We start from the raw sequence: 71,685 nt of genomic DNA on the forward strand, positions 1-71,685 counted from the left end.
TACCTACACCCCCGAAAAGAGAGTATAGAGGAGTTTTTCCACTTTAAGTGACAATCGAAACGGGATATATTTATTTAAAGATTCAGAGTCACCACTTGGGAGATTTATGGTGTCCCAAGTCACTGGTTTAATCCCGAATCGAGGAAAAGTTTAACTCTGTTTAACAGTCCGCGAACCAGAAATCTGGGTAAGAAATTCTGTTAACTCGGGAGAAGACGTTAGGCATTTTCGAGTTCCGTGATTCTAACACGGTCCCTCAACTGTTATAATCGGCTTAATTATCTAATTTTAAAACATCTTTGAAACATGAGTGTTTTTTTTCTAACTTTTGGAAAACCGCTTTTACTTATTTAAAGAATTAATTCAAGGTCATTTAAAACATATCGCAAGCCACACCACATGAAATGCACTTGTGGTTCACGACACGCTCTATTCAACCTTGTTGGAAATTAGAACTGGGTCACATGAAATGCACCCCCGGGTTTTAACATGTTTACTTCTACTATCATTATTAAAAATTATGGTAGGGTCACATGAAATGCACACCCGAGCCCTTTTATCTAATTTGACGTAGTTCAGTTGATGAATAGCAACCCAATTTCTATACTATGACAAAATCATGTTCAGCTATAACCAATTCAAGTAAACGCGAGAAGATAACCGAGCGATCAAATTCAAAACCACGGAGAACAATTACAGAATCAACGGGATCATATCACCAAACAAATAATTAATATTAAGCTTGCATAAAATGAATAGAGGATGAGAGAGTTGAACCTCAATAGAGCCGGACAATTAGTTGTTTCAATGTTTAACACTCGAAATGTGCCGAACCGCGGACGAAATCCAAATTAGCACCGGAGACTCAACCAAACACGGATTCAAACCCACACTTTAATCATTGTTTACGCTGACAAAGATTTGGTCCAGTAGCCCACGAGACCCTGTTTGATTTCTTCAATTCCATGAACCCCTTTATGACTTAATTAATAGATTAAAAAACACTCAGTTTTCTTTAGATAAAAAAACGGATTGTTTCCCATTCCAAGGTGTTAGAAGCTGCAAAACGTTTGCACCTGAAAGAACACGTTGTCTTTGATGGGTCTAGAAATGAATTCAAAATAACTCTATGTTGATAAACAAAGATGGAGATTTACAACATCACTCGTCAAAATCAAATAGAGCCACGATCGGCGGACTGAAATGCCAAAACTATGAGCTGGAACCTGGCTGGAAATTCAAAACAAACAGAATCTCAGACAACATATCAACGAACACCTCGACGGACCGGACACCGGCAAACTCGAGCGGAAGCACGACCCAAAGAAACAACAAACTACTGGCTGAAAACTGTCAGCTTACGTAGATCTCAGGGCTGTTTTGGATAGCAGAAAAATGGAGACGATGAGCTACGTTTCTGTTGTAACGTTGCTGCGCAGCTTTTTTGTGTGTGTGTATGGCTGTGTGCATTGTGGTGTATGTGTGTGTGTGAAGGTGAAGCTCTCCAGAAATGGCAGCCTCGTGGTGGATGACGGTCAGGCAGTGTTGTGAGCGTGCAGGTCGGCTGACTTCTAGGCGAGTGTAACAGTGGGGATCCGCTCAGGGGTGTTCAAGGTTAGAAGAGGAAGAAGCTATGGCTGAAGGAGTTGTCATTTGGGATGGAGTTGCAGCCGGCGGGTAAGGCTAGCGGTGTGAGAGGTTCGATGATGAGGGGTGTGGACGTCGGGTTGAAGACGATGGGCAAGGGGGTCTCTTTGTTGCGCAGGGGTCATCGGAGAAGATGACACGCAGGGGGGGTCTGTTTTTTGCGCAGCTCTTTTTGTGTATTTTTGTCCGTTCTTTTCGTTTTAGGCTTTTCTCTTTTTTATATTGTAGGTTTTTTGGTAGGGTTTTAGGTTAAGGTGTATGGGCTTAGAAATTATGGGCTTGGAAATTGTGGGCTAGGTCCAAAATTAGGCCTAAAAATAGGTTGCTCGAGCCCAAGTTCTATCTTTTCCCCGCGAATGAGATTAAAAATGTGATTTCAATTATTAGTTAGTCCTACTATAAAATAATTATTAAAATAAAACTAACCATTAAAATAAATCTATTTTTGGTATTTTCAAATATCATATTAAAATAAAAATACGATACTATTTTTGCATATTTTTAGGATTAAAAATGACTACAAAATATTAATGAACCTATTTTTGTAATTTTTGTTTTCTTGTAATAAAATAGAGTAAAAGAGTCAAAATTACTTTAAATGTCTATATTATGCCTAAATTAAACATTTTATGCTAATATATAAAAAATCTTGGGGAGGGTCAAAAATCACATGTCTACAGCTGCCCCTCTTTGACTGGAAACGCGCAGAGTTTTCAGACAAAGACTGACTAGACACGTATTTTGACCTGACCCTTATTTGGAGAAACTAAAACTAAGAGAGAGGGGAATGTGACCGAGCTCTGGTATCTGGGCTGCCTACATATCCTTGGCTATAAAGGAATCAGGCCACGTGTAGTTCAGGGATGAGTGAGATGACGGAGTATACCGAGGTGGAGATCCGGTCGAGGTGCCATTCCGCCGAGGTTCCGATCCTCGGTCCCTGTTATTACATCAAAATCAAAACATGAAAAAGACTAGCTAAGCCTATCAACTACGAGTTACAAGATTCCTATCTATAAGTCTTCTGAAGCTTGATCTTGAGTCTTGAATGGTTCTTCTTGCAGAATTTAGATTTGAACCTTGGCGCTTGTTAGCTGCAGGTGCTAGCTCATTCTTCTACATCTTTTGGGCCAGGACCGGCCATGTAGTTCTTGTGACTTCCACCACGTCTTAAGTAGTTTACATCTTTCATCAACTTCTGCATTTGGATTCACTTCTTGCCTTTCTCTTTTTTCTTTATTGTGACTAACTTTTGTTGATCACCTCGGACTGTTGACTCGCATTCTTGCCGCAAGATTCTTTGGTTGCTGATTTGAATTGCAATCTGAGATGCTTTTCCTTTTCTTCAGGTGGACGCCTGACTGTTGAACTCGAACCGTCTTCTCTTGTTACTTGACACTGTTTTCCTTTGCACCTTGAACCATTTTCCCTGAAACTTGAACTGTCTTCCTTTGAAACTGCTTTTCCTTGAAACTCGAGTTGTCTTCCTTCGACAATGTTTTCCCTAAAAACTTGAGTTGTTTCCCTTTGTTCTCCAGGTGGGCGCCTGATTATAACAAAATAGACAAAACAAAGAAATTTTCTGCCCTAGTTTGCACTAGGAAAATTTGTGGGTTGTTAGCAAAATTGTAAACCACTTGTACTATTGATGCAGTGATGAAATTAAACTAAAGAATAGACTAGGAAAACTATAAACTAAGCTTGACTAAAGTAAAAACTGACCCTATTCTCCAGGCGGGGCTCCTGACTGCTGACGTGAAATGTATTCCCTGCTCTTCAGGCGGACTCCTGACTGTTGACTTGAAATGTATTCCCTGCTCTCCAGGCGGGCTCCTGATTGCTGGACTTGAAATGTATTCCCTGCTCTCCAGGCGGGCTCCTGACTTCTAACTTGAAATGTATTCCCTGCTCTCCAGGCGGGCTCCTGACTTCAAGATAGACAAAACAAAGAATTTGAAAGCTAAAATTTAAATTGTACTCCCTTGTTCTCCAGGCGAACTCTTGACTGCTACGCTTGAAAGTATTCTCTGCTCTCCAGGCGGGATCCTGACTTCAACTTGAAATGTATTCTCTGCTCTCAAGGCGGGCTTCTGACTTCAACATAGACAAAACAAAGAGTTTGAAAGCTAAACTTAAATTGTACTCCCTTATTCTCCAGGCGGGCTCCTGACTGTTGCGCTTGAAAGTATTCCTTGCTCTCCAGGCTGGCCTGACTGCTGACTTGAAATGTATTCCCTGCTCTTCAGGCGGGCTCCTGGCTGCTGACTTGAAATGTATTCCCTGTTCTCCAAGCGGGCTCCTGACTACTAAACTTGAATGTATTCCTTGCTTTCCAGGCGGGCTCCTGACTGCTGACTTGAAATGTATTCCCTGCTCTCCAGGCGGGCTCCTAACTTCAAAATAGACAAAGCAACAAATTTGAAAACTAAAACTTGAATTGTACTCCCTTGTTCTCCAGGCGGGCTCCTGACTACTGCGCTTGAAAGTATTCCCTGCTCTCCAGGCGGGCTCCTAACTTCAACTTGAAATGTATTCCCTGCTCTCCAGGCGGGCTCCTGACTTTAAAAATAGACAAAACAAAGAATTTGAAAACTAAAACTTAAATTGTACTCCCTTGTTCTCCAGGGGGTCTCCTAACTGCTGAACTTGAATGTCTTCTCCCTGTTCTCCAAGCGGGTACCTAATTTCAACAAAATAGACAAAAACAAAAAAAAATCTGTCCCAGATTGGTAACTGGGCACATATGTGAGTGTTAAACTGAATCATATTACCAAATATTACTAAGAATTTGAAAGCTAGGTCCCATTATGCAGGGGGGTCCTGACAACTCTTAACTAAACGACAATTTTAAATCTAAGTTATATCTTCTACAGGTGTGACTTCTGCTAAATCTAGCTATCTAAGAGAATCTTTAAACTAATCCCCATTATCCAGGAGGGTCCTGAAAATCAAAGGTCAAATTTTATCTTAAGAGTGACAACTTTTATGGCTGAATTATACTACCCTACAGCAGAATTTACGCTAAATGTTGTTATCTAATCGAAATCTTAAAGTTGAGTCCCATTATTCAGGAGGGTCCTGAAAACTCTTAATTGATTCTTATCTCAAACATGCAAACTTCTAAACCAACTTATATTCCTTTGGGATACATTTATGCTAGATTATGTTATTTCTAAACTTTAAACTAGGTCCCATTTTCCAGGAGGGTCCTGAAAATCAAAAATCAAACCTGTTTGGTGACTGCCTTTCTCCACGGAGGGTTTCTCCGAAACAAACGAACTTTTCTGCCCCTGTTTCAATCAAAGAAAAATCGTGCTAGTTTAAAATATGGTGGTTGGTTTGTGGCCTTGACTTTGAGGTCGATTGCTCCTTCACTTCCTAGGATAACTGATTTCCCCTCGAGGACCTTGCTTGCTTATGGACTAACCACTTTCTCTATCATCCTTATCATAGAAAATACCCCTTCTCCGTTCAGACCCAATTCCCTCTATATTTTGCATTGCTCATGAACTGACATTTACCAACCTTTGTGTTTCACCAGAAATACCTTTGATTCGTTCACCTAACATCCTCCATCTTATTGCATTGTTCCTGAATTGATATGTACCAAACCTTTGTATTTCACATGAATCCCAAAGCACGTCAATTACCGTTCACTCAATGTGCATGTTGTTCTTTCCTGACTTAACCCACTGGCATTGGCCTTGAGGTCTATTGCTCCTTCACTTGCCACGACAACTTTGATTTCTGCTTGAAAGACCTCGTTTGTCACTCGTTAAACACTTTCTTTGTTGATCTCATCACAGAGAATACCTTTGACCCGTTCTCCCAACATCCTCTATCTGTTGTACTGTTCACAAGTTGAAATATACCAAACCTTTGTATTTCTCATGGACCCCAAAGCATGTTGATTGCTACCAACTCAATGCGCTTGTTGTTCTTTCCTAACTTATGCCACTTTGATGTGCTGGCCAGATCCCATTTTGTGCAATTGGAAAGCTGGCGGCAAATTTTGAAGTCATTTCTCACTTGTTCTGACCAAACCGACTCAGAAAGAGGAAGTAAAAAAGACAAAAGGAACAGAGTAAAGGACAAAGGAAAGAAATGATTCCTAACAAGAAAACTACAAAGTAGAAACCTATCACATGTGGATACCAACTCTAATGACCATGACATGCACCTGTGGCCTATTCTGTTGAGCAAGTCTGATGTTCAACTCATGTTACACCCCTAAACTGTGAAACTGGGCTTCAATGCTCCGATTATCCAATCTGATTCACAATCCTTATTCGACTTGTAGTGCCCGAAGGGTTTTCACCATCAAGCCTCTCTCATTTTGTTCTTTCTCTCAACTTACTGCCGCCTTACGGTGCCCGCGAGGGTTTTCACCAATAAGACTCTCTCATTTTTGTTATTTTTCTGCTTGGACCAGAGTGTTGCCCCTGATATGAATTACCTCTCCTTGCTTGACTTGGCATCTCTCGAAGACTGATCGGAAGGTCTTTCTTTGGACCGTAACGTGGGCTTTTGGATGGGGTTAGAAAGAAAGGGTATCAAAAGGCTCAAAACAACTCATCATGGGTTTAAAATTACAACTTTCGGAACCAGATTCCTTACAACAACCACAATTTCTGCCCTAGTTTCTTGCTTGGGGACTTTTGGATTTTTATTTTGATGAGACCGAACTATGAGGCTGCCTACGTATCCTTAAAAGAAATCAGGTCGAACGTAGTTCATGAATTGAATTACTTTGTTGTTGTGATTTTCTTTTTTCTCTTTCTTTTCTTTCTCTTTTTGCTTTCTTTTCTCTTTTTGTTGTTTTTTTTTTCTTCTCTTTTTTTCCTTTTCATTCTTTTCTTTCTCTTCTCTTTTTTTTCCTTTTTTCTCTTTTTTTCAATTTTCATTTTTCTTCTCTCCCTTTTCATTCTTTTCTTTTCTCCTTTTCCTTTACTTATCTTTCATGCTTGTGTTTCTGATCTTTGCTACTGATCCCGAAAGAGGGGTATGAAAGAAAATAAACAAGGCTCAAAGGGGTGACAAAGGATAAGGTGTTTAGATAGTAGAACAAAATGCCTTCGTCATTCCAATCTTCAAAACATGCCAAGTACAAACAACACAATTAAACAAACCGAGGAAAACATTCGTAACATCTTTTGATTACGCCAGACTTGATGACCATATCCACACATTCGCCTTCTACATCTGTTACATACAAAGCACCATTGGACAACACTTTCACTCTCACTACCACGAACGACCCCCTACAAATTTGGGGAAAACTTGTTGTAATCTTCACCCGATGCAACATGATGCATTTCAATAGTGTATTTTTATGTTCTATCTGCCCCAGTTTCACACAATTCGGGCTTGAAGTGATCTCAAAATGCCTTCACTTATTTCCCTCAAATGTCCCTACATTTTCAACATTGTTTCGTTGCTTCGTGACTAAATGGACTTTTAAAACCAGGCTGAGAATTACGCGTGTGTGTCATGTCACTAGAGTTAACAGGAAAAGAACTATGAAAAGGAAAGAGAACTAAACGAAAATGACTAGAAACTACAGAAAACAGAAAATTGCATTAGACAGATGGTGAAAGGGTTTGGACAACAAAACAGACAAACTAAGCTGGGGTTACAAACCTAGAACAAACCTAGAAACACTAAGTGAGATAATACGACTAAAGGAACTAGACAAAATAAAGGATAGAAGGATTTGAGTCACAAGACGATGTTCGGATTACAACCCTGCAATAACTCGGACAACAGAAATGATAACAAACTAAACCACCAAAAGCTCCTCTCCGGCTGACTAAGAACTGAAGCGTCTTTCCAATTACCAAACATGATATCTTAGTCACTGAATTCTGCATCAGCAATACTAGGACCTCCACAAGTTTCATCACATTATTCTTAAAAAATTGCTTTTGGGTTCCTTTTGCCGGCTCGTTCTTAAGATCAACCCCTGATAGCGCTGAAAACTTAGTAGCACGTGGACCTCCAAGGCTCCCAGAAGAATTATCACATTCCTTTTCATAATAAACTATACCCACCATATGCGTCTCATTATGCACAGGCGATGGACTTTGGCTAGTGTTTGCTGCATCTGGATTTTGTATGACAATGTCGCCTACATCAATAAGCTTCTGAATTGCTTTCTTCAAATTCCAACACTTCTCTATGTCATGCCCCAGGGCATCTGAGCAATATGCGCACCTTTGAGAAAAATCAAACTTCTTTGACAGAGGGTTTGGCATTTTTATATGAATTGGCTTCAACATGTCTAATTGCTTCAACTTTTGGAATAAACTGGCATATGATTCATTCTCCAATGGGGGTGAAAGCCTTTTCTTTTTTCAGCAACCTCTCATTCTTAAATGCTTGATTGGGCTGGAAACCTGATCCAGGGGGTTTTCGGTAGGCTCGTGGGGGCGGGTAAGACATTTAGAGAAGTGGTGTGGGCCATCGCGAGCCTTGTGGATGTGGAGCATATGGTTGTGCATTGTGGACAAGGTATTGGAAAAGTGATGTACGACTTTGGGAGTTCTATAGGGAGAAGTAGCATTGGGGAGGATTACAAGTATATCCAGTAGGTCGACATTGAGGCTGAAAGCGTTTAGCAAGAACGACCGTTGGATCCTGTTGTCGGCGGGGCTCACCAATATCTTTTCTATCAATGGGAGGACTATCCCGAGCAATTTGTTCGTTCCATCTGAGCCAGAAATCCCTAAAACTTTTCTTAGGTTTCTTTTCCATTTGAGATAGGGAGGAGCGGTCTGGGGTAACACATGATCTGTATTGAAAGTATCGAACAAAATCTTGAGCCATGTCACCCAATGTAGGCCACTTACCAACATCTTAACGATTAAGCCATTCCAATGCTGCCCCAGTCAGGCTCTTACTGAAATATGTCATCAACAGGTCATATTTCTCTCCAACGCTTCTCATTTCACCGCAATAGACCCTCAGGTGGGCTACTGGATCTCCACACCCATAATACAGGTTAAATTTTGGCACTTTGAACCCCGCGGGCAGGCAAACGTCAAGGGACACAGACAGTTATTTGTAAGTCATGCTACCTTGGTCTTCCCTTCCTTGTTTGTTTTTCAAGGATTGTTCTATGCCTTTCAGCCTCCTGGGTATCCCATCTCGCCCCTTTCTTCCTGTGAACTTTTCATTTTCAACATGAGGCTCATCCCGCGGGCCCTGCTTGTATGAGTTAGGAACCTTGTGGGCAACCTCTGAGGGGTAATATTGGGCATCGTGAGCTTTGAGTGGATATTCATTGTTGGGGATGGTGGATAAGATAGGAGGGCAATTTTTGGGAAAGGTAATTGTAAGATGAGTGACGGAGCTACTAGGGTGGTTGGGAAAGCCATGATAAGCGGGTGGATCTGGAGAGTATGGGGGATCATCTGGCACTGTGACCGATGTTTGGGTAAGGGTAGCATTTAGGAAGCTAGGTGGTGGCGGGGGTGGCACCTTCCCAGCCATCCAAGCCTGATACATGTCAGCCACGTGTTGTTTTAACATCTTTACCTCTTCAACCAACCCATTGTCCTGTTCAACCAACTACTTTCGAGCGCCGGTATCAACCAACTCAGTTTTGTTGTTGTCTGACATTGCCTCTAACTTTATGTTGTAGAGAAGAGTTACTACTTTGAGAACCACAAACCAACCACCTTTCTGCTATGAAGATATCAAAAGGAACAAAATGGGGTCATCCCGTTAGCGTTAGGGCATTAACAGCTAAAATATCGCATTGCGTGCAATGCACCTAGTCATAGTTATCAATTCTAGAATGACTTCGAGGGTCATAAGGTCACTTGGCATCATCCCAATTTGTCCATTTGAATCTTCTCTTTTCTTTTCTTTCCTCGCACTTCTTAGCTCACTCATTTTCCTTCATTTCTCTTTTTTTTCATCATCACTCTTTTCTTTCTCTTATATCTCACATCCCACAATTTCACCCTTTTTTTTTCCTTTTTTTCCTTTTTTTTCTTTCTTTTAACAGTAAAAAAATGATTCAATCGAACCATATATAGGTTGCCTACGTATCATGACCCCGCATGAATCAGATCTTTGCGTAGTTCTGGGAGATCAGGAATAAAAAAAACAATCTGACGTTCTCTGTTTCTACCTTAATGACTCTAATGAGAAAAGGGAAATAAAAGAAACAAATCTCTTTTTTTAAATTTTCTAAACTTAATGTTCTATAACCTATTGCAAACTCAAGCTTAACGAGCATATATTTTGCTTTTTTTTCTTTTCTTTGAAACAAACACTCCATGGGAAATTATTAAGGAAAACCCTAGAAGAGAAAACAAAAATATTTTTTGATTCTTTTTTTTAGGAAGAAGATCGAAAGAATAAACCACGGAAAAATATTTTGAATTTTTTATTTGATATCCTAACGCAAGATTTCGAAGCAAGCAATGAAGAAGATAAAACAGAATATTTTTGGATTTTAATTTTGATTGCCTAAAGGAAAAATTATAGTGATAAACAAAAGATAAAGTATGTTTTTTTCCTATGTACAATATCCTAAAGTTCTAATGAAGATAAAAAGAAATTTTTTTTCATCTTTCATTAATTCCTCGAAGAAACACCTCAAAAGAAAATCTTTTTGGATTTTGGAATTAACACCTTAAAGAAAGCTTTTAAAGAAGTACAAAAATAAAATTTTCTCTTTTTTGTTTTGAATTTTGGTCCTAATATACTAAAGGAAACATAAAAATAATTCATTTTAAGTCCTAGATATTAATTGCCTAAAGGAGAAACAACCTCAAATTTTTTCATTTCTAGAATTAGTATTCTAAAGAAAACTTATAACGGAAATATAAAAATGCAACATCTCTTTTTTGGATTTTTGAGTTACAGCACATTTTTTCAAATATAAAACAGAAAATAACAATAATAAAAAGGCTTGACATTACTGTACAAAAGTAGAAGTAAAAGACGACATAAAATAAGGAACAGGCTCAAAACATAAAAATAAAACAAATCTCCTTAAGCAACTCCTGAATGCGGTGGTCCTGGGGTATTTGTCGTTCTCAAACTCCGGTAAGTGGATCCACGCCTTTATGAGAAAACTTAAACCAACACTATGTGAGACCATAACATTCCCTACTAGACACATGCAAGACATGATTGAGGCTATTTTTGCAAAATGACTTATATGGCCAAAAGGTGGTTAGAAGTACAAAATTTGGCCAAGACCCCGCAAAGCCAAGAACCTAAGATTTACTAGGAAGACCGGACCCTATGTGGATTGCCTACGTATCCCGCCCCGAGAGGCAAGAATCAGGTTCGCGTAGTTCGGGCAGATTGGATACGGGCGAGAATAATAATAAAAAAAATAACTGACATATAGACAACACATCTTTTCTCTTTTTTTCTTCGAAAAATGATGAAACATATAAAATCTTTTTGGATTTTCTTTTTTCGATTTTATTGATTTTTTGAAAAATGATAAGAAGTGCAAAATCTTTTTGAAGTTTCCATGCTTTTTTCCCTTAATAAAATGTAACAAAAATATAATTGGGCCCTCCTCACTTCATCCTCACACTTCAGCCTCTCTTTTTCTCTTTTTTTTTTCTTTCTTCCTTTTTTATTTGCCCTCAACTATCATTGGTCCGCCAAATAACCCTTTTACCCTTGAAGGAATGCAATATGTAGCACACAAGATGCATCAGGATGGTCTTTTATTTTTGGGGTATACCTGTCCTAGACGGACCCAACCCCTGTGTTGAGTCCCCAAAGTCAAATGCACATGATGCAAACAAACGTGCCTACTAGGGATCCGGCATGAGGCTGAGTTATTCTAGGTTCAAAACCTAGGTTTATTATTCTAGACCTGGCTTACCCGAGCGGACAGCTCGAGCCGAGGGAGGGCCGCGTACCGGGAATATGGAAGCTTCGCCGGCTTTGCAACTTGTCTAAACCTCGTTCTAAATTTGAGATATGACTCTAACAGAAAAGAAGTCACACGAAGTGCACACTTCTTCATGATTTAGAAGACTCAGAGAGAAGAGGGATTTCGCAACAGTTTACATACAGTTCACGGAATATCAAAGCGGTAAAAGCAATCAATTAGCACATTAGGTCCAAATCATGTAACAAAATCAGATAATGGATAAAGCCAACTATAAAAATTATTCTAAGCTCGAATTCTTGAACCCTGAACCAGAGATTCTAGGTTCGATCCCCAGCAGAGTCATCAGAGCTGTCACACCTCCTTTTTCTACCTACACCCCCGAGAAGAGAGTATAGAGGAGTTTTTCCACTTTAAGTGACAATCGAAACGGGATTTATTATTTAAAGATTAAGGGTTGCCACTTGGGAGATTTATGGTGTCCCAAGTCACCGGTTTAATCCCGAATTGAGGAAAAGTTTGACTCTGTTTAACAGTCCGCGAACCAGAAATTCGGGTAAGGAATTTTGTTAACCCGGGAGAAGGTGTTAGGCATTCCCGAGTTCTGTGGTTCTAGCACGGTCGCTCAACTGTTATAATCGGCTTAATTATCTAATTTTAAAACATCTTTGAAACCTAAGTGTTTTTTTCTAACTTCTGAAAAACCGCTTTTACTTATTTAAATAATTAATTCAAGGTCATTTAAAACATATCACAAGCCACACCACATGAAATGCACTCGTGGTTCACGACACGCTCTATTTAACCTTGTTGGAAATTAGAACCGGGTCACATGAAATGCACCCCCGGGTTTTAACATGTTTACTTCTACTATCATTATTCAAAATTATGGTACGGTCACATGAAATGCACACCCGAGCCCTTTTATTTAATTTGACATAGTTCAGTTGATGAATAGCAACCCAATTTCTATACTGTGACAAAATCATGCTCAGCTATAACCAATTCAAGTAAACGCGAGCAGATAACCGAGCGATCAAATTCAAAACCACGGAGAACAGTTACAGAATCAACGGGATCATATCACCAAACAAATAATTAATATTAAGCTTGCATAAAACGAATAGAGGATGAGAGAGTTGAACCTCAATAGAGACGGACAATTGGTTGTTTCAATGTTTAACACTCGAAATGTGCCGAACCGCGGACGAAATCCGAATTAGCACCGGAGACTCAACCAAACACGGATTCAAACCCACACTTTAATCATTGTTTACGCTGACAAAGATTTGGTCCAGTAGCCCACGAGACCATGTTTGATTTCTTCAATTCCATGAAACCCCTTTATGACTTAATTAATAGATTAAAAAACACTCAGTTTTCTTTAGATAAAAAAACTGATTGTTTCCCATTCCAAGGTGTTAGAAGCTGCAAAACATTTGCACCTGAAAGAACACGTTGTCTTTGATGGGTCTGAAAATGAATTCAAAATAACTCTATGTTGATAAATAAAGATAGAGATTTACAACATCACTCATCAAACCAAATAGAGCCACGATCGGCGGACTGAAATGCCAAAACTATGAGCCGGAACCTCGCCGGAAATTCAAAACAAATGGAATCTCGGACAGCATATCAACGAACACCTGGACGGACCGGACACCAGCGACCTCAAGCGGAAGCACGACCCAAAGAAACAACAGACTACTGACTGAAAACTATCGGCTTACGTAGATCTGAGGGCTATTTTGGATGGCAGAAAAATGGAGACGATGAGCTACGTTTTTGTTGTAACGTTGTTGCGCAGCTTTTTTGTGTGTGTGTATGGTTTTGTGCGTCGTGGTGTATATGTGTGTATGAAGGTGAAGCTCGCCGGAAATGGCAGCCTCGTGGTGGACGACGGTTAGGCAGTGTTGTGAGCGTGCAGGTTGGCTGACTTCTGGGCGAGTGTAACAGTGGGGATCCGCTCAGGGGTGTTCAAGGTTAGAAGAGGAAGAAGCTATGGCTGAAGGAGTTGTCGTTTGGGATGGAGTTGCAGCCGGGGGGTAAGGCTAGCGGTGTGAGAGGTTCGACGATGAGGGGTGTGGACGTCGAGTTGAAGACGATAGGTAGGGGGGTCTCTTTGCTGCGCAGGGGTCGTCGGAGAAGATGACGAGCAGGGGGGCTCTGTTTTTGCGCAGCTCTTTTTGTGTATTTTTGTCCGTTCTTTTCATTTTAGGTTTTTCTCTTTTTTATATTGTACGTTTTTTGGTAGGGTTTTAGGTTTAGGGGTATGGGCCTAGGAATTATGGGCTTGAAAATTGTGTGCTAGGTCCAAAATTAGGCCTAAAAATAGGTTGCTCGAGCCCAAGTTCTATCCTTTCCCCGTGAACGAGATTAAAAATGTGATCTCAATTATTAATTAGTCCTACTATTCAAATAATTATTAAAATAAAACTAACCATTAAAACAAATCTATTTTTGGTATTTTCAAATATCATACTAAAATAAAAATACGATACTATTTTTGTATTTTTTTAGGATTAAAACTGACTACAAAACATTAATGAACCTATTTTTGTAATTTTGTTTTCTTATAATAAACTAGAGTAAAAGAGTCAAAATTACTTAAAATATATATATATTATGCCTAAATTAAATATTTTACGCTAATATATAAAAAATCTTGGGGAGGGTAAAAAATCACATGTCTACAGGAGTCAGCGTACCTACTAGTCCTTCTAACTTGAGATGTGATATTTAAGTCGATATTGATCCTTTTGTAGCCCATGCGAGGTAGTATCCGATTTTGAGGACTTAATATCTTCTCTTCTATTGAGGATCATGTTATACACATTCATCTGCTTCGCTGCTTTTACTTTTTATGCTTCATACCTATCTACTTTCATTGTACTGATTTATTGGACCACTGGTAAGTGTCGATGTCGACCACTCGTTACTACTTCTTCGAGGTTAGAGCTTGATACTTATTGGGTACGCGTTGATTTACGTACTCATACTACACTTCTGCATTAATTGTTCAAGTAGTGAGACAAGTACATTTGGAATGTCATCTTGGCGCATATGCGTAGATGCTGAGGAGACTTTGTGGTGAGCTATATTCCATGTTACAATCCGCAGTATACGGGGTCCTCGCCTTATTCATTTACTATATCCTGTCTATTTTATATTCCAGACAGATGTTGTATTAGTATGATACTTCCTAGTAGATGCTCACTTGTGACATTGGATTTTAGGGATTTAGATTCTATTCTTGGTTGTAATCTGTTATGATATCCTGGTTTATATTTTGACCACGTCCGAACATTTAAAAGTAAAAACATTAGTATTTTTCTGTGAAATCGAACAGTTTCAACTATTTATTTCATTATTTATTTTGAGGGGTATTTTAGATTATCTATTAGCATATTGATGTCATCGTTGGCTTGCCTTACGATAGCGTTGGACGTCATCACGGCCTATAGTGGATTTTGGGTTATGACATATTAGGCATCTAATATTTTCTTGACATCACATATACCTATGAACTTGCAAGACGAGAGAGTAATACTATAGAAAAGCCAAGAACAAGGATTTCCCGAATGATATGTAATACATATGTTGTGCCAAAATATGCAAGACCAACAATAAGGGCTTATACTGGAAATAGGTACGTCAATATCAAAGTAACACTAAGAACGGTTGGAAAATAGGAAAATAGCATCACCAATCCAATGAGATAATAAGGGTAACAACATCACGACATAAGATAATGGAAATATCAGCCCAGATCGGATATATTCTATAATTCTATAGCACATCCAAGAGAAGCAATGACTCTATAGTACTAAGGACAAAAACATCACCTCAGCTAAGCGGCACCTTCCTGAGGTGTTTCGGAAGGGCAACGTATGGCTAGGAAACTGATATCTGTGCGGCTACTATCCGCCAACTGGGGTCCCCTCCATATGTTAGATGAGACTATCAGTGCCTACAGAAAAAAAAATGTCAAAAAAAATTGAGAGAGCAGAAAAGAGAATGAGAATGAAAGAAAGCTTGATTGCATTAATGAAAGCTATTACAGAAAAGTAACGCGGTGTCGAGGGGGAGAGACACCAGTATAGAGAATTATTTGCTTACTTGAAAGTCTGATTACTTGATCCCCCTAATAATATTTAAAAATAAATAAATCAAAATTACAGGACATGACATAAATAAGCTAGAGAATCATAATGAAATACAGGAAGTAAAACTACTCTATATTTACAACAAAAAGGACTTAGATTCCTACAAGGTAAAAACAAGTCTGTTGGAAGCAACATTGTCTTTAGCATCAGGGTCTACGCGCGAGGCGCTGACCGCATGGCATGGGCCGATTGTGCTGACAATGGGTGCGCGCTGGGGCGCAGCCTACTGAGGGACGTTGTTGGCATCTGCCTGCAGCTGGGCGCTTGTGAGGGCTATTGGTGGATCGACATACGCACATGCACGTTTGTCATTTGGAGTGGCCAAGACCACGGTGTCATCCATGGTGCTAGGAGTTGGGAGGCTTGCCAGCATGCCATGGGGCATGTTCAAGGGGTTATGGGTAATGGCTGGAAAGCTTCCCCATGACATTCTCCCCCACTTGAGTTGGCGACGTTCTCGACATCTTACTTTCAAGATAATCATCAATCAGGCTCTTGTATGCTTTAAGGTTTGTTCCCATCTGCCAAGTATTCTCCTCTGTATCATAGCCATGTCATTTCACCAAGAACTCTTTGTAATCTTTTCTTGAAGAGTGAATCACTCGATTATCGAGAATAGCTTATGCACGCCTTCTTCCGGTTGAATTGGGGCCTCAAATATTGGGTATTGTGAATTGGCTCCGCGAAGGATCCTCCATGTCTTCCCGAAAATGTTTCAGAAGGCTGACATGGAAGACTGGATGAATCTTCCATCAGGCTGGGGTATCCACCGGTATGCAACTTTCCCAATGCGCTTCTCAATGGATAAGGGTCCAATGTATTTTTGCAATAGGTGAGGGTCATGGACCCCTACAAATAAGTATCACTTTGGAATTTTCACCATCACTTTGTCTTCCACTTGGTATTCAACAAAGCAACGATTTTGATCAGCATGCTTTTTCATCCACTTTTGGGCTTTCACAAGATAGCTCTACACTATCTCCAAATTTTACTGCCATTCTTTCGAGAAGCCAGCGGCTCGAGGAGATTTTGACATGTTGTGGGAATAGCAGTTGTTGTCTGATAACAATTTGAAAAGCAATTTTGTTTGTGCTAGAGCTTTTTTGTGAATTGAAACATAATTGAGCAGCATCCAGAAGCTTCACCCAATTCTTCTGCGATCCGGTAACAAAACAGGGAAAGTATTCCTCTAGCATATCATTGAACCGCTCCGTCCGGCCATCAGATTGCGGATGAAAACTTGAATTGTGGCTCAACTTGAACCCGAGGCACTTAAAGAGCTGAGTCCAAAAGTTGCTAGTGAAGCGAGAGTCTCAATCACTAATGATGTCTTTAGGCAGGCCTTGACAACATGAGAGAAGAAGAGTTGAGTTGTATCTTCTGCTGATATATATTTTGGGGTTGCTATAAATATAACGTATTTTCAAAACTGATCTACCACAAACAAGATAGTTGTAAGATCTCCGACCTTAGGTAATCCAGTGATGAAATCCAATGACATGCTTTCCCCAAGGTCTTTTTGGAACAGGCAATGGCTCTAAAAGCCCCGCTTGTGTCAAGCGGTCAGACTTGTCTTTCTAGTATACTGGGCAAGTCTTCACATACTGAGCAACATCATCTGCCAATTGAGGCCAATAATAAGCACGGCGCAACAATGTCATGGTGCGTTCTTCCCTTGGGTGGCCGGCCTACAAAGTATCATGGCACCATCAGAAGAGTCCTTTGGAGATCTCCTCCTTTAGAAACATAAAGTCGATTCTCTTTCACCTTCGAGATAATTATTAGTAAATTTAGACAATTGAAGAATTTTGAACAGTATAACATAAGTTTAAGAAAAATAAAAATACTCCAAGAGTAAGAAAATATATATCAATGTTATATTAAAAAAAATAGTATCAAAATATTAAGCCAATTAATAAGTTAATAAAAAGTCATATTACTAAATATATAGTACTAAGTACTTGATAATTAATAAAGAATAAATAATTTATTTGATTAATATATGATGTGTAATTTGTATAGATTTTATTATATTTTCGCACACTGCATTAAAAAATAAAATAACATTAATATTTATTTTTAAAAAATATATCAAATCATAATTTTATAAAATTAATATTCTATTAAATAATCTGCGCATCGCACGGTTTTCTAACACTACTTACGGAAAGGTCAATATACAAATTATAGTGTCACGTCACGAGTTTACTATCAGATTTTCTAAGCTCCCTTATTAACCACGCAAAGAAAAGCAGTTTAGATAAAAGAAAGCAGATAACAAAAAGAACAGCCCCCCCTGATATTTAGAGGAAAGAGTGTTGTACTCTTCATCAACCGGAGTCATAGAATTGTCCCAATTCTGGTAAAACCATTTTCTCCTATATCCCTCTCTTCTCTTTCTTCTTTCTTCTCACCCCCCGATCTATCAAGAAAACACCCTTCACACCTACTCTTTACCCAGTAACCCCAGATCTTCAATCCCACTGAAATTCTTGTTTCAATTTTCCCAGTTGAGCAGCAGCTTTTAGCTGAGATTGAGTATTTATTATGTGTATGTAGAACTTGTGTACATATGAAAGAGTGACGAGTTGGGTTTAGGAAATTTTTTTGATGGATACACAAAGCTGGAAAGATGTGTACAGGGGCATGTCATCCGATAACATCAAGGGGTTGGTTCTTGCTTTGTCATCAAGCGTATTCATTGGTGCTAGCTTCATTGTTAAGAAAAAGGGGTTAAAGAAAGCTGGTGCTTCTGGTGTCAGAGCTGGTACTAACATCATTTATACTCCCTTTTCAATTTTGAAATAGATATAGAAGATTCATATATAATTGATTTAGTTTGCGTGTACTTGTGAATTTCTTTGCTTTAGTGAATAATAGAGGACTGCTGCTAAAGCAACGATTATCTTTATTGGCAATATTCTTTTTTTAAACGGATGCATACATAAGTTTTACCTAAACAAATGCCACTGGTGGAGCTACATGCAATTAAAGGAATTGAATCCCCTTCTTCGAAAAGTTATACCGCATAAATTGAGTAAAAATAATTTTTTTATTCATATATAGAATTTTGAATTCACTTAACATAAAAGAAATATAGATTTAAATCCCAAATGTGCCATTTTTGAACCTTGTCACAACTCATGGCTCCACTGATGGATGGATAGATGATTTTTGAAGTGAACTATGTTATGGGGATCTTATCAGTTGAACTAAACTGGTGAAGTTCTGAATGTGACAGATGGTCTCATTTATAGTAACCGACTGAAAGTAGAAAGTGAGCCAAGGTTTTATCACAGTTTGGTTACTCCACTCTTAGACGTGATCAGCTTAGGGGCTAGATTGCATGTTACCAAGTACCTTGATGCAGTGTCTAAACTGAATGCTAATTACAATATAATACGTCCAAGGTCCTTTTGCATTGTGGCGTAGTAGTAGCAGTAGATGTTGTTGTATCAGAACAACTAGGAAGAGTTCTGAAAAAGGAATACAAAAAAGGTGCTACATAACCAAGTAAAAAAGTGAGAACTTGTGGTTTAGGATTTTGTAAGCTGGTATATTCAAATTTGTTTGAAGATCAGCTTTAAAGAATTCTTATGAGTTCTCATTAATGATAATTAACTTGAGGTGTTTGGTCTAGAGGTTTAGAGATGGAGCAAATGAACGATGATATTATTGAGCAATAATCTCCTACAAATACATGTATGTAACAAACTAGAGAGAATTTAGGACTAGACTAACATCGCATCTAATCATCTAGATAAGATTCGATAGGTTCAAAAGAATATAAATTCAAATCAAACTCTTCAACTAATGATAAGAATGAATTATATGATTCTAACTAATCGATCTTGCTAGTGCTTATCTTAATACACCCCCTCAAGTTAGGTGTGGTGCAGCGACACCTAACTTGTCTAAGCGGCGTAAGAAGGTTTGCTTGGGCAGCGGCATGGTGAGAATATCTGCAGCTTAGTCGACGAAGAGCAAGTGTTTCACGACAGTGTGATGTCAAGCCGAGTGGTTGTGAAACACATGCCCTATATCGACCAAGTTGCAGAGATTCCCACCAAGCTGCTACGGTGCTACCCAACCCGGTCTTCTTCTGGTGCTTAGATACATCAGGTATTACTGCACCACACATAACTTGAGGGGTGTATTAAGTTAAGCACTGGTAAGATCAGTTAGTTAGCCTTAGGTTATTCATTCTTATCCATAAATTATAGAGTTTTTTTATTTGTATTGGTTTGAATCTATCTAATCGTATGTAGAAGTTTCAATAATTAGATATGGATCTAGTCTAGTCCTAGATTCTTTCTAATTAGTTACACACACATGTATGTATAGGAGATTTTTTATCATTATTATTATCACTAGAGTTTGCTCCTCTTCTCAAGCTCTTTATGTTGTATCTAATCATCTAGATAGATTCAAAAGAATATAAATACAAATCAAACTCTACATCTAATGAATAACCCAAGGCTAACTAACCGATCTTACTAGTGCTTATCTTAATATGGTCGAGTACCTAGTTCCCCCCTTGGTCTAATAATAAACTTGTTATCCCATCTTTGCTTAATAATAGCCTTTTCCAACTTGAATGTGGAGATAACGTTGACCTCTTTGGTTAACTGTCCCTGCTCTTGATGTTTACTTGGCCATGATACTCATTGTCCTTTCGATGCTATTTAGACTTGGTTGAATCCATTGAATATGAAATGTTAGAGTAATTATTGTTGTTTCAAGTGGTATTTGGACTTGAAATTGGCATGTTGTGGATTGGTAAATGTAGTGTAGCCTCAAATAGTCAACCAACAAATCCATCTATATATGATTGCCAACCCTATTTGCATTTGTTGTTCCATAGTACTATAGTTGCTTGGTTTCAAATATTTTAACCTTAAACATTTGTTGGAAGGTACTCCCATTGTCCCAATTTATATGGCACACTTTGATTTTTAGTTTGTCCCAAAAAGAATGTCACCTTTATATATTCAGGGACAGTTGAACATTAGAACTCCTTTTACCTTTAATGAAATGATGTGTAGCCACACAAATATCCGAGTCTTGTTTTCGATCATAAATTTTCAAAAGTCTTTCTTTCTTTCTTAAACTCCGTACCTAATCAAATGGTGCCACATAAATCGGGACAGAGGGAGTAGTTCATTACATATTGCAACTAATCAACCACTTAAGGGCAGCATGCCCAATGCTCAATCTGGGAACTTATAGTTAGAAAATTTTCACACATGATATATTTGGTCATTCATCTACATTCACATTAGTTTTTAGGATTCTTATACTTTACCAAGTGTCTTTTGATCTCCTACATGGTTTATAATGCTTTTCTTTAAAGTCAACATTTGGTGATACACTGTTTCTATGGCTTAACAGAATTTATTTTGCAGGAGTTGGAGGATACTCATACCTATATGAGCCTCTTTGGTGGGTCGGCATGATAACAAGTGAGTTATATACTACAATGCAGTTGTTGGCTTCACATTTTTACCCCCTGTTAAATTAAAGAAATTTGAACACCCCCCCCCCTTTTATTTCTGGCTTATATGCTTTAAGTTGCATAGTTCTCACTGTTAATGTACATGCTCTATGAAAAAGAACAAGTTTTATGCGTTGTTTGATTAAAATATAACTATTTCTTGCTCCATTAGATCATCCTGCATGTTCTTGTAATATGCATAATGTGATTAAGCCTCTCCCCTTTTTAAGACGCTTTTGGTTCTTTTTTTTTTTAGGCTCTTCTTCTTTTCCCCAATAAATAAAATAAAATTGGAAAATATAGACCAGCTTCAACAAAGAAAGAAACAAGATCTTAAAAAAGAGAAGCTAATTTATTGAACATTATATCGAGCATTACGGTAAACTATAAAGTCTCTTCCTCTGAATGACATGCAGCTGTCTATATCTGAAACTGATCTTGTGTATATGTCCGCTCTCTGAGTTATCTGGTATTCATACTACAAAGTTTTAGGTTTAGAAAGAATAATTACATGAAAACATCATTTGGTGCTAACTATTTAAGTCCACTAACGAACCTGTCTCTCTACAAGCTCCTCCTTAATGCTCATCTTCTGAATTGCTTTACTTGTTCAAGCCAGAGGGGGATCCTCATCTTTCTTATATCCTGGTTGTAACTTTTTCTCGATGAAATTGTGGTGGGAGGGCAGCAAGTTAGTCTGTTAAGAGTTTAGCAAGATCAATCTTAAGATATCCAGTCTAAGACCTTCAATTGGCTTATTATAAATATTCTTCCTGCTCGGATGATGAGGGTGGAATTATGCTGTTCCCATCTGCTCTGTGTTTTCTTCCTTTCCAAATAAGACGTGGTGAGAGGGGAATGACAATATTACTTTTGGATGGAAGGCTCCCTGCAGAGAATAAGAAGAAGGACAAGTGAGGTGGCACTTGGCAGAAGGGCAGCACGGCCTGTAGGGGAAAAGTTGGAGAAAGGCTGTTGCTAGATGAGGCATTAAAGCAACCCATCTGACGGACCCTTGTAGATAACATTGATCAATAGGGTAACTGTACTGGAGCGAATCAAATATCTTTTGTGATCTTAAAGCTCTTGCATCTTTTTGATGCCATTTAATGCATCTACTTGATCAAAAAATTCTGTTAATTCCTTCTTCTCCATTAATCTGATGAAAATTCTTCCTTCCCCAAACATCATGTTGATACCGCATGATTGTCTTTTCTATTAACGTTGACAAGATCGGCATGGACTTGAAATTTAACTGCTTTTCCAGATATTAATGGTTCCATTGACATCAATTGAAGTTTATTTGACCAAAATCTGGTGGCCCTTGGTGTTCTTATCCTACCATTTCTCTTGTGTTCTCTTACTACAAACATAGAACCGTTAAAGGTAAAGTTTCTGTTAAAAATAAATGGTGAAGTTGCCATTATTTGGTATAATAGTTGTTAAAAGGAGAATTGGGTTCTGAATGAAGATGCTGTTAGTACTTATTTTTTGAGAGTAGGTCTTTTATGCAGGATCTGTGAAAATTCTAGACTTATAGCGGAAGTATCTATACAGGTTTGAGACTGAAGATGAACTACTCTGTGTTTGATTTTGTTTCTTGAGGCGTTTCGTGGAGAAAGGATGTATACTGTCTCCAAACTGGCTTTGCAAATATTCTTCCTATGTTAATTGTTCAACCATTTCTTTCTCTTTTTCATTTTATTTGGATCTGATTATTTTGTTTTCTGGCAAGTGTCTGGATTTGATTATTTTGCTGGGGTCTGATTCTGAAGATAGAACTCTGACTGCTTGCTGCTATTGCAACAGTGATTGTTGGGGAGGTAGCTAATTTTGCAGCTTATGCATTTGCCCCTGCTATTTTAGTCACTCCTCTTGGTGCACTCAGTATTATAATCAGGTATAGTATATGTTGTAACTCATCCAGATCTAATTTATGGTTTGATTAATGATTAATTTGTTATTAAACCACAGTGCTGTGCTCGCTCACATTATTTTGAGAGAGAAGCTACACACATTTGGAATTTTAGGTTGTGCTTTATGTGTTGTTGGGTCCACCACGATAGTGTTGCATGCTCCACAAGAACGTGAGATTCTATCTGTGACAGAAGTGTGGGATCTTGCTACTGAACCAGGTAGTTTCTTGGTTCATATTGTTGTTGTTTCTTGTTTCTCCTTTTTCTACCTGATCTCTCGAGCTTAACATCTTTTCAACTCTCCTGCAGCTTTTCTCCTCTACGCAGTGGTGGTGATAATAGCTGTCCTAATTCTTATATTCCACTATCTTCCACAATATGGGCAGACACACATTATGTTTTATATCGGAGTGTGTTCACTAATGGGTTCTTTATCAGTATGTAACTGTTCATATCTGATTTGGTTCTTCCAAATAATTATGCATTTGCGTTTCTCCAATTTCCCACATGTATTTTTCTTATTGAGATTTCAGCTTTACTGTAACAGGTTATGAGTGTCAAAGCACTCGGAATTGCTTTGAAATTGACATTATCAGGAACAAATCAGCTAATATATCCACAGACTTGGGCTTTTACTTTGATTGTCATTGTGTGTATTCTTACCCAAATGAATTATTTAAATAAGGTGATTAACTCCTCCCTTGTGCACTAAGTTTCTCCAATATATCTGCAGTTTGCGTGATAAATTTTGTGCATATCTTGCTACTAATCAGTGAAAAATGTTTGTATGTTGCTAAGATAATAAGATTATGCCAGCCTAGACTTGCTCTTGCAACATTGGCATGATTAAGCATACATTTAACTCAGGTTCATTGTAGAAGTGAAAATAAACAATTAGGAGAATGCAAAGCTGCTTCTTTTTTGTAGGGAATTATTATCTCTATGCTACATAATGAACTATTATAGAAATCCTATCTGATTTCATGACACAGTCGACATTTTTCTTAACTAAAGCTTAGGGCTAACTTCATCTGACCTGGGAGTGTAGTGGTGCCCAGGATCTATAAATAAGATATCTCAGGCTCATCTCACAGATACCTGGGATTTGGAATCTAACTATTAGACCAGAGCGTGGACTGAAGGCTCAAACTTTTGCCGTTTTCTGAAACTAACATTTTATATTTAAAAAATCATAGGAAAAGGCGGCAAATTAGTTATTTTGTGTAATATGAAAGTCACATCATAAAAGCATGATGTAGAATAAGTTGGAACAAAAAAGAAAAAGAAAAGGAACAAGTTGGAAAAGCAGAGAAACTAGTACAGGAGAAAATTACTTTTAGGCTTAAATTCCCATATTTAACTGGGGTGGGATCAACTTGAACAGAGCTTAGTAAGGTTTAAGCTTGGCTTATTTGATGAAGTTCAACCATGTTTGTACATATCTAAGGATCCAACGTCTGAAGGAAAGGCAAAAGTGATTTTTTTATTTTGTTGCGTGCTTATAGTCATTATTTTATCTGTCCCTTCACGCTCTCTTTGATGAATCTTCAATGCAGGCCCTGGACACATTCAATACAGCAGTTGTCTCTCCTATATACTATGTCATGTTTACCTCTTTGACCATTTTAGCCAGTGTAATCATGTTCAAGGTAATAACTTTACCTCATCTTAGACATTTTAATGTTCAGTTTGCTTTGTGAATAATAACTACAAATTGTGCTGGATCTGGAACTTAACTCAGTGAAACATCAAGTTTGCTAAAGCCTTTTCCTGGTTGTTTGATTTTCTTCATCCAGTCCTTTTGGACACTATAAACACGGACATGCATGAAGTTAGGCATATCCAACTATTAGGCCATCTAATAACATTTTGAGGTCTTGGGTGGTTGAATCTTTGAAGGCAATTTGTTCTAATGCTTTAGGACAATGTGAAGCTTTTTGAGCATCCATATTTAATTATTTTCATGGTAGCTTCAAGATATCTTATTCTTCTCGTTGTGTTTGAGTGAACAGGACTGGGATAGGCAAAATCCAACACAAATTGTAACAGAAATGTGTGGCTTTGTGACAATTCTTTCTGGGACTTTTCTTCTTCACAAAACCAAAGACATGGTTGATGGTATGGTCTGCGGTTTTTCTTGTGGTATTTAAGTTGGCATCATCATAGGGTGACCAATTTCTCAATGCATTTCTTAATGGAATCAAATACAGGTCCTGCCATGCTGCCTGTGCGACTTCCCAAGCATGGTGACGAGGAGAATGGTTTTGGACAAGAAGGTATCCCTTTGAGGCGGCAAGATTCCTTGAGATTACCATAATGTATGATTCTTTTCTTTTCCTTCCTTTCCTATTTACTCCCCGCTTCACCAACATGTCCAACTGTTTTAACCACCCAAATTCAGCTGCACCATTCTCGTAACTTTTACTTCTCAGAAGAGACCACACTCAGATTGTATACTACTGGGGCACTGTTTTGTCATATTCAGCGAGGTAAATGAAGGAAGAGCCATTTCACAACGTCTTGGAACCATGGAAATACCAGAAATTTGTTCATGTAATTGCAAAGCCTGTAGTTAATCACACATGATCAGTTCCCAATGTATTTCCAAGCAGATTTGGTTCCACAAGAACTTTCGTGACATACCTGTAAAAATTATGAGTATATTTGATTATTCAAGAAGAACCAGATCTGCTTGGTTGTGGCCCGATTCATCGTTCAGTCACACGAATGAAACTAAGCTAGTTTGGCATTTGTATTAATGGAATTGGTTCTCACTTTGTAATAGAGCAGGCAAAATTAGTTCTATACATCTCATAGATGTAGGATAACTGAGCGCTGGTCTGGGACATAGTCAATGATCATATAATTGTTTGGCCTTGTTCCTTGATTGTTAATGGATTTCCATGCCATTGACATTGTGGGAGAAAGGGAAACAAAACATAACACAGGATTTAACCCGATTATGTTAGTTGACCATAGTTAGTGATAAAGTTAGAGGTGAGAATGTGAATATGATCATGTTAAGTTTTTGAATATTTTTTGAAGTTCCCAAAATTTGGTTTAGGGCAGTTTTTGGGTGAATTTTTTTTCCACTCACAAAATTTCAACTTTTCTTCAAATAAAATACATCACAAATTCAACTTTTAAAAATTATTTTTCAACACAATTTTAAATTTTTTTGGGTCAAGTTTATGTCCAAATGCTGGAAGAGAAGGTCACAGCGAAATTAGTCGTTAAGTGGAAGTGCAATAATATTTTCGCAATATTAATAAACTGGTAGACTTGAACGTGTATATCAAATATTCAAATGTTTGAGTAAACTAACTAGGATTAGTGCATTAGTCGTTTTTCTTATATCTGTTTGGATTGCAAAATATGGGTGAGATGTTCTCACTATTGCGTTCGTTAAAGCAATGAATTGAATGAAAAAGTGAAAACAATTTGTTCGACTAAATTTATTTAATATAAAACTCTTTTATTTCTCAATACCAAAGAGATAGAAAGAAGGGGTTTTGACACAGTTACCCACAAAAACAAAATTATTTACCCTTGTTTACCCATTTGTTTTCCTACTCATAAATTAATTACATTTCCTACCCATAATAGGTTTTGTGGGGAATTTTTTCTTTATTCTCCAATTCTTTTTTATTTCTATGCTTATTTTCTTTTCTTTTTTCTTTTTTTCCTTTTCTCCTTTTCTTTTTTTCTCGTTTTCTTCTTATTTTTTTCTTTTTTCCTTTTCTAATTTCATTTAACTTCTTTTTTTATATTCTTTTTCTCTTCATAATCTAATTTAGTTCAGCTTGAGGAAACAGAATGAGTATTTAAGATACCACTTTTACAATTTAAAATAGTAAAATATTCATATTTTTCCAAAACGAAAATATATAGTGATCTGAGACATAACAAAAAGTAAGTATACTATGTAACATAACAAAAAAGTTAAGTATACTATGTGTAAACATATAAGAAAAAATCTATGAAAAATCTATCCATAATATATTCAAACAGTTCAAAACTTATTAGAAATATGGTAATTACAATATTATTCAATAACAACAACAACATCAACCCAGTAAAATCTCACTGGTAGAGTTTGGGAAGGATAGTGTGTACGCAGACTTTACCCCTACTCCGAAGAAGTAGAGAGGCTATTTCCAGAAGACCTTCGGCTCAAGAAAATAAAAAGACAAAAGGAGACAATATTAGTTTCACAAAAGAAATCATAGGAAAAATAGGAACAACATAAAATTCAGAAGAAAAATGCAAAGCAAAAGCGATGGCTAGTAAATAGGTCCTGAACTAAAAAGCGAAATAGTAAGACACTACATTGCCACTAGCTATTTTAGACAAAAATCCTACCAGACTAGGCTCACAAAGGTACCAGGTATGGCAAGACTCAACTACCTCCTAACCTACAACCCTAATACTCGACCTCCACCTCTTCATATACAGTATTATACATAAAATGAAAACTAATAACAAAACATATTTGAAAAATTTAAGAAAAGAAGAGAGAATATGCGCTTATAGTATAGTCACGAGAGAAATATATTGAGCAGTTCAGACATAAACTAAGAATACGGATATCCCAAGTTTAAATTCTACTTTGGATTTGAAAATTTATTCTAGCTTTTATATATGTAGAACGTTTTCTCAGAAGTTATTCCGTCAGTTAACTCTCCCGGATTATGGTTTGTTAGCAAAGACGCACAATAATGTGAAAGCTTGAAGTACGTCACAAGTTCAACCTTTGTCGATATTTCGTCTTTTACAATTTATGCAACATATTACTATTTACTGAATCTATACTCCTCCAGGATAAGAGTAAAGTTTGCGTATACTCTATCCTCTCCAGACCTCAGTAATGAGATTTTACTGGGTAATTGTTGTTGTTATTGTTATATTATTATTTGTTTTGAATGTTGATTTATAGTTATTGTAATATTTACATGTAGTTTGCAAAAATATTTAAAAATAAAAAATTAATTTAAATTGAGAGAGGGAGTGAGGCAAACTCATATTCCTTGGAGATCCAACATTGCGCGCATCGAAACACGTACAAGATTTTGGCCAATATTGTCCATTATCTTTGAGGGTAGGTCTATTTTGGTCCCGCAAATATAATCCTAATCATATTTGGTCCATTAAGTATGTTAAAGTGGAGCACCTTTAGTCTCACTGACACAACATATTCAAACACTAACGGTGTTACCCAACTCTGATTCATGAATCAAATCTTCTGCTCTGAAGCAAAACGTTTCCTTTCCTTTTATTGGATAACGCAAATTATCACTTTAATGTCTCATTTTTAGATAATGTCTTCAAAGATTTTAACCTTGAAAAATATCCCCTTTTGTGCCAGTTTTCAATGAGAAAATGACATTGTATAGCCGTTGTAAAAACAATAGCCGAAACAATATATAAAATTTATATATTTTTTGTATATTGCAATGACCCGATAGCTCATCTAGAGTTTTAAACCTTAAATCCATGTTTCGAAGCCTCTGATAGCTTCTTTTAAGCCTTCTTCGAGTTGCGTGCGTAGTCCGGGTATTTTCCGGAAGACTTTATGTTAAAAATTGATAAAATATGAAATTTTGCCTTAAAAATTCATTTGAGTTGACTTCGATCAATATTTTGAGCAAACGAACTCGGGATTCATGTTTTGACGGTCTCGGTGGGTCCGTATCGTGATTTAGGACTTGGGCGTATGCCCGAAATCGAAAGGTCCCTAGCTCGAGTTATCGCTTTTTGTTGAAATTTGAAAGTTCAAAGGCTTAATGACTTTGAAGGTTTGACCAATGTTTGACTTTATTGATATCGGGTCTATATTTTAGTTCTAAAACCCGGTATAGATCCATTACTATATTTATGACTTGTCTGTCAAATTTGGTGAAAACGAAGTTAGTTTGACGTGATTCAGAGTTCGGTTGTTAAAATAGAAGTTCTAAAGTTTTCTTGAAAATTTTATTTGATTTGGTGTCTGATTCATAGTTTTAGGTGTTATTTTAGCAATTTGATCGCGTGAGCAAGTTCATATGTTATTTTTGGACTTGTGTGCATGTTTGGTTTGGAGCCCCGAGGGCTCTGGTGAGTTTCGGATAGGCTGCGGAATGAAATTGGACTTAGAATCATAGTTGATGCATTTAAATTATGGTGTTTGCTTCATATCTCGCATTTTGGATTTTGGTCCGAATTTCGGGTTTGGACTAAGCGAGCCTAGGAGTTGACTTTGTTGACCTTTTCAATAATGGCCTAAATTGAATCTTTTGCAATCGTGAGTAGTTCCTAAGGTTTATTTTGAATTATTTGGTTGGTAATTTGCTAGATTTAGTTGGTTTGGAGACTTGTTTAAAAGGCAAAGCTATGGTTGAGCGTTGAGTTGATCTTTAGAGCGAGGTAAGTGTCGTGGTTAACCTTGACTTGAGGGATTATGACTTGTTTTGCCTATTTGCTACTTGTTTAGATGTTGGGTACAACGTATATGTGAGGTGACGAGTACTTATGTGTTGTTGTTGAGTTAAAGCATGCGGGTGAGACTTGTTTGTTTTGTAATTTATTGCTTTCTTGATCATAATCTCCATGCTTAGACTAGTTTAATTACCAAATTGATCGTTCTTCCCGCATTTATGGATTGTCTATGATAATTGAGTATTGTTTCTAAAGTTGAGGTTGGTTTAGTCGAACCATTGTTGACGTAAAGTTTGTCCTTGTTTATTTCATCTCCCTATTGTTATATGTTCATTATTACATTGTAAGGGTGAGTGTTAATGGATGAAGGGTGATGTCGTGCCACATTTGAAAGTTATGTATGAAGGGTGATGTCGTGCCATATTTGAGAGTTAATGCACGAAGGGTGATGTCGTGCCATATTTGAGAGTTAATGCACGAACAGTGATGTCGTGCCGTATCTATTGATTTATGATGAAAGTGAGAGTAAAAGCACGAACGGTGATGCTGTGTAGTTTTGTTCATTATGTCTATTCGTTTTGCTGGTTAAGGGCTTATTGACTGTTTCTTATTATCATTCCATGCTGTATTTATCGTATCTTGTACCTCTTTCGCATGTCCCCTCCCAACAGTACATGCTTAGCCTTTATTTGTTGTTATGTTGTACGTATATTATTATCTGCACAAGTTTATTTACGTGGGTGTCTTGTCATAGCCTCGTCACTACCTCGTCGAGGTTAGACTCGACACTTACAGAGTACATTGGAGTTGTACTCATACTACACTCTGCAATTCTTGTGCAAATTTTGGTACTGGTCAGCTGTCCGTGAGGCGTTTCAGCTCGGATTTGCTTTTGGAGACTCGAGATAGATCTGCTGGCGTCCGTAGACCTTGAGGTCCCCTTCCACCTTCCCCTATTTACTGTTCTTATCATTCGAGACAGTTGTACTTATTTCAAACTTTGTATGTAGTAACTATAGAAGCCCGTGAACTTGTGACTCCAGATCCGGGGTGTACTTAGATATTATTGATTTTTATGTCATTCTGCATTCAATTTTAGTTTCATTTCAGCTTAATTGATTTTACTTATTAAAATTGATTTAAAGATCCTCTAACGTTGGCTTGCCTAGCAAGTAAAATGTTAGGCGTCATCACGAATTATTGGTCGTGATACACACACACACACACACACACATATATACACGTTTTGTATGTTAATATACAAAAATTATACAAATTTTATATACTTTATCGGCTACCAGATGTAAATAGTTTCTGGCACAGGCTAAAAGTAATAACATGGTTATTCGTTTGCTTCAATAATAAGCCTAGAGGTGATCCTTGCAGCTCTATTTTTTTCTTCTTCAAATTTTAACATTTCTTTTTGGAAAAATCAACCGAAAATTTTAAAATGTACATATATACAAAAAAAAATATAAATTTTATATATTTTTCAGCTATTATTTTTACAGCGGCTATACAATGTCATTTTCTCATTGAAAATTGGCATAGAAGGGGATATTTTCAAGGTCTAAATTTTAGAAGACATTATCTAAAAATGAGGAATTAAAGTGATAATTTGCGTTATCCAATAAAAGGAGATAAAACGTTTTGCTTCAGAGCAGAATATTTGCTTCATGAATCAGAGTTAGGTAACACTGTTAGTTTTTGAACACATTGTGTCAGTAAGACTAAAGGTGCTCTACTTTAGATAAGAGACTAAATATGCTCAGAGTTATATTTGAGGTACTAAAATAGACCCTCCCGCATATTCCCACCGACAATTTCTTCAAAATAAAAAGTTAATAGACTACATTAGGAAAAAAAAAAAAGAAAAAAAAGGAAAAAGAGAATGACAACATTGTAGTAACTTGCTTGGTGTTTGTTTCCCAATTGTAGGTACGACAACTTGAAAGAAGTAAGGTTGCAATCATCAATCAGGTTTTCTGAAGGAAAGCATGGGGCCATTGGCGGACACAGTGAGAAGCAAGTCAAAGCAAGCGTTGCTGCTGTGGGTCGATGGCGTAAGAGATGCTTGCTGTCTCCACCGTGTCATCATCTACTCCCTCAGGTTCCCTTTCCTATTAATTACTCAATCATGTCATTCTTTTTCCCCCGTTTTTTAATCGGAATTTTGATTTTGTGTTTCTTATTTGAAGGTCAAAGCAGCTTGCTATCCGTACGGGTCAGTGTTTTCTGTTGAATGGATTCATCTTCTTAGGAAGGTTCTATCTCTCTCTCTCTCTCTCTGTGTATGTAATGTGTTGTGCACTTGTTTTTGGGTTGGGGAAGCGGTTATTAGTTGAATCATAGGTTTCTAGTGGTCCAAGTGACCACAATTCAGATCTTTGCGGAGACAAAAAATCTTGGCGATTTCTTTCCAATTGCGGCCAAGGCCTTGTTGGGCAGAGTAGGTACTCAGTGGAATAGTCCAGATGAGCATACTGCCCTGGACACCAGGACTATTTTAAAATGAAGAGATAGGTTTCGAGCTACATTCTGCACAATGAGAAGATTTTATGGAAGACTAAAGAGCTAAGTACTAATTATTAAAAGTGAACCTTAAACTCCGTATATGAGGTTTACTAAAGACGGTCAGTCCTAGCTTGGATAAAAGAGGAGGGTTGCTAATATATTGATGTACAGTGTAAAAGGAGTCTGATGTATGTGTTTTTATTAAGTTGTAGTGGACCTAAATAGTGTGAATAGGTACATGCTATTCATATAGCCAGCTCAAACTAATTTGGGGCTAAAGTGTAGTTAGCTGATTGACTGAAGTACGACATTGGTCTACATGCTAATACTAAACAAAATGCTTTTAAGATTTTCATCTTAGAAAAGTTGAGTGTTTGCAACGTATAATTGGTATGGGGAGAAATCAAAAGGTCTCGATGATTCTATGTAGTGGTAACATTATACTAGGTTTAAATACACTTATGTAACCTAGAATATTCGAAAATATTTTAAACACTGCATAATGACAGGTAAACTCTTTCTCAAACACTTAATAGTTCAGTGGACTTATCTTTAAGAATTATAAACTTGCAGTTATAAAACTTTTTCATGGAAGGAAGTTGGTCCGGTAAAGCAGGGATATTTGGCTTACAAAATGTTAGTTATTAGATCTTCAACTAAATACCAAATGAGCCTTGCATTGATGTTGTTTTAAAACTCAATTGTTAAAGAAAAAAAGAAGCATGGAAGAAATGCGCACAGGAGGTTCAAACCTGTCGTATCTCTTAAGCAAGAAAAGAAATACTTTATATATGTACATTTATGAAAATTTTCGACAAAGTGGGGAACTGCTTAGGTCAATGTGCATCGCTTCTGACATTTTGAATATGCTCTGGTATGAGGATGAATGACATCTTTTTGTTTTGCATCATCTTATAGTTCTTATGCTGCTCTATAATGTTCAATTTGGGATGCACAATTTAGTATTAGCCATGTGATATATGATATAGTTTCCTCTTGCAGTATCTTTGTTCTGAAATCAGTTATCATCCCTGCATTGGAATGGATATTACCTGGTCATTGCCCACAAATCAATTCTCCAGAGTCATGTTCATTTAGCAGTATTTTGGAGTTCTATCGATTCTTACGTGGTGGGCTTGTACAACTTTTTAATGTGAGTATATACCCTTCTTAGTGGGGCCTAATGGTGATCTCGACATTAACCATGTGATCAACATGCATTCTTTTTTCATAGATCATTTTTTCCTGTTGAAATGGAGTAGTCTACTTTTGTAGAGATACTAACTGAGTTTAACAGAAACTTAACCAATCCCAAATCTGGATTCTGTACTTAGGGGAAAAAGCATTTGTTTCATCTTGTTTCTACTGATATCTGTGCTATACAGGTGTGGAGTGAGTTAGATTAGATTAAAGAGGCATCCTTTATGTACTAAATTTCAGTACGGAATTAAGATGCACACGATTTGAGTGCAAGAAAGAAACTTAAGGTGTAATTTTTCAGGAAAATCTGAGCATTTTAATTGCAGTATATAAGTGATAACCAGTCCTCGAAAGACTTAAAGCAGCTGCTGAAGTGTAAATGTTGGAAATAGGTTTTGTAGTGGGAAACATGATCTTTTTTTGTTGTTTTATATTTCTTTTTAATCGGATTGTGGCTTCATAATGTATTTGGGATAAAACATGCTCCAGTGGAAGCTACTTTGATTAGATTATTAGTAGTTTTTTTTTTCTTGATCTTTATTTATTACCTTTTTTGCTACCTATTTTATGCAAAAACACTGTTTTTAATGTTCCGTCTGTATTATTAGCTGGTGTTTGCCTAATTTGTCTGTATCATTGTTATCCTTGCAGGTTTTCTGGTTCTACCCGTTGTACATATTCAGCCTTATTCTCAGCAGTATCTGGTAATAGCTTCCCTTCCCTTTTCAAAAAAATAAAATAAACTAATTAATTAAAGAGGATTTTTTAATTTTTTTTTAAAGAATCTAGTGATAGCTTCCCATTTTGGTTCATTACAACAACAACAACCCAGTGTATTCCTACAAGCCATTTTGGATCATTTATTTTGTTTGAATTATTCAGATATACTCCGTTATGCTGTGATTTATCTTAGGCTTAATTAGCCAACAAGGTCTCTAAAGTTGCACTTATGATTATCTTGGCATTTTGGAATGGTTATAGGAGTTTCAATCAATCAATCAATTGGTCCTCAAGTTGAAATACTGGGGGTCAGTATAATTTTGGTTCTCTAAAAGTAGCAGTTCTCTAAGTCTCGCACTTATTGCTACATGAAAATACAAGTATCTAATCCAGCATAAAAGGACTCTTGATGAATACCGAACCTAATTTAAGTATAATAATAACTAAATTTTGATTCTAACTAGTTGGTATGCCTACATGGATTCTTTGCTTCCAGTGTGTTCTATCTTTTGCTAAGGTCACATTGATTTGTAGAGCTTGTAGGTTTCTTGAGGCACTTTGCTCCTTTGATTTTAAGTCTACCTTATCCCTTTTTATTATCATCAATCTTCACACTATCGCACCTTTTAGTCCCATGATGTTGAGTAACAAACCCATAGTTACTGTGAACTTGCAAATGGAGAAACAAATGGTTGTTATCTCTTCCTTCTCTTTGCAAAGACTACATTATTACATAATTGGAATCCCCATCTCTGTAGAATATCCTTTTGTGAGCAAAAGAAAATCACTAAGATTCATGATTTGAGCACATATATGTATAACTATGCGATCACCACTGTGGTAAGCATACATCAACAACTATATTTATTATGCATATATTCTCACTTAGGACATCCAGATGCTTGATAAAATGATGGTTTTCTTGATCTCCTATGCTTGAAATGATTTTTTTCCTCTGGTAATGTAATTCAGGTACAATGACATTGCTAAACATGGGTTTTTCGCTTTGGAGAATTATGGGGCTCGTGATACTAAGTTGTCTGATCAAAAGGAGTCCCAAACTTTGCAAAGCACAGTTCATAGGGAAAAATCAACTGATCTTGAAGGGTATGGTTCTACTTTTTGCTGGTTAATGTACACTGGAGCAATATTTTCCCACTTCAGAGAATATCTTCCATGTAGAGATGTGCCTGCTATTCACCAATTGTGACTTCTATTTTATTTTTATATTTCATGCAGGTTTATGATCAGTATAGCGGAGCAACTTTATTCAGTCCTCTTACTGACTTTCTTCTTCGTGGAGGTTAACTACTTTTATACATATCTTTGGTTCTCCCTTTATTAAATTCATGTCTTCAAGAATACAATTGGATACTGCAGGTTTATGTTACTGGACTTATCCCTTACATCGGGAAAGCTCTAAATTTTATGCTTCTGTCATGGATGTATGCATACTATTGTTTTGAGTAAGTGCTGCTTTTTATCTCAATATTGCTAGTTACTGTTCATTCGAATGTTCATAAAAATTGCCTAACTTTCCAGGTATAAGTGGAATCTTTCTGGACTAAGTTTAGACAAGAGGCTGGACTTCTTCGAATCAAACTGGGCATTTTTTGCTGGTTTCGGTACTACATTTCCTTCAATCGATTTCACTCATTTCAATGGTTTGTTTTATCAGTCATGTACAAAGATATGACAGTTTTCTTAAAACCCTCATGAGCACTCTTAGTTTTGACTAATTTCGACATTGTTTTCCTCATATTAATATCTCGAACCAAATTGCTTGTACCAGTATTACAAAATTCGCCCATTGGTGTCCTTGAATGACTTGTTGGTAATTGTCAAGCTTCTGTTCATATCATTAGTAAACATTTGAAACAGAAGTTCTCCTCAGTCGAAACGACAGTGTGAAAGGTCATGCAGTCACATTCTTGTTTAGAGTTTTTTTAACCCTCTAGATCGTGTGAGACCTTTTTCTATTTTAACACATAGTACTGTTTATCATTTGAGCATTTACTTTTAAGTGACATGGATCATCTTTCTTGCAAAAATTAATCTGCCATTCAACTTTCCAGGAAATCCCTGTGTCTTGGCAATATTTTTGTTCTCTCCGCTAGTGAGCTATGGGGTTATGGCTATACTGTTTCCACTGGTAAATACAAAGTTCCAATCTCTGTGTTACTTAGCTAGTTCTTTTGTTTATAACAAGGTTTATGTGATGATGGCAAGCTGTTATTTTGCTTTTTTTGCTGTTTCTGTATCTGCTTATGACTTTTAACCTTTTCTGCATGAATCTTATCGCGGGGGTGTCTTATGACTAGAGCCAGTTTTAAGAAAACAGTGTAATGACACGCACCAACCATGTGGTGGCAAGTGATTTTTGTTCTAAATACAATTTTTTTTCATATTTATTTTCATTTTACTTTTGGTTTCCTTTTCTTTCTTTTTTCTTTCTCTTTTTCCTTTTATTCTCCTCTTGCAGCCTTGTCAACATTACCGCCACCACTGCCATAACGACCACCTCCACCTTCTGCTTCAACGCCACTTCTTCTTCTTCTCCAGCGCCACCCCCCCACCCCCCTCCCCAAATTCCGCCAAGCTCACCAAGCCATCTCCACTGCCGCTGAAGCTTACTGGACTCCGTCAAAGACCCATCGCTCTTTCCCCTTAATATTCCACTTCCAGAAAGCTCCAACTTCTGCCACCATCCGCCGCCTTTCCACCAGCAATCTCACCATCTCCAACAAAACCCACTATTGAAAGGGGCCCGGCCAACAAACCGTTGGCCGACCACCATTGTTTGACCCCACTACCAACACAATCATGAACAAGAACAAAATATTCCTTCATTACCTTGACAAAATGTGAGCACAAGAAGTCTCTGAATGGAGAATGGAGAAGAATGGAGCACAAGAAGGCCGTTGGGCTGATTTTCTTTCTTTCTTTCTGGGAGAGAGAAGAATGGACAGTGACGAAGACAAGAGAAGGAAAAAAAAAAAGATTAAAGAAAAAAGCAAAATAAAAAGAAAAAAACAGGAAAATACATATAATAATTAAAAATCCTGCAAAAATAATTTATTGAACTTTTTCTTTGTTATACACTCTCTATGCCAGGTGGCCGAGAAAGGTGGTAAAAATACTACTTCGTTCAAGGGGGTACTATAACCCCTGCAAAGTTTAAGTGTCTTTTTGAAAATCAGGTACTAGTTTAGGAGGGTCTTTATATTCTCCCAAACATAAAAGGAGATTCTGGAAAGCTGCTAGAAAACTACCAATGGACAGGAAAAAAGTTGGTCAAAATTGCTGCTTGCAGTGCTTGTTGAGGGGCCAAGATAGCTTTTGGTTTAGCTGTCTGAAGATAGTTTTAATTGTGCAACTTGCAGCAAAATGGATCATACAATGAGTTTTATTTTTTGAGTAATTTTTTAAATATAGGCTTTGGACTCTACAATTTCTTATAATTTCTTTAGTGGAGAAGGGTAGATGGCAGGGCCCATTATCCACCAAGTGTCGAACCGTGGGCCAATGTTCCTCGGGAATTTCTCGTTTATAAAAGAAGAAATCTTATGATGTGATCAAATGGTAACTGCCAAAAGATTTCTTGGATAACCTCAAATAACGTCCAATTGACATGACATTAATAATATTTTTTTATCAAGAATTCTGAAATACTTAAATATCTATGGTTTTCGAAGCCATGCAAACATAGCTGGTAACTGAATTATTTATTCGAGATTCACGGATAGGTTGAAGAGGTAACACATTTCCAAGGTTGAACTTCACGAACTTTGGTGTCACATATCATTTATGGGTTTGAGGCTTTTGAGCTAGTTGTGATGTACTGCATATAAAGAGGGGAAACTTTAATGAGTCACCCAATAAATTTTGATAAGGAACAATTACCTTTTCAATTTCTCAAAAGCATTTTGATTTCTCTTGGAGTTAATGTAAATTTAAGCTTCTTTTGTTGAATTTTTCTTGGCTCCTGGTGCATTAAGATCATGCTCATTTTAAGCTGTTGTATCCCAGCAAGCTAGATTAAGATAAATGCTCGAAATTTTGTTGCATTCCTTCCTGACACTTCATTCCCTCTTCCCAAGTGATACTGGAGAGAATTTCTCCAAAATATGTTTAACATGCAGCCGGCTATAATTCATGTCATGATTCTGACTCGCCTCAAATTATCCTGCGTATGAACTTTCTAGAGCAAATTCTCTGTTCATGGTTTCATGTTTCTTTGATGCATAAGTTAAGTTAATATCAGATATGATGGTTATTCTTGTTCCCTCTCACGCTGTCACTGTGCTTGAATTTTTCTCTGGCCATTCGTATGAACTATAGAAATAGAATGATATAATACTTTAGCTGTTGCTTATTTCATGCTAACTTTTATGTCCTGTAGTTTGTTTTAACTGCAACAGGCTCAGAAGCCGACAAAATTGTTGCCTTGCCTAGAAGAAAGTGGAGGGGTGCTGGATTGGGAAGGGTACCAATATTTTTCATTGCCGATTACGTGTCGTAAGCTTTCTGGGCTTTCCCTTTTGGATGTTTTTATAATTTTTTTAAGTCTTGGACAAAATATATGCTATTGGATATCATTATTGAATTTGGGTATTTTCTTATCATCGTCATTGTTTGAAGGTGTTTCATGAGGAGCCATAATCCACTTCTCTACTTCTCATATATGGGCCATTCTTGATTTGCTTCTTTCTGTCTTCTGTGCTTCTGTGAAGAAGTAAATAAAAATTGCTGAGAAATGAGAAGAAAATTAAAAAAGCTTAGAGTAAATGGAAAACGGATGTTCTAGGAAGAGCATGAGGGATTTACTCTTCTTATTATTTCCACTTTAAGAATATCTTTTGGCTTCTCTTTATCTTCATTTCATTATGTTCTAATTTGCATTTTCTTACCATTGTGCCCCATGCTTACATTTTTACTCATCACTTCCTCAATTGTATTTTCAATATATACTCCATCCTACTTTCAGTATCATACTTCGAGTAGGCACAAGTTCTAAGAGTACATTGAAAATATAATGTACTTGTCAATAGGGATATACCGAAAGTACTAAGTAGTCTATAATGTTACTATGCCTAAAAGTTGTGTCACTTTTCCTACATTTTTGTAATTATATTTTAGTCTTCTACAATTGCAATGTTTTTCACAGAACATTTTATTTTATTTTTAAAGCATTAAAGTAGAATCTTCTTGATGCTTCCATTCTGTCCCCTGATTGGTAAAGCACCTCATTCTACTGCGCTTCTTAAAGCAATGCCACTCAATATAGAAAGTCTCTCTAGATTAACTAAAGCAATCAGAGGAATATAATAATTTTCTTTTAGAATCTGCAACAGCAGATTTTTATGACCCAAATTGGAAGAGATCAACCATGAAAGCAAATGCTTCTCAAAAATGAGAGAAGAAAATACCAAGTAGTAGGATGAGACAATGGTTACTAGTGTTTGACCAGGATGCTCCCTCTTTTCCATAATGCTATTAACTTGATTATTTTCCATCTCTGAAGAATTAATCTGAAAGTGAATATTAGGACCTTCTTCCTCATGGGATTTGAGTAATAACTGTACATGCAAGCATGAGAGCGAAAAGTAGACGTAGTTTTGATGACCTCTCTTGTTGTTGGATAATTTTACAACTTCGGTTTCACAAAATTGTTCCTTGAACTGTGTTCTTTGGGAGCTTTACTAGCCCTGCCATGGTTGGAAAAACATAAGTTTGCTGAAAATGACTTGGTGAAGGGCATTCTTGAATTGAGTTTTACCTCCACCAGAGATCTTGGCTTGCTTCTACCTCATTTTCTAGTTCAATTAAGAAAAGAAGTGAGAACAATCATTTCCAACAGTTTCCTAGGGACCTAGTCTGAATTTCCTTTTCTGAAGAAGTTCTTGGGCTCCTGTTGATGCAAGTAGAGAATACAAACAACAACAACAACAACAACCCAGTAATAATCCCGCTAGTGGGGTCTGGGGAGGATAGAGTGTACGCAGACGTTACCCCTACCCCTGAGGGTAGAGATGCTGTTTCCGAGAGACCCTCGACTGTTTCCAGAATACTTGCTTGAAGTCCTTATACCCTAATTCTTGAGTACCTGACCCCTTGGTACCACTGAGAATCATCATAGCACTCTGAATAAACCTTCGTGGGTTACAATGATATCTTAAAACTATCCAAAATTCCTCCTCTGTATTGATTCTCCCCTTAATCAAATTATCGGTTATCTTTTTATTACTTACCCCTCAAAATACAATACTCTCCTAACACTTATCGTGACAGAACATGACTTATATTGCATAGGATTTTTCATGCCAACTTTTTCTAGCTACTCTGCTTTCAGCCTGAGTCATGCAGTTTGACTATTTACGCGTTAGTGCTAAATTTTTTTGCTCGTCTTCTTTTGCAGGATGCGAGTCTTGAAACTCTTTTCGCTGAAATCACGTCCCCAAATGAAAGAGAACAAGGCTCTATGAAATAGAATTAACATGTTTGACGTATTGCAACACGCTATAACAATGCATAACAACAACAACCCAGTAAAATTCCACAAACTATGCATAACCTGTATTTTATTTATGAACTTGCATTGGTATGGGTCAGAAAATGTTCCCAACTCATCCACGATTACAATACGAACATGTGTTTGTAATTTATCATTCTTTAGTTAAGAGAGGAACAAATAGATCCAAATGTGCTGCTATCACAAATGGAAGATAGCAACTTGGATGATTTTTTCTGCATCTTATGTACATAGTAATTGGTATGGTCATTCATTCATATGGACAAATATGTATATATGTAACACTCCTCGACTTTATAAAAGTTTCGAGACACGCTATTTATAGAATTAAATTATTATTATTATTTTTCTTGCCTATAGTGAATATATATATGCTTAAGTAGTTGGATGTACAATTAGGAGAATATTAATAATTTTGTTATTATTAAATATTAAAAGTATGTATAAGTTAATACTAGTTAAGTTAAAACCAAAAAAAAAAAAGAGAAAAAAAAAAGAAAAGGAAAAAAAATTAAAAAAAAAAAAAGGAAAACGTGAAAAGTCCTAACCCATAAAGGAAAGAGAAAGAAAACAATATACTATAGACAAGAGTTAGGTCTATTAATTTTTCTTCTTTCTTATTTCCTTTTTTGAGTTTTGAGTTCAAAAAATGGCAGGTATGCTTGCTGGTGTTGAATGTGCTAGAAGAAGAAAGTTTCATAAAAACAGTGGCTTATTAGATTCATCATATAATACATCTGTTTTTTCATCCACAAGGAAGTCTTTTCTTTGTCTCTACACAAGCAGCCATGAACATATTCTTAGCTCAAGCTTTTCTAAGGAAAGAAGTGCAACAAGCCAAGAATATGAAGATGAGAAACTAGGAGAAGTTGCTAGAGAAGCCAAGCAAAGGCTAGATGAGAGGCTCAGTGCCCAATGGAAATCACAAGATAAGAGGGGTGTTAAGGGATTGAAAAGGCTGGGACAATGGAGCGGGGTGATTTGCTGATACACAAATGTTTGGATCAAAGAAGCTGCAGTTGAGGAAAACTGTTTCTAAAGGATATGAAAAATGAATGTATCATTTGCTAGCACTAATTCACAATGGCAATTTTGATTACTAGAGTGTATATATATTTTCCCCTCTAAGGGTGCCCAAGATTTCTAAATTATAAAAGTAAGCTTTCTTGTACAACAACAAGCTCAATATAATTTCACAAATGAAGTCTGAGGATCTACGTATACCCTAATTTGTGACGGTGGAGAGAAAAGTGTAAGCTTTCTTGTAATCAAGCAAATTGGCTAGCTTGTGGGTTTTTGAGAAATGCTTTCTTGTAATCAAGCTGATTGACTAGCTAATGAGCTTTTAAAATATGGTCTTTGAAAAAAAAATAAAAAATAATAATAATAATAAAAAAACCCATAAAGGGTTGTGGACTGCAAAAGAAGTAAAAAGGGGTTTGGACTAAGAAACACAATACGCACAATCTGAAATGCAGAATTAAAAAAAAGCCCTCGTTCACGTACAAACGCAGAATCGTGAGACAGAGCCTTGCTGTTCAATACTCACGCAGGCAACGGGAAGTTTAGGTTTCTTTACAAGTCGCTAATTCTTGAACTCAGGTATATAAAATTTCTTATTGTCAATTACCCTACAGTAGTATTAGCTAAGAATTGAGTAGTTAATTCCCTTCTTCCTCTATATCAACAATAAATTTCATATTTAGGTGTAATACTTTAAAATTGATTAAAATGTACTGGTTGTTGTAGAATCGATTGTTTGACTGGTGTCAATTGGACTGGGGCTACGTATTGGCTCGAGAAGTTTTGAGGTGAGTTGATATAACCCTTTACTAAAGTAGTTTAACTCACAGAAGCACGCATATAAGATGTTTGTTAAATTGCATAAAGGAGTTAATATATATTTAATTGGAGTAGTACTAGGCAAGCAGCTGCATAGCATTGGAAAAAAAATTGTCTAGCAATTGCAATGCTCTACTGGATATTTTGATACTTGATTGAATTTTAAGCTAAGGATTTTCAAAGACCCGTGATCTTGGTTAATCACTTGTGTTTTGCTATGTGTAAAGTGTTCTGATTTGAAGTTGTTTTGACTATTATACCAGTTGGATATCTTTCCGTCAGAATCTTGTCTAAAACGATAATCTTAAATGAAGATAACTTGGATATTCAATATAAGCTCTAGTATTTCTTGGTGATATTTAAAGGAGGGCAAATAGCTTGCATTTTTAGCAGTATCTTTGTCAGTCACGCTGACTAAGAGCAAGAGCTTGTGAAGTTTTAGAAAGGAAAGTTAGATTTTTGGGGAGTATCTTTTATTCTGAGAAGGGCTAATCGTCCAGGCCGAGGGTCCTGATCAAGGCGTTGACTTCCTGAAACTACTTGTGCCAAAGTAGGGAGCACACGAGCCGAGGGTCTCGTTGCTGAGAATTTACTTAGCCATGCTAAGGTATGATACATGAGCGCTGAGAACCATGAAGCGAGTGGCACCTCATGGATTGGACCTATTCGATCGGGTTGGGATCGAACCCGTTCCGATCACACGGTGACTAAGACAGAAACAGGTCAGGATAGTTGGAACTCCCAAAGTATAAAGTGAAGTATTTTTTTTAAGAAAGAAAAAGAAAAGAATTTCTTTTAGAATATTTGTAAACTGCTATTATGCAATTATTTAGAATTATTCTTATAAGATTTATGTTTTACATGCATTTAGAACCTTTGCTCATAATGTATATGTTATTAAAGTTTCGCCCCCTATTGTTGAGACTCACTGAGTACAATGGATGGTACTGACGTTCTCTTTTGGGAACCTACGTTGGTCTGCGGTACAACGTAGGAACCAGATTTGCAGGCGAGCAGGCTACGAGTTAGGACTTCCTTCTCTTCCAGTGCTATTGGTGAGCTCCGCTTTTGTTCGTGGAGTATTCCTTAGAGTCATCTTTATTTAGTTATTTCTTTGTTACTTAGAGAACTAGCCAGGAAATCTTATGTCCTGAGCAGTGCGTCAGTTTATCAGTAGAGGCTTCATAGACATAGTCGTTGAGTTAAGATTCAGATGTTTTTGATAATAACTTAGCAATATTTCATTGGTTACTATGAATAAAGTTTTGGAGTTGATTTATTTAAATATTTAAAATTAATCAAAAGTATTTGGTTAGAGTATTGCCTTGTTGCATATAAAGTTTGGAGTTATAATAAATTTGATAAGTAGAGATGGTTCGCTCGGTCATGTTTACTGATCGAGTGCCGGTCCCGGCTTGTTCAGGAAATGGATCGTGACAAACTTGGTATCAGAGCATCAGGTTTATGGAGTCCTAGGGGTCTATGAAGCTGTGTTAGTAGAGTCTCGTTTATGTGTATGAAGCGCGCCAAACTTATAAACAGGAGGCTACAAGCATTTAGGAAATGTCTTTTTTTTTTATACTTTAGATCGTGCAGTAGAGTCTACCTCTAAGAAATTATCTAATTTATTCGTTTCTCCAAAACTCACAGAAATGGCTCGTACTCGCAACTATGACACCGACACTCAGGATATTGCTCAAGAAACTATCGCTACTATTGTGGCTCAAGGTAGAACTAAGAAGGCTTCGACCCAGAAAAAGAGGGGAAAATCCTCAAACGGAGTCCAAGTACCCCGGGTTGAGCAAGAAGAAGGGGTGGAACATGATGATCCAGTACCTCAGGATCCAATACGGCCCCCAATAGCAGCTCCGGCTCAGGCAACTATATCTCCCGAGGTGGGTCAGATGTTTAATGCTGTCAACAGTGCTATAGAGATGTTTAAAGCCTTTATGGCCAACCAGAACGAGAGAAGAGATGAGATTCCACCTCAATCAAATAGACAGAACAATTTTGAGTCCTCAAGAGTGAATGAATTTTCGAAGTTGAGTCCTCCAGTTTTCCATGGTTCTATAGTTGATGAAGATCCGATGTTGTGGCTGGAGGGTGTCAAGAAAGCCCTCCGAGTGATGAAAGCATTTGATGATGAAGCTGTGGAGCTAGCTGCTTACTAGCTTAGAGATGTGGCCGACGCTTGGTTTGAGATGTGGGAAAATGAAAGAGATGAAGATGATGGTCCGCCTACTTGGGAAGAATTTGAAGGGGCCTTCATGGCTAATTTTATCCCAGAAGAGGATAGGGAAGCTAAGGCTACAGAGTTCGAACAACTCAAACAAGGGAATAAAAGTGTGCAAGAGTACTACATGGAATTCATAAGGTTGGCTAAGCATGCTCCTCACATGGTTAAGACAGAAAAAGCAAAGATTCACAGGTTTATTGGCAGTTTGGCTTACCACATTAAGGATACAACATCAGTTGCAGCGGTAGGAATGACAGCTTTCTCCTCTGTCGTGGGGTTCTCCAAGAACTTAGAAAGAGACAGACAACAAAGGAGAGAAGAAAAAGAGCATAACAAGAAAGCCCAGACAGCGGGCAGGTTTAATGGTACATCCAGTGGAGGTGGAAGGGATTCCTCTAATAAGAAGTCATTAGCACCATCTCAGTCCAGTCATCAGTCAGGTGGTGGGTCTTCCTTCAGACGTACTCAAAGTTATGAAAACTAGTCTCGCCAGAATCAGAATTTTATGACATCATCCTCACATAGCTAGAGTCATGCTGAGCAACATTCACACCAACAAGGTCTTTGTGGAACATGTAAGCGGCAACATTCAGGTCAGTGCAAGCTCGAGTTTCATGGTTGCTACCATTGTGGAGACATTGGTCATATAAAGGCCAACTGCCCAAAGTTGCGACGTAATTTTAGTGGTGGATCAACTCGTCCTTCTAGTTCCTCAGCTACTGCAGTTGCACCACCTCAGGCTCATGGTTCTCATAATCAGACCAGGACATGGAATAGGTAGAGGTGCAGACCGAGTTACTCAGGGAGGGGGACAACCCCGTTTGTTTGCTACACTTGATCGTCAGAGTGCAGATGCATCTGCAGAAGTTATTACAGGTATACTTTTAGTCTGCTCATATAATGCTTATGCCATAATGGATCCAGGTTCAACGTTTTCATATGTGACTCCATACTTTGCAATTAACCTCGGACTAGAACCTGAACAACTTAGTGAGCCATTCCTAGTATCTACTCCAGTTGGCGAGTCAGTGAAAGTCACCAGAGTCTATACAGGTTGTATAGTTTCACTCCAAGGTCGCAACATCAAAGCCGATCTCATAGAGTTAGAAATGGTGGATTTTGATGTGATCATGGGTATGAATTGGTTGTCTTCCTGCTATGCCATGTTAGATTGTCATGCCAAGATAGTCAGGTTCCAATTTCCAAATGAAGAAGTCTTAGAGTGGAAGGGTAGTTCAGCATCGCTTACAGGTAAGTTTATTTCTTACCTTAAGGCACAACGAATGATCGGTAAGGGGTGTCTCGCCTATTTGGTTCACATTATTAATCTAGAATCAGAACCACCAGCTCTTCAGTCAGTGCCAATTGTTAGAGAATTTCCAGAAGTTTTCCCAGATGACCTTCCCGGACTTCCTCCCGAAAGAATCATAGACTTCGGCATTGATCTCATGCCATGCACTCAGCCCATATAAAGATGGCTCCGGCAGAACTTAATGAGTTGAGAGAACAGTTGAAAGACCTTCTTGACAAGGGCTTCATCAGACCGAGTGTTTCGTTGTGGGGTGCCCCGGTCCTGTTTGTCAAGAAGAAAGATGGGTCTCTTAGAATGTGTGTCGACTATCGGCAGTTGAATAAAGTTACCATTAAGAACAAGTACCCACTACCAAGAATTGATGATTTATTTGATCAACTTCAGGGTGCAACGTACTTTTCAAAAATAGACTTGAGGTAGGGGTACCATTAGTTGAGAATCAGAAAAGAGGATATATCTAAAACAGCCTTTAGAACTTGCCACATGCACTATGAATTTCTAGTGATGTCCTTCGGATTGACAAATGCTCCAGCTGCATTCATGGATCTCATGAACAGAGTTTTCAAGCCATTCCTGGATACCTTTATTATTATGTTTATAGACGATATATTGGTGTACACTAAGATCAAGGAAGATTATGCAGAACACCTCAGAATAACCTTGCAGACCTTGAAGGAGAATGAGTTTTATGCCAAGTTTTCAAAATGTGAGTTTTGGTTGCAGTCAGTGGCATTCTTAGGCCACGTGGTATCTAGTGAAGGAATAAAAGTAGACCCTCAGAAGACAGAAGCAGTCAAGAACTGGCATAGGCCGACAATGCCAAACGAAATCAGGAGTTTCTTGGGGTTAGCTGGCTACTATAGAAGGTTTGTGGAGGGGTTTTCCTCACTTGTAGCTCCATTAACTAAGTTGACTCAGAAAGTAGTTAAGTTCCAATGGTCAGACGCTTGTGAGCAGAGTTTTCAAGAGTTAAAGAAGAGGTTGACCACTGCACCTGTGTTAACCTTGCCGACAGGTTCGGGTGGGTTCACAGTGTATTGTGATGCCTCCAAAGTGGGCCTTGCTTGTGTTCTTATGCAAAATGGAAACGTTATTGCTTATGCTTCCAGGCAATTAAAGAATCATGAAAAGAACTACCCTACACACGACTTGGAGCTTGCAGCAGTGGTGTTTGCATTAAAAATATGGCGACACTACATTTATGGCGAGCATTCTGAAGTGTTTACAGATCACAAAAGCCTCCAATACATTTTCAAGCAAAAAGAACTAAATTTGAGACAGAGAAGGTGGCTCGAGCTATTGAAAGATTATGACATCAATATCCTTTATCACCCGGGCAAAGCTAATATGGTAGCAGATGCACTTAGTAGGAAGTCAATGGGTGTCTTGGCCGATCTTGTAGTGCAAAGGCGATCTTTGGGTCGAGAAATTCAAAAACTAGCAAATGATGGAATTAGATTGGATGAGACCGAAGAAGGAGATATAACTGCTTATGCCTTAGCGCAATCCTCCCTTGTTGCGCATGTTAAGGCTAAGCAAGACGAAGATCCGTACTTAGTGAAATTAAAAGAAGGAGTCAGAAGCAAAGAAATTACTGCTTTCACTCTAGGAAATGACAGAGTTTTGAAGTTGAATGATCGGTTATGTGTGCCTGATGTAGATGGTCTTAGGAAGGCCATAATGGAGGAAGCTCATAGTTCGAGGTACTCTATCCACCCAGGTGCTACCAAAATGTATCTAGATTTGAAAGAGTTGTATTGGAGGAAAGGCATAAAGAAACAAGTAGCAGATTATGAGGCTAAATGTTTAAATTGCCAGCAAGTCAAAGCCGAGCATCGGAGGCCTGGTGGCCTAGCTCAAGGTATATAGATACCACAGTGGAAGTGGGAGATGATTAATATGGATTTCGTAGTTGGTCTACCTCGCACATACCATAAACATGATTCAATTTGGGTTATTGTAGACCGACTAACAAAGTCCGCGCATTTCCTACCAGTAAAGACGACAGATTTCGCAGAGCAGTATGCGCAGTTGTACATCAAAGAAATAGTCCGATTGCATGGTACTCCAGTTTCAATCATATCTGACAGAGGCCCTCAGTTCACGACGCATTTTTGGCAGGAATTTCAAAAAAAATTAGGTACAAAGGTCAATTTAAGCACCGTTTTTCATCCACAGACCGATGGCCAGGCAGAAAGGACCATTTAGACTCTCGAAGATATGTTGCGTGTGTGTGTTATAGATTTTGGAAGTAATTGAGATGATCACTTACCACTTATAGAATTTGCTTACAATAACAGCTATCAGGCCAGCATTGGTATGACTCCTTATGAAGCGTTGTATAGGCGGAGATGTAGGTCTCCAGTGGGTTGGTTTGAAGCGATAGAGGTGCCGTTGATTGGTCCAGAGTTTGTTTGTGAGGCCTTGGAGAAAGTTCAACTAATTAGAGAAAGACTTAGAGCGGCTCAGAATCGTCAAAAGTCTTATTCTGACAAGAGGCATCGTGAGTTAGAGTTCATAGTTGGTGATAAGGTGTTTTTAAAAGTTTCACCAATGAAAGAAGTTATGAGGTTTGGTAAGAAAGGTAAACTTAGCCCTAGATTTATCGGACCTTATGAAATTCTAGAAAAGAAAGGAAACGTGGCTTATAAGCTAGCGCTACCCGTTGAGTTGTCCTCTGTTCATCCTGTCTTTCATGTGTCTATGCTTAGAAAGTACATTCACGATGAGTCGCATATAATACCTGCCAATACCATAGAAATTAAAGAAGGTTTGACTTATGAAGAGGTACCTATAGAAATTCTCGATAGACAAGTAAGAAAGTTGAGAACAAAAGATATAGCATCAGTAAAAGTTTTGTGGAGTAATCATGATTCAAAAGAAGCTATGTGGGAGGTCGAGGAAGATATGAGGAAGAAGTATCCTTATTTATTTGAGTAACAAGGTATGTGAACCTAGGTTTGCTTGACATTTATATTTCATTTATTAAATACAAGTTAGCAAGTGTTTTTGTCCTTCCTAGATTATATTTAGTTGTTGTAGTGATTTAGTTTATGCCAGAGTATATTTAATTCATTAAAGTGATTTACTTTTGCTAAAGTGTTGTGCTTTAGATTCTCGTTAGTTATTATGGTACTTCCTTGCTGGAGTGTGAGTAATTAATTTATGAGCTGTGTATGGTGCCTATGAATAGCATGTTATGGTATATTTTGTTGTGGTTGGTGTAGTTGTGGTATTTGTGACAGGAATATTTTTTTGGATAATCCAATTTACAAGGAAAACTCTGCTGAAATTTTTAAAAATTTAGGGAGTTAGCCAAAATTTTGAATTCCTTGGAAAAGTGAGTGGTGCTAAGAAAACTTAAGAGGTTCAAGGACCTAAGAAATGATTGTTAGCTTAAGAATAAAGCCCTAACAACATTCGAGGACGAATGTTTTTAAGGAGGGAAGATTGTAACACTCCTCAAATTTATAAAAGTTTCGAGACACGCTATTTATAGAATTAAATTATTATTATTATTATTATTTATTTATTTTTCTTGCCTATAGTGAAAATATATATATATACACACACTTAAGTAGTTGGATGTACAATTAGAAGAATATTAATAATTTTGTTATTATTAAATATTAAAAGTATGTATAAGTTAATACTAGTTAAGTTAAAACCAAAAAAAAAGAGAAAAAAAAGAAAAGGGAAAACAAATTTTTTAAAAAAAAAAGGAAAACGTGAAAAGTCCTAACCCATAAAGGGTTGTGGACTGCAAAAGAAGTAAAAAGGGGTTTGGACTTTGGACTAAGAAACAAAATACGCACAATCTGAAACGCAGAATTAAAAAAAAACTCTCGTTCACGTACAAACGCAGAATCGTGAGATAGAGCCTTGCTGCTCAATACTCACGCAGGCAACGGGAAGTTTAGGTTTTTTTACAAGTCGCTAAGTCTTGAACTCAGGTATATAAAATTCCTTATTGTCAATTACCCTACAGTAGTATTAGCTAAGAATTGAGTAGTTAATTCCCTTCTTCCTCTATATCAACAATAAATTTCATATTTAGGTGTAGTACTTTAAAATTGATTAAAATGTACTGGTTATTGTAGAATCGATTGTTTGACTGGTGTCAATTGGACTGGGGCTACGTATTGGCTCGAGAAGTTTTGAGGTGAGTTGATATAACCCTTTACTAAAGTAGTTTAACTCACAGAAGCACGCATACAAGATGTTTGTTGAATTGCATAAAGGAGTTAATATATATTTAATTGGAGTAGTACTAGGCAAGCAGTTGCATAGCACTGGAAAAAAAATTGTCTAGCAATTGCAATGCTCTACTGGATATTTTGATACTTGATTGAATTTTAAGCTAAGGATTTTCAAAGACCCGTGATCTTGGTTAATCACTTGTGTTTTGCTATGTGTAAAGTGTTCTGATTTGAAGTTGTTTTGACTATTATACCAGTTGGATATTATTCCGTCAGAATCTTGTCTAAAACGATAATCTTAAATGAAGATAACTTGGATATTTAACATAAGCTCTAGTATTTCTTGGTGATATTTAAAGGAGGGCAAATAGCTTGCATTTTTAGCAGTATCTTTGTCACTCACGCTGACTAAGAGCAAGAACTTGTGAAGTTTTAGAAAGGAAAGGTTTTTTTTTTGGGAGTATCCTTTATTCTGCGAAGGGGTCATCGTCCAGGCCTAGGGTCCTGACCAAGGCGTTGACTTCCTGAAATTACTTGTGCCAAAGTAGGGAGCATACGAGCCGAGGGTCTCGTTGCTGAGAATTTACTTAGCCATGCTAAGGTATGATACATGAGCGCTGAGAACCATGAAGCGAGTGACACCTCGTGGATTGGGCCTATTCGATCGGGTTGGGATCGAACCCGTGCCGATCACACAGTGACTAAGACAGAAACAGGTCAGGATAGTTGGAACTCCCAAAGTATAAAGTGAAATATTGTTTTTAAGAAAGAAAAAGAAAAGAATTTCTTTTAGAATATTCATAAACTGCTATTATGCAATTATTTAGAATTATTCTTATAAGCTTTATGTTTTACATGCATTTAGAACCTTTGCTCATAATGTATATGTTATTAAAGTTTCGCCCCCTATTGTTGAGACTCACTGAGTACAATGGATGGTACTGACGTTCTCTTTTGGGAACCTACGTTGGTCTGCGGTACAACGTAGGAACCAGATTTGCAGGCGAGCAGGCTACGAGTTAGGACTTCCTTCTCTTCCAGTGCTATTGGTGAGCTCCGCTTTTGTTCGTGGAGTATTCCTTAGAGTCATCTTTATTTAGTTATTTCTTTGTTACTTAGAGAACTAGCCAGGAAATCTTATGTCCTGAGCAGTGCGTCAGTTTATCAGAAGAGGCTTCATAGACATAGTCGTTGAGTTAAGATTGAGATGTTTTTGATAATAACTTAGCAATATTTCATTGGTTACTATGAATAAAGTTTTGGAGTTGATTTATTTAAATATTTAAAATTAATCAAAAGTATTTGATTAGAGTATTGCCTTGTTGCATATAAAGTTTGGAGTTATAATAAATTTGATAAGTAGAGATGGTTCGCTCGGTCATGTTTACTGATCGAGTGCCGGTCCCGGCTTGTTCAGGAAATGGATCGTGACAATATATGTTCAAAGTTATTCAAAATTTCACTTACGAGAGTAATGTTTCTTTTATTTGGTCACAACTGATTACATTATTCCATAAGGACTATAATTATTTGTTAAAGTTGCTCTTTTGTATTCCTATGTTAAGACTTAAGAGATTTGATACCTATTACTTTTGAAAACTATTTTCTGGCTGTTGAAACTGTTTATTTGTTAAAAGTGGATAGGTTTTACCTAATAGGAAGTTACTCCTGTCAAACAAAGTGGGAAATACAAGGTCCTGGTGTAGCAGTAGGGGTGCACTACTTCTTAAATGGATCAAATCTGGACAAGAAACTATACAGAAAAAGTTTATAATCATGACTCATGGGAACAAGAATCGTTAGATTATCTAAATTCCTTTTATCTCGCCTGCAGGGTTCTTTCTCTTCTAAAATTTTGTTTCTGATCCAAGTATATAACTGGAATAGCTTACTATTCACAGGGAATACGCCTAATTTCATTGTTTACTATGTGAGAGAAACATTCGTACTGATAATGTCCTAGTCACACCTCAAGCTTTGTTTGATTCACTGTATCATTTTCTAATTGGTAGTAGGGGTAATCGTACTTTGGCTCAAACTACAGTATTTTTCAAAATGTAAAAGCACACCATTTATAATTGTGGAATACAATAACAACCCAATGATAATCCTACTAGTGGGGTTTGGGGAGGGTAGAGTGTACGCAGACCTTATCCCTACCCCGAAGAGGTAGAGAGGCTGTTTCTGGAAGATCCTCGGCTTAGAGAAAAAAGATTAGTATCAAATAATATCAGCATCGTAAGAGACAACAAATAAATGGAAGGACAAATAATTGTGGTAATAATAAAAATTGAAAATAAAAATAAAAATAGTGTGATGGAACAAAACCGCTAGCAGTCCTAGACAAAACACTATCAGACTAGCTAGTACAACGAGGAAAAACGCTCAACTACCCCCTAACCTATAACTCTAATGCATGACCTCCACACCTCCCTATCCAGGGCCATGTCCTCAGAAATTTTAAGCTACACCATGTCCTGCCTGGTCACTTCGCCCCAATACTTCTTAGGCCGCCCTCTACCTCTTTTCGTACCTGTCAAAGCCAACCGTTCACACCTCCTAACCGGGGCATCTAGGCTCCTCCTCCGCATGTTCCCGAACCATCTAAACCTCGCTTCCCGAATTTTGTCGTCTATGTGAGTTACGCCCACCCTCTCCCGAATATCTTCATTCATAATCTTATCCAGCCTAGTGTGCCCGCACATCCATTTCAACATCATCATTTAGGCTACTTTCATCTTCTGGATATGAGAATTCTTGACTGGCCAACACTCAGCCCCATACAGCATGGCCGGTCTAACCACCACTCTATAGAACTTACTTTTAAGTTCCAGTGGCATCTCCTAGTCACACAGGACTCCATACACTAACCTCCATTTCATCCACCCCATCCTGATACAGTGCGTGACATCTCCGCCAATCTCCCCATTTCCCTGGATAATTGACCCTAGGTACTTAATACTCTCTCTCTTAGGGATGACTTGCAAGTCAAGCCTCACCTCCACGTTCGCTTTCCCCGACACATCGCTGAACTTGCACTCCAAATATTCCGTCTTAGTCTTACTCAACTTGAAACGTTAAGACTCTGGGACCTATCTCCATACCTCTATTCTCTTATTAACGTTGTCTCTCGTCTCATCAATAAAAACTATATCATCAGCGAACATCATACACCATGGCACCTCCCCTTGAGTATGGTGTGTCAGTGCATCCATCACTAGGGCAAATAAGAACGGGCTGAGGGTAGATCCTTGATGTAATCCCATAACCATCGAAAAAGGCTCTGAGTCACCTCTCATAGTCCTAACCCGAGTCTTAGCTCCATCATATAAATCCTTTATCGCCCTAATATAAGCTACCATCACACCTTTCACCTCCAGGCATCTCCAAAGAACGTCCCTAGGGACCTTGTCATACGCCTTCTCTAGATCAATAAACACCATGTGAAAGTCCCTCTTCCTATCTCTGTACTGTTCCACCAACCTCCTAATAAGGTGGATAGCTTCCGTAGTAGAATAACCCGACATGAACCTGAACTGATTTTCCGATATAGACACCGCCCTCTTTACCCCCTTTTCACCACCCTCTCCCAAACTTTATGGTATGACTTAATAACTTAATACCCCTGTAGTTGTTACAATTCTGGATATCCCTTTTGTTGTTGTATAGAGGGATCATCGTACTCCACCTCCACTCATCTGGCATCATTTTTGTCCTGAAAATAACATTAAACAGCTCAGCCAGCCACTCCAAGCCTGCTATACCCATATATCTCCAAAATTCTACTGGAATCTCGTCTGGTCCAGTATCTTTGCCTCAGCTCATCTTACGCATTGCTCCCACGACCTCTTCTACCTTAATACGCCTACAGTATCTAAAGTCTTGGTGACTCTCAGAGTGCTTCAATTCTCCTAAGATGTTTCTGTCCTCTTCTTCATTAAGAAGTCTATGAAAGTACGATTGACATCTCCTCTTAATCTGGGACTCTTCCATCAATACACAACCTTCCTCGTCTTTGATGCACCTTACTTGATCTAGATCACGAGCCTTCCTCTCTCTTGATTTGGCCAGCCGAAATAACTTCTTATCCCCACCTTTACCCTAAAGTTCCTTATACAGCCGCCCAAATGCAGTAATCTTTGCCTCTGTGACCGCTAATTTTGCCTACCTCCTAGCTTCCTTATACATTTCTCTGTTCACTCTCCTCTACTCCTTGTCGGTGCTCTCCACTAACTTAAGGTAAGCCGTTTTATTTGCTTCCACTTTACTCTGGACCACGTCATTCCACCACCAGTCGCATCAGCGCTCGCTTGAGTATCCCTTCGAGACCCCTAAAACTTCTCTCGTTGCCTGCCTTATACAATCCACCATCGCCGTCCACATAATGCTAGATACAACAAGATATTAGTAAAGTTTGAAACACAAAAGAGTACAAATTATGTGCTAGTTGTTTTTTTACATAATCAGTAACATCAGGCTTTGATACGATGGCAGAGATTATCAACTGTAGCCTTGTTATTGACCGGATCAGGCTGAAACTCCGATGGAGTCATGAGTTCCAAGGAGCAATTGTTAGCTCTAGTTAGAGGTGGAACTATGATTGTGAGGCCTCTGTTTCTTCATGGTTTGGAGTATTAAACCTTCCATGGACTTGCTGGTTGTGGCTTTTCTTTTTGGTTGATTTTTGGGTGTTTAGCTCTTTAGTGTTGATGTAAAAAATGGCAATGGGTAACATTGATTTATAGTGGAGAAAGGATATGGTTGAATAGTGCAAAAAGGCTAATCTAACACATTAGTCTTTAATAAAAAGGTCTTGAAAAAATATTACATACCTAAATGGTGTGGTGCTGGTGGGATGAATGAGATCTGTCAACCTTTAATATAAAAATCCGATTTGAGCCATAAAAATGGAGAAAATCATGGAAAGGAGCACATCATTTTCTAGTGGACCATCATATCTGAATTTATAAGACTAGAGAATGAAGGGAACAAAGCAAAAACATTATAGGAAAAAGGTCGTTGTAACGTCTCGATCGGTCATTTTGAGTTTTCTTATTCGGTGGTTTGAGACCTTGAGTTGCTTCCTATGATGCACTATTACTTGTGTAAATGGTTGATTCTGATGTTCGAGAGGTTCAAGATTGAATTGGTAGAGTACTTCTCAATTTTAAAGGTTCAAGTTGGAAGAGTTGATGAAGGTTTAACTTCTGGGTAAACGACTTCAGAATCGAGATTTTATGGTTTCTATGGGTTTGTGTGGTGACTTTGGACTTAGGTGTATGTTCGAAATTAAATTTGGATGTTTCTAGAAGGTTTTGGCTCTATTATTTGTCAAAAGTTGGCAACTTGAAAAATTGGTGAGTTTATAAGTTTGATTGGAAGTTGACTTTGGTGTTATTGGATTCCTATAGTGGTTTTAAGACCTTGTATAGGTTCACTTAGTTTATGGAACTTGTGCAAAGTTTAATTGTGATCCGAAATATCTAAGTGTGGTTCAGAAGAGTTCGACGAAGTTAGAATGGTTGAAAGTTAAGAGAATAACTTTTATCTTCGATTCTTGGTTTTGATGTTATTTGCAATTTTTTGAGCCATTGGATAAGTTTAGATATTGTATTTGGACTTGTAGTATGATTGGACAGGGTATCAAGGGTCTCGAGTGTGTTTTGGGGTGGTTTTGGACCATTTCTATGTGTTTTGGAGTAGCTAAGTTGATGGTGTTTTGTAGTGCTTCGCGATTGCGGATATAGGCCCGCGATCGCATAGAAGGGTCTTCACTAGCTGAGTATTTGTGATACGTATTTTCAATCTATGGGTCACATTCGCATAGTATGTTTCGAAGCTGGATATATGTGTGCTTCACGTTCACATGGTATATTTTGCGTTTGCAAATTGTTGGAAGTATGTTCTCTACGTTTGCATGATCATGATTGGGTTTGGATTGAGTTGGAGCAAGTTGGGGGCGCATTTGCCTTCGTGTTTACTTGGAGAGGGGAGATTTGTCATGGAGATTTTCATTCAAGGTAAGAGGGTAAGTAATTTCTACCTATTTCTGATTATATATCAAGAATCTATATGGATTTCTATACCTAAAATATGTAAATTTGAAAGGAAATTTAGAATTTTTATCTACACTTTAAGAAAGTATTTTGGAGATTTGAGTACCAGTTTGGACTCGATTTTAGAAACTAATTATATATTTGGACTCGACAGGTTATGGGTCATCGGATTTCAGGCACGCGGTCCTGGATTGACTTATGTTGAATTTTTGAAAAATTCATCAAAGATCAAATCTTTATGGATTGGGATCGCATCCTATAACAATGTTTGACTTCCTTGGTCGATGTTTGGCTTGGATCTACGTGATTGGAGGGTTAGAATGAGGGTTTGACGTGATTTGAGGTTGAAGCTAGCCAGGGAAGAGGTAAGTCTCTCGGCTAACCTTGTTAAGAAGGAAACCACTTAGGATTGACTTGATTGCTATATGTTTAAGGTATTGCTGGTGGTGTATATGTAAGGTGGCAAGCATATATGCACGCACCAAGTTTATATCATATCCGGGGTAGAATTGAGATATTTTATGATTTGTTTTGATTATGTGCTCATCTTGATTTATGATTTGTTTGACTTATATATCTTTGTTCGCTCTCTTATTCATGCTAGAGATCATGCTTATATTTATGAATATTGTGAAGGCATCAGAGCTTATTCTTCATATGTTGAATTGCTTGAACAATCCGCAGTTATATAGAAATTTCATGAGCACATATTAACATGATTATTATTAATACCTTGCATATCTTTTATTTATAATTCTTGGGCATATGTACACGTATTGTGTTTGGATACTTGATTTGGACTGAGACCGTGGAATGAGAGGTAAGCTTGTGCGAATAAAATAAAATTATAGCACACATGACATGATGAGTGAATATTTGATTATAAGTAAGCTATCAAACTTCTTTTTGTGTTTGAATAAGGATCCATCCATCTAGAGTCAGGTGATAACCCATGTTAGTTTGGGCACTGTGAGCATGGTCGACACATGGATCTATATTGTGTATTGTGACGCTTCATGTATTGGCCTGGGTTGTGTATTGATGACGGAGGGGCGAGTTATTGCATATGCTTCATGTCATTTGAAGCCCCACGAGAAGAATTACTTCGTACATGATTTGGAGTTGACCGCGATAGTTCATGCTCTCAAGATATGGAGGCATTATCTTTATGAGGTGTCCTGTGAGGTTTATACCGATCATTGTAGCTTGTTGCATTTGTTCAAGTAGAGGGATCTCAATTTAAGGCAGCGGAGGTGGCTTGAGTTACTAAAGGACTATGATATCACCATTCTCTATCATCCTGCAAGGCGAATGTGGTTTCAGATGCCTTGAGCAGAAAGGCTGGGAGTATGGGTAGTTTGGCATTTATTTCAGTAGAGGAAAGGCCATTGACTTTGGACATTCAGTCCTTAGCTAACAGACTTGTGAGGTTAATTATTTAGGAGCCCAATCGAGTTCTTTCATGTGTAGTGGCTCAGTCTTCATTATTTGAACGGATCAAGGCATGTCAGTACGATGATCTACACCTTCTGGTTCTTAGAGAGACAATACTTCGGGGTGGTTCCAAGGAGGTTGCTATCGGCGAGGATGGTGTAATGCGACTCCAGAGTTTCTTATGTGTTCCTTATGCTGATGAATTGAGGAGAAGATTCTAAAGGAGGCACACAGCTCTCGGTATTCTATTCACCCTGATGCTACGAAGATGTATCGCGATCTGAGGCAACATTATTGGTGGAGGCGGATAAAGAAAGACATAGTTGAGTATGTAGAGAGGTGTCTAAATTACCAACAAGTAAAGTATGAACCTCAGAGGTCAGCCGTCCTACTCCAGTAGATGGTTATACCGGAGTAGAAATGAGAGCGGTTCACTATGGACTTTGTTGTTGGGTTGTCGCAGACGATGAGGAAGTTTGATGTTGTTTGGGTCATTGCCAATAGGTTGACCAAGTCGGCACACTTTATTCCGATTTTAACTACGTACTCTTTAGAGAGATTGGTCCAGATTTACATTCAGGAGATTATTCGGTTGCATGGTGTGCTTGTCCCCATCATTTCAGATAGAGGCCCTCAGTTCACTTTGTACTTTTGGAGAGCAGTACAGAGTGAGTTGGGAACCCATGTAGAGCTCAACATAGCCTTTCATCTGCAGACCAATGGGCAGTCAGATTAGACGGTATAGATCCTAGAGGATATGCTCAGAGCTTGTGTGATTACCTTTGGCCGAGTTTGCTTACAACAATAGTCCAGCATCAAGAGGGCTCTATTTGAGGCTTTATGTGGTCGGCGATGTCGTTCACCCACTAAATGGTTTGATCCCGGTGAGGCTAGGTTATATGGCACTGATTTAGTGAAGGATGCCTTGGAAAAGGTAAAGTTGATGTAGGAGCGACTTTGCACATCATAGTCCAGATAGAAGAGCAACACGGATCAAAATATGCGTGATTTATCATTTATGGTGGGCGAGAAGGTTCTCTGGAAGGTCTCTCCAATGAAGGGAATCATGAAGTTCGGGAAGAAGGGCAAGTTGAGCCCAAGGTTTAGTGGTCCATTTGAGGTATTGATACGAGTTGGGGAGGTTGCTTATGAGCTTGCTTTGCCTCCCAGTTTATCGGGAGTTCATCCGGTCTTCCATGTGTCTATACTCTAGAGGTACCATGCTGACAAGTCACATATGTTAGATTACAACACGGTTCATCTAGATGAGAGCTTGGGTTACGAGGAGGAGCCAGTTACTATTATTGACAGGCAGGTCCGTCTATTGAGGTCCAAGAAGATTTTTGCGGTGAAGATCAAGTAGAGGGGTCAACCAGTCGAGGAAGCGACTTAGGAGACCGAGGAGGACATGCAAAGTAGATATCCACACCTATTCAGCACTCCAAGTATGATTCTAGACGAGTTCTAGGACAAACATTTGGTTAAAAGGTGGAGAATGTAATGACCCGGCTGTTCATTTTGCTTTTTAGATCCCCTCTTTCGATCCACAAGGATCAGGATCAAATAAATGTGCATTCTCTTTCTAGCAAGCGAAGATATACTTCTAACCTCTTAGTAACCAACGATCAGGCGAGGCAGAAATTATTTAGTTCGGATTTTTCTAGTAAAAAAGAAGATAGGATTCCTGATTATTCAGACCTTAATCGAATCATATGTGCTGGTTAGTATAATCTCGTATATTCGCCTATTCTCTATGAGAATTCTGATTTATTGTCAAAAAGGCGATTCCCCTAATTAAGACTCCTCGTATGTGCCTTTACTATTTTATGACTTGCAAGGATAGTTGATGTTTGGAAGGGTTCGGGTTGAAATCGGAACACTTAGTTCCTTAATAATGGCATATAATGGTCAAGTTTGACTTGAGTTAATATTTTGAGTAAATGACCGCGAAACCAGGATTTGACGGTCCTAATAGGTTTGTATGATGATTTTGGACTTGGGCGTATGTTCGGATCGGGTTTCAGATGACCCAGGAGCGTTTCAGTGCTTAATATTGAAAGTTGGTGCATTGAAGGTTTTTTCAAGTTCTTTAAGTTTGGCTTGGAGTAGACTTTGGTATTATCGAGGTCCGTTTGGGATTCTGAGCCTGAGAATAGTTCCATACGGTGATTTATGAATTGTATGCAAAATTTTGTGCATTCCAAGTAGTTTATGGATGATTCGACGCGTTTGGAGTAAGTTAAAAGGCTTGAAGTTCATAATTTGATTCGATTTGGTTTTGGGGTGCGATTCCAAGTTTTGATATTGTTTTACGCGTTCAGAGGGTTTGAGCAGGTCTGTTTTATGTTTAGGAACTTGTTGGTATGATTGGACGAGGCCACGAGGGCCTCGGGTGCTATTCGGACGACTTGTGGAACATGTTTAAACTCTAGAGAATAGCTGAAGGTTGCTGGCATCTGGTGCGTTCGCACCTGCGGTGGGAATGGAGCTGCACCGCAGGTGCAGCACCTTGTTCACAGAAGTGGGAATGGACAACCAGGGTTGGATTCGCAGGTGCCGAAGATTGGGCACAGGTTCGCATCCGCAGAAGCGTGTTATGTTTCGCAGAAGCAGAAGTTTGGGGGCTGGCGTGGGTTTGCAGATGCGATCAACTTTTCCCCAGAAGTGGGCTCGCAAAAGCGAGACTTTGTCCGCATAAGCGAGGGGAGCTGTCCTAGGAAAGGACCGCACTTGCGATGATTTTTCGCAGAAGCGGAGCCGCAAGTATGACTATTTTGTCGCAGGTGCGAAAATCGCTGGGGTAGTGGAGAATGCATTTATTTTGGACTTAGGTCCTTTTTCTCGCATTTTTACTTTGGGTGATCGATTGTGGAGCTCTTGGAAAGGGATTTTTCACCTACCATCATAACGTGAGTAATTACTAATTAATGTGAGTTTAATACACGGATTTTAGGTAGATTCTTAACATATAAATTGTAGAAATTATAGGTTTAGTTTAAATACTTAGGTTTTGATAAAAATGGGATTAGACCATGAAAATGATTATGGAATTGAGTAGAAATTATATATTTGGGTTCGTGAGGTTATGGGTAATATTTATCTTCGAAAATTTTCCAAATCTGGGCACGCGGGCCTAGGGGTGAATTTTAGAAATCTTCTAATTTGGGTTGGGTAATTACTCTAATAGCTAAATTATGAACCTTAGAGTATATATTGATTACTTTATATAATATTTGGTAGTTTTGGATTGTTCGGCACCAACTTGAGGCTTTTAGAGTGATCTGTGGAACAAAATTTGAAATTTGGAACGAGGTAAGTCTCTTGCCTAACCTTGTAAGAGGGAATTTACTCCATAGGTATTTAAATTGCTATTTTCTACTATTTGTAGGTGTTACGTACGCACGAAGTGAAGAGAACCCATGTGTAGCTAGAATTCATGTTATGTCCGGGTAGACCTATGCCTTTATTATGCTAATAATTGTGCTATTTGGACTCAACGTGCTAGATTTATTACTTGTATTAATGAGTAAAACTTGGTTAATGATTATGTTAAATCGAACTTCATTATTTAGAGAATTGGCGAAAATGTTTAATTATTGATGTAAATTTGTATCCTTTCATGGGTTGACCTCGGAGTTGTACATGTGAAATTCAAAATCGAAAAGTTTCCCTATTCCTGTGGACATGGATGAACGCCTCGACTATATATATATAGGGTATACATCCATGATCGGACCATACGATCTCGGTAGTGTATGTACACGAATATTATGGATCGGGTCATACGACCTCGGCATAACTCGTGCATGTTGTCACTCGGAGTCGATTTCACTTGATATGTCTGTCATGACCTGAGCATTATAATACATGTTAAGCCCTTACTTGCTGAGATTATTACGTGATATTCGGGGAATTTTAATTTTTATTTGTTAAATGGTCATTTAATTATTTCCTCTTATTCCATTATTGATGTTGATTTTCATGCTCATTAAATAAACTTGTTCATTATATATTTTGCCCACTAGTAAGTGTCGAAGTCGACCCCTCGTCACTACTTCTTCGAGGTTAGACTAGATATTTATCGGGTACATGTTGTTTATGTACTCACGCTATACTTCTGACGGTGCAGGTGCATCTGACGGTCTTCAGGTGCATACCCCTGTTACCCGGAGGCTTAGTGGTGAGCTGCTCTTTATGCCCATTCTACAGTGCCCGGAAGCTCTCCTTATTGTATTTATTTTCTATCTATCTTATTCTAGACAGTAGTATAGGAGGTTTTGCATATTCTACTAGTTGTTCATGTACTTGTGGCACCAAATTTTGAGAGTATTCTAATAGACAATTTATAGTTTTGGGTGTTAATGTCACTACTTTACTCTTTTTGTGTTTTGGTGCTTCGTTTTATTATAATTTCTTATTAATGATTCTTTCTCTAAATAAGAAAATCAATTACTTTAAAAATATTAAGATGGGTGATTAATTGGATAGTTCACTATTGGCTTGCCTATTGCGAACGTTGGACGCCAACACAGCCTATAATGGAAATTGGCTCGTGACAATACTTGTCATGAAAGGATTAATACAGTAATTTTCTAAACTTTATGGGTCTTAGAAGATTTTCTGTCTATCCTTTTATTTATCATTCAAAAATACCCTTGTCCGCTTAAAGTAGCAAGTCGCCACTATCCCACCTTAAGAGAACCACAAAGGTTTCCATAAGCCTCAAGACTGTCAATACTCAATATTCATCTGCAAGATCTAGCCATGATAACAAGAGAAATACTATACATAGTGGTCGTAAGGTCGTACGGCCAATAAGAAGTAATAAAAGGTAAAAAATTACATGGGGCGCCCTATTTGATCACTTCCATTTAACCTGTATCCATTTTTTTTAAAATTAACTTGTACCCAAAGTTTAAACAACTTCATGTTTTTTTCTCCTCTTTCTTCTTCTTCTTTTTCTTCTTCTTCTTCATCTTCTTATTCATCTTATTCTTCGTGTGATAGTGAGTTTATATGGTGTTTGAAAGCATATTTTAAGGTAGTTTATGATGTTTTACAGTGATGAACTGTTGTGGCAATTTTTTTTTACTATTGATTAGGGTTTCTTCTTCTTCTTTTTCTTAATTACAAAATGGGTTCGTTAGATTTATTGTTGTTTTGGCAAATTGATGATTGGGGTTTGTTCTTGATGATATTTGAACTTGGGTAGAGCTCAGCACAGCCTTTCACCCGCAAACCGATGGGTAGTCGTAACGGACAATTCAGATCTTGAAGGATATGCTTAGAGCATATGTGATTGACTTCGGAGGGCAGTAGGATCGATTCTTGACTTTGGCAGAGTTTGCTTACAACAACAGTCCAGCATCGAGATGGCTCTATTTGAGGATTTATATGGTCGGCGATGTCGTTCACCCGTCGGATGGTTTGAGCCCGGCGAGGCTAAGCTATATGGTACTGATTTGGTGAAGGATGCCTTGGAAAAGGTAAAATTAATTCAGGAGCGACTTCGCACTGCACAATCGAGATAGAAGAGTTACGCAGATCAAAATGCGCGTGATTTATCATTCATGGTAGGCGAGAATGTTCTCTTGAAAGTCTCGCCGATGAAGGGGATCATGAGGTTCGGGAAGAAGGGCAAGTTAAGCCCAAGGTTCATAGGTCCATTTGAGGTATTGAGGAGAGTTGGAGATGTTGCTTATGAGCTTGCTTTGCCTCCCAGTCAATCGGAGGTTCATCCAGTTTTCCACGTATTTGTGCTCTGGAGGTATCATGCCGACAGGTCACATGTGTTAGACTATAGCACAGTTCAACTTGATGAGAGTTTGGGTTATGAGGAGGAACCAGTTGCCATTTTTGACAGGCAGGTTCGCCAGTTGAGGTCCAAGAAAATTTTTGTCATATAATTTTAGTTGAGGGGTCAACCAGTCGAGGAGGCGACTTGGGAGACTGAGGAGGATATGCAGAGAAGATATCCACACTTATTCGGCACTCCAGGTACGATTCTAGACCCGTTCGAGGATGAACACTTGTTTAGAGGTGGAGAATGTAACGATCAGACATGTCGTTTCTCTTTCTAGATCCCCGTTCTTCTAATTAAGGCTTCCCGTATGTGATTTTACTATTTTATAACTTGCGGAGATGGTTAGTTCGGGTTTGGAAGGGTTCGGGTTAAAATTGGACCATTTAGTTCCTTAATATTGGCTTAAATTAAGTTTGACTTGGGTCAATATTTTTAGTAAACAACACCAGAATCGGGATTCAAAGATTTCAATAGGTTCATATGATAATTTTGGACTTAGGCGTATGTTCGGATCGAGTTTCGGATGAATCGGGAGCGTTTCGGCATATAAAGTTGAAAGTTGGCGCATTGAAGGTTTTAAAGTTCTTTAAATTTGGTTTGAAGTAGGTTTTGGTGTTATCAAGTTCTGTTAGGGATTCTGATCCTAGGAATAGTTCCGCATGGTAATTTTTGACTTGTACGCAAAAGTTGGGGTGATTCTGAGTAGTCTAAGTATGATTCAGCGCGTTCGGAGCAAGTCGAAAATTTGAAGTTCATAATTTGATTCAATTTGGTTTTGGGGTGCGATTCTTAGTTTTGATGTTGTTTTACGAGTTTCGAGAGTTCGAGCTGGTCCGTATTATGTTTATGGACTTGTTGGTGAAGTCAGTTGGACGGGGTCCTGGGGGGCTCGGGTGCATTTCGGACCGCCCGGAGCTAAGTCCAAAAGTGTTGGTGTGCTGGTTCTAATTTCCTTCTTCGCAAACGCGGAAGGACCCCCGCATTTGCGATGAAGGATTTGGGGACTAGGAGCTTTTACTCTTCGCGTTCGCAAATATACGGCCGCGTTTGTGAAGGCTTGGAACCATTGTCCTTCGCGTTTGCGGTTAATTGTCCGCGTTCGCGTAGAAGCCTGGGCCTGGGGCTAGGCAACCCAGTTGCCTTACGCGTTCGCGAGTTGGTCACACGTTCGCGAGGAGTAGGTGGCCCAATGCATCGCGTTTGCGTGTGTCCTTTCGCGATCTCATAGGGCCATTTTTTCTGGGTTGTTCAGTCTAGCCTTCACGATCGTGTGAGCTTGTGCGCGATCGTGATTAACGCACAGACCTAGGCAGAATGTTTTAAAAACGGGACGTAGGCCATTTCCTTTGCCGATTTTGGAGCTTCTTGGAGAGGGGTTTTCACCTAGCTATTGAAGGTAAGTAATTACTACCCAATATGAGTTTAAGACATAGATTATGGGTAGATTTTAACATATAAAATTATGGAAATTATGGGTTTAGTTGAAAAACCTGAGTCACAAGAGCAATCTCTTCTTCTTTTTTTGAATTCTTTTTTCTTTTCGTTATAGTAATGCAATTAAAGGTTTCGATAAAAATGAGATTTAACCAAAAAAATGATTATGAAATTGGGTAGAAATTATTTATTTGTCATGTGGGTAACATTTATCTTCAAAAATTTCTGGAATCCAGGCAAGTGGGTTTGGGGGTATATTTTAGGAACCTTCCAATTTGGGTTGGGTAATCACTCAAATAGTTAAATTATGAACTTTTGAGCATGTATTGATTAATTTATATAATAGTTGACTAGTTTCGGATTATTCGGTATCGAGTTGAGGCTTTAGAACGAACTTGCGGACCAGAAAGTGAGCTTTGAGACGAGGTAAGTCTCTTGCCTAACCTTTAAGAGGGAATTTACCCCATAGGTGTTTTAAATTACTATTTGCTTCTATTGGTGCTATGTATGTACGAGGTGAAGAGAGTCTGTGTGTAGCTACTAATCATGCTAAGTCCGGGTAGTTTTAGGACCCAAATTATGAAATACGTGTATTGATTGCACTCTACTTGTTAATTTAAGTGCCTAAATTATATTAAAACTTGATAAAGAATTCGTAAAGACTAAACTGCACTTACTTTGAGTTTTGGCGGATTACTTGACCGTTAATAGAAATTACGTTTTCTTGTGTATTAGTCTTGTGGTAGCTCTTAAATGGGATATTCATGGAGTATTCTCTCTTCGTGTGGAGCGGGTCGAACGCCTCAGCAGTACAATAGATGCATCTATGGTTCGTGTCGCTCGACCCTCAGCAATGTACACATTATTTTGGATCGGGTCGTACGACCTCGGCATAAACCGTGTATGATAATGCTTGGAGCCCAAATATATTTGATATTATTTTTATGACCTGAGAAGTTATAATTTATTTAATGACCTAAAATTATTGAAGTTAACATGTATCAATTGGAGATTTTTAAATTGAATATCAGTTAGAGAACCATTTATTTATTGTTGGTTATTGTGTTATTATTATTGTTCATGTATTCCATGCCTATTTAGAATTTCTGTACTTTTTTATTATTAGCCCATAGTAAGTGCCTATATCGACCCATCGTCATTACTTCTCTGAGGTTAGACTGGATACTTGTTGTCTGCATGAACGTTATGTGTTTAAAACTATACGATTAATATATATCATGCCAAAAGCTAACGTATTTGACCAAAAGATATAGATTTTGATTCAAATAATTAAATTTATGTAAATAAGGGTTAATTTTAGCTAAAAATAATATTTTATATGGGATTTCTAAAGAAACAATAAATACTGTGCAAGTACGGTGGGACAGTGACAATGATATGTAGTGAATATTCCTCATATCAGAAATAATATTGTAGTATTTAATAACAATAAACAACAATAAATGGCATTTAAGTAAATAAAATGAATGTGTCACCCAAGAAAGGATGATGAGATGTTCTTTCTGACAATGATAAATGATAGACAATCCTTTGAATATTTGAGTTATTCTCGGATCTAGGAAAAAAGTGTAGGCAAGAATCTCAGTGAAAAAGTGATATTTTTATCTTAGCACATGAGATCTGATTCTCTTTCTCAAGTCAACGTGTGTTTTTTTACAAATGAATATCACATGTCCCATATCATATGATAGAAAACTAATTTTGATATCTCAAAAAGAAATATTCCAGAACTATGTCTAGATTTATTTTCTTACAACTATATTAATGAATCATTATTGTAGTAATTATCTTAAATATATTTACAACAGAAAATTAGTTTAATTTTAAATTATCTTTGGACAAATTAAATCTGATTATTAAATGCTTATTAGTGGGTAATTTGAATGTTATGTTGAAAGAAAAATTTACCGTTTCTTAGCAATGAATTTACCGTTTCTTAGCATTGCCATTTCTTAGCCTTAAAATGGCCTAGTCTTTAATGTATTAGAAATTGGAAAAGCTTTTATGGCTTTATGGATTTGAACCTGATAGTCTATATTCTTTTAGACTATATATATACCCTTTTGTTTCATCTTGAAAAGTAAGGAAAAACCAAAGTAAAAACTTTTCTACTACTGTGATGGGTTATCTTTGTTGTTTCTGCTCCTAGTTTATACTAGAAGAGTTTGTTGAATTTCGGGGGATACGCCTACTTTTTTATCACCGTGTGGGCGAATATCCTTAAGGACAGTGTCTTTGACACGCCTCAAACTAAATCTTTTATTCTCCATAATTCATCGAATTTTTCCAACAATCTTAAGAATATTTCCACGTTGTTATTATGGAGAATAACGCTACTAATGTTGTTGTTGATGCTACTACACCTGCTGCACCAACTGTTTTTGTTGTTGTTCCATCACCAATTACCTATGCCAAACCTTTTCCTGATGTTTCGAAGATTGAGGTTTTTGGTGGAGATAATTTTAGGCGCTGGCAGGAACGCGTGCATTCTATTTTGGATATGCATGGAGTTGCTTTTGCACTTACTGATCCTAAGCCAACTGAAGCAACTTCCATTCAGACGGACCAATGGATTCATGCTAATAAGGTATGTAGACATACTATAATTTCTACTCTTTCAAACGAATTGTTCGATGTCTACGTTTCTTGGAAAAGGCAAAGTTCTTCTCAAACTCACGTCTGGCAAATTTTGGCATTGAATGACGTGTTGCATGTTCCTAGTATCCGAGTCAGTTTGGTCTCTGTAGGATTATTAGAAAAAGTGGGGGTGAAAGTTTCTTTTGAATATGATAAGGTCGTGTTGACCAAAAATAATAATTTTGTTGGCAAGGGTTATTATAACCATGGATTATTTGTACTCAATGTTATAAATGAAAATGCTAGTACTTCTGCTTACTTGATTGATTCTTTTAATTTATGGCATGCTAGATTGGGACATGTTAATTTATCTTGTATTAAGAAGATGCATTCTGAATGTCTCATTTCAAATATTAATTATTCTAATATTGATAAGTGTGAAGTTTGTGCCGAAGATAAACAACTAAGAAATCATATGCTTCGGTATTTAGAGAATCTGAATTATTAAGTTTAATCCATACTAATTTAGGAGACTTGAAACAAATTATGACTAGAGGATGAGAAAAATATTATGTGACTTTTATAGAAGATTTTTCTACATATACAAAAGTTTATTTGTTGAGAAATAAAGATGAAGCTTTTGATAAGTTTTTAATTTATAAATCTGAAGTAGAAAATCAATTGAGTAAGAAAATCAAAAGAGTTAGATCCGATAGAGGTAGTGAATTTATTTTGTTGAATGATTATAGTGAGAAAGAAGGCATAATTCACGAGATAACTCCGTCATATTCTCCAAAATCAAATGGTGTAGCGAAAAGAAAAAATAGGACCTTAAAGGAAATGATGAATAGCATGTTAGTTAGTTCTGGTGCCCCGGATAATCTTTTGGTTGAACCAATTTTATCTGCTTGTCATTTACAAAATAGAATTCCCTATAAGAAATCGGGCAAAACTCCTTATGAGTTGTGGAAGGGCTATCCACCTAATTTGAAATATTTGAAAGTGTGGGGGTGCCTTGCTAAAGTTATGTTATCTGATCCTAAGAAAAGAAAATAGGATCTAAAACATCTGATTGTAATATTTAGTGGGTATGCTGAAGGCAGTGCAACATATAGATTTTTAATAGTCAAAAGTGATGTACTTGAAAACAATACTATTGTTGAAACAAAAAATGTTGAATTTTTTGAAAATATTTTTCCTTTAAACTTTGAGAAATTTTTTGATGCTCCTATTATTCCAAGTGATAATATTTAGCATGTTCCAATTATTCAAAATGATTTTGAAAGTGAAGATTTAAGAAGAAGCAAAAGACCAAGGAAAGAAAAATCTTTTGGTAATGATTTTTATACTTATCTTATAGATAATGATTCTTTAACATGTTCTGAAGCTATTTCTTCGTTTGATGTATCATTTTGGAAAGAAGCTATTGATGTAGAATTAAATTGATTTTAGTTGATTTACCTTTGGGAGCTAAACTCATTGGTTGTGAATGGATTTTTAAGAAGAAACTTAATCTGGATGGTTCCATTGATAAATACAAAGCTAGATTGTTGCAAAAGGTTTTACCCAAAAGAAAAATATTAATTATTTTGATACTTATGCTCCTGTAACTAGAATTTCCTCAATTCGTGTTTTACTTGTCTTGGCTTCTATTTATAAACTTTTTATTCACCAAATGGATGTTAAAATTGCGTTTTTAAATGGTGATTTGGAAGAGGAAATTTACATGGAGCAACCCGAGGGTTGTATAGTTTCTGGCCAAGAAAATAAAGGATGTAAATTGCTAAAATCTTTATATGGTCTAAAGCAAGCACCTAAACAGTGGCATGAAATTTTTTGATCAAGTATTGATTAATGATGGTTTTTCATCAATTGAACTAGATAAATATATTTATACAAAATGTGTAGATGGTACATGTGTTATTATTTGCCTTTATGTGGATGACATGCTTATTTTTAGTTCTAGCCTTGATTTGGTACATAAAACTAAATTTTTCTTGTCTTCTAATTTTGAGATGAAAGACATGGGAGAAGATAGTGTTATTTTAGGCATGAAAATTATAAGAGATGGCAATAGTTTGATCTTGACTCAAGAACATTATGTTGAAAGAATTCTTAAAAAATTTGATAATTTTGATGTGGTACCTGTGAGCACTCCTTATGATGCTAGTTGTCAATTAAAAAGAATAAGGGAGATGTTGTAGATCAAAATAAATATGCTCAAGTTATTTGTAGTCTAATACATTTGATGAACTTTACTAGACCTGATATTGCATATGTTGTGTGTAGATTGAGTAGATATACTCAAAACCCGAGTCATGATCATTGGAATGCATTAGTAAGAGTAATGAAATATTTGAGAGGTACCATGAACTATAGTATTAAATATAGTGGATTTACCACTGTACTAGAAGGACACAGTGATGCTAACTGGATCTTTGATTCAAATGAGACAAAATTCACTAGTGGTTATGTGTTCGCCCTCGGTGGGAGTGTTGTGGCATGAAAATCAGCTAAACAAACAATAATATCTAGATCTACCATGGAATCTGAATTTGTGGCATTGGAATTAGATGACAATGAGGCCGAGTGGTTAAAGAACCTTTTGGCTAGTATTCCACTAGGAATAAAACCGACACCTTCTGTGTCGATGCATTGTGATTGCCAAGCTGCAATAGCCATTGCTAAAAATAAATCCTATAATAGGAAGAGTAGACATATCCGATTGAGACATAATGTGATAAAGCAGTTGTTGAGAGTGGAATTATTTCCATAGATTATGTGAAGTCGGAAGTGAATTTCTCTGATCCTTTGATTAAACCCTTGGGAAGAAAATTAATATCTGAAACATCGAGAGGAATGAGACTTTTGCCAATTTGAGTTATATCAACTATGATGGTAACCCAACCTATGTGATTGGAGATCCCATGAAGTAGGATCATATGAGTAATAACAAGTCATTAGTTGATCAAATGGCCACTATTAAAATATGTCTCTTCCTATGGTGTATGTGTACATAGTGCAAGACTGCAAGGAACGTGAGGTTGAGTTATTATAGTCTTAATCCAATAATCCATAGCCTTTTGTAGCTAGTGTATTGCGCTGCAGAATACACTTGATGGATGGACCTATATTAGTGTGGAGTGGGGTCGCTCCTATGAAATGTGTGGCGAAATTTCTAGAGCACTCATGAAAACCAGGCGCACGCATGGCCTATTAGCGCAAAATCGAGACAAATAAACAACAAAGTATGTGCGGGTATAATGTGATAGATAAGACACTAAACTTACAAAAGAATTCTTGGTTCATAGAAGTTTTAAACTTCACCAATTATTCTGTAAGTTTAATCTTATTTTATCTAGGGTTAGTTCATAGTCCAAGAGACACCAGATTCAACGCATTATGCTCGTTTGTGAAAACCCAGCAAATTTTTAATATCATTATCTCACTATTTTTTTAATATTCTTTTTGAGATATGTGAGAGATTGATAGAAAAATAATTTTGATATCTCAAAAAGAAATATTCCAAAACTATGTCTAGATTTATTTTCTTACAATTATATTAATGAATCATTATTATAGTAATTATCTTAAATATATTTGTAACAGAAAATAGTTTAATTTTGAATTCTCTTTGGACAAATTAAATCTGATTATTAAATGCTCATTAGTGGGTAATTTGAACGTTATGTTGAAAGAAGAATTTACTGTTTCTTAGCAATGAATTTGTCGTTTCTTAGCATTGCCGTTTCTTAGCCTTAAAATGGCCTTGTCTTTAATGTATTGAAAATTGGAAAAGCTTTTATGGATTTGAACCTGATAGTCTATCTTCTTTTAGACTATATATATACCCTTTTGTTTCATCTTGAAAAGTAAGGAAAAACCAAAGTAAAAGTTTTTCTACTATTGTGCTGGGTTATCTTTGTTAAACTTTGTTGTTTCTTCTCCTAGTTTATACTAGAAGAGTTTGTTGAATCTCCGGGGATACGCCTATTTTTTTATCACCGTGTGGGCGAAATATCTTTAAGGACAGTGTCTTTAACAAGCCTCAAACTAAACCTTTTATTCTCCATAATTCATCGAATTTTTCCAACATGATAGTGTCTTTTTTTATTTATAAGGAACATGCTCCTAAGAAACCCTAATACTACAAGTGCAGTGAATATTCACTAGAATATTCTCTTTAATATCCTATCTTTAAACTAGCCATTATAACTATGTCAGAGATACTCGATCTTGGCCTCGACCCTTGTGATACCTTGACTTCGGCTCTTGTAGATTCTTCGACTTCGGCCCT

General features: G+C 37.4%; 3 protein-coding genes and 2 long non-coding RNA genes across 8 annotated transcripts; all 5 read left to right on the forward strand.

Moving 5' to 3' along the window:
* Positions 1-17,956: 17,956 nt before the first annotated feature.
* LOC107779263 (putative magnesium transporter NIPA4) lies at positions 17,957-25,902 on the forward strand. Of its 3 annotated transcripts, none has more exons than XM_075222997.1 (10): positions 17,962-18,451; positions 21,090-21,146; positions 22,988-23,078; positions 23,153-23,313; positions 23,404-23,531; positions 23,642-23,779; positions 24,651-24,743; positions 25,107-25,212; positions 25,305-25,412; positions 25,496-25,902. In XM_075222997.1, exons 1-9 carry the CDS (start codon positions 18,295-18,297, stop codon positions 25,409-25,411), a joined length of 1,038 nt encoding a protein of 345 aa, XP_075079098.1. In that variant the 5' UTR covers positions 17,962-18,294; the 3' UTR covers position 25,412; positions 25,496-25,902. The 3 variants fall into 3 exon arrangements, with proteins under 3 accessions (XP_016455141.1, XP_075079098.1, XP_016455143.1); XM_016599657.2 differs by having other exon boundaries at positions 25,527-25,902; XM_016599655.2 differs by having other exon boundaries at positions 17,957-18,451; positions 25,305-25,902.
* A 5,490-nt stretch (positions 25,903-31,392) lies between these two features.
* On the forward strand, positions 31,393-40,817 carry LOC107779262 (protein EI24 homolog). Of its 2 annotated transcripts, none has more exons than XM_075222998.1 (11): positions 31,393-31,618; positions 31,707-31,772; positions 33,025-33,175; positions 33,874-33,926; positions 34,915-35,049; positions 35,182-35,245; positions 35,323-35,408; positions 35,485-35,567; positions 36,018-36,094; positions 38,364-38,460; positions 40,361-40,692. In XM_075222998.1, exons 1-11 carry the CDS (start codon positions 31,506-31,508, stop codon positions 40,372-40,374), a joined length of 939 nt encoding a protein of 312 aa, XP_075079099.1. In that variant the 5' UTR covers positions 31,393-31,505; the 3' UTR covers positions 40,375-40,692. The 2 variants fall into 2 exon arrangements, with proteins under 2 accessions (XP_075079099.1, XP_016455140.1); XM_016599654.2 differs by having other exon boundaries at positions 31,395-31,618; positions 38,345-38,460; positions 40,361-40,817.
* Positions 40,818-41,948: 1,131 nt separating this feature from the next.
* LOC142164684 (uncharacterized) lies at positions 41,949-43,443 on the forward strand. Its single transcript, XR_012695567.1, has 3 exons — positions 41,949-42,076; positions 42,224-42,285; positions 43,311-43,443. It is a non-coding gene; the product is annotated as an uncharacterized LOC142164684 (long non-coding RNA).
* A 2,583-nt stretch (positions 43,444-46,026) lies between these two features.
* Positions 46,027-49,022, forward strand: LOC107779264 (uncharacterized). Its single transcript, XM_075223804.1, has 4 exons — positions 46,027-46,122; positions 47,395-47,725; positions 48,146-48,396; positions 48,978-49,022. The coding sequence occupies exons 1-4, from the start codon at positions 46,027-46,029 to the stop codon at positions 49,020-49,022; spliced, it is 723 nt and encodes a 240-aa protein (XP_075079905.1).
* Positions 49,023-49,643: 621 nt separating this feature from the next.
* Positions 49,644-51,322, forward strand: LOC142164685 (uncharacterized). Its single transcript, XR_012695568.1, has 3 exons — positions 49,644-49,817; positions 49,965-50,026; positions 51,052-51,322. It is a non-coding gene; the product is annotated as an uncharacterized LOC142164685 (long non-coding RNA).
* Positions 51,323-71,685: the final 20,363 nt, after the last annotated feature.

This window comes from Nicotiana tabacum, chromosome 10 (genome assembly GCF_000715075.1).
Source record: "Nicotiana tabacum cultivar K326 chromosome 10, ASM71507v2, whole genome shotgun sequence".
Classification (NCBI taxonomy): Eukaryota; Viridiplantae; Streptophyta; class Magnoliopsida; order Solanales; family Solanaceae; genus Nicotiana; species Nicotiana tabacum.

What these genes read in the sequence shown, in the direction of transcription:
- LOC107779263 (XM_016599655.2), top strand. Translation starts at nt 18,295, where the DNA reads ATGGATACACAAAGCTGGAAAGATGTGTACAGGGGCATGTCATCCGAT. An exon ending in GTGGGTCGGCATGATAACAA is followed by an intron (nt 21,147 to 22,987) that starts GTGAGTTATATA and finishes CTATTGCAACAG; the next exon opens with TGATTGTTGGGGAGGTAGCT. An exon ending in AAATGAATTATTTAAATAAG is followed by an intron (nt 23,780 to 24,650) that starts GTGATTAACTCC and finishes TCTTCAATGCAG; the next exon opens with GCCCTGGACACATTCAATAC.
- LOC107779262 (XM_016599654.2), top strand. Translation starts at nt 31,506, where the DNA reads ATGGGGCCATTGGCGGACACAGTGAGAAGCAAGTCAAAGCAAGCGTTG. An exon ending in TGACTTTCTTCTTCGTGGAG is followed by an intron (nt 35,246 to 35,322) that starts GTTAACTACTTT and finishes TGGATACTGCAG; the next exon opens with GTTTATGTTACTGGACTTAT. An exon ending in TATGCATACTATTGTTTTGA is followed by an intron (nt 35,409 to 35,484) that starts GTAAGTGCTGCT and finishes CTAACTTTCCAG; the next exon opens with GTATAAGTGGAATCTTTCTG.
- LOC107779264 (XM_075223804.1), top strand. Translation starts at nt 46,027, where the DNA reads ATGGCTCCGGCAGAACTTAATGAGTTGAGAGAACAGTTGAAAGACCTT. An exon ending in TTTCGTTGTGGGGTGCCCCG is followed by an intron (nt 46,123 to 47,394) that starts GTCCTGTTTGTC and finishes GCGCATGTTAAG; the next exon opens with GCTAAGCAAGACGAAGATCC. An exon ending in GCCTGGTGGCCTAGCTCAAG is followed by an intron (nt 47,726 to 48,145) that starts GTATATAGATAC and finishes TACCACTTATAG; the next exon opens with AATTTGCTTACAATAACAGC.